This window comes from Adiantum capillus-veneris, chromosome 17 (assembly GCF_014529385.1).
Source record: "Adiantum capillus-veneris isolate H3 chromosome 17, ASM1452938v2, whole genome shotgun sequence".
Lineage (NCBI taxonomy): Eukaryota > Viridiplantae > Streptophyta > Polypodiopsida > Polypodiales > Pteridaceae > Adiantum > Adiantum capillus-veneris.
Genome location: NC_140947.1, coordinates 105985894 through 106057982, shown reverse-complemented (window position 1 = coordinate 106057982; position 72089 = coordinate 105985894). Strand labels below are relative to the sequence as shown.

General features: G+C 43.9%; 1 protein-coding gene across 1 annotated transcript; it reads right to left on the bottom strand.

Annotated features, from left to right (window-relative positions):
- Positions 1-18284: 18284 nt before the first annotated feature.
- Positions 18285-66383, bottom strand: LOC147437835 (alpha-soluble NSF attachment protein 2-like). Its single transcript, XM_086487278.1, has 8 exons — positions 66340-66383; positions 65481-65553; positions 65320-65399; positions 19389-19540; positions 19145-19304; positions 19017-19064; positions 18833-18913; positions 18285-18607 (listed from the first exon to the last, which is right to left on the bottom strand). Exons 3-8 carry the CDS (start codon positions 65383-65385, stop codon positions 18530-18532), a joined length of 585 nt encoding a protein of 194 aa, XP_086343404.1. The 5' UTR covers positions 65386-65399; positions 65481-65553; positions 66340-66383; the 3' UTR covers positions 18285-18529.
- Between the last annotated feature and the right edge of the window lie 5706 nt (positions 66384-72089).

Sequence of the window (72089 nt, the reverse complement as noted above, 5' to 3'; positions counted from 1 at the left end):
TGGGAGAGAGAGACGAGAGAGAGAGAGAGAGAGAGAGAGAGAGAGAGAGGGAGGGAGAGAGAGAGGGAGGGAGAGAGGGAGGGAGGGAGGGAGCAATAGGATTGTGCATTTTCTATCATTTAAATGGAAGGAGGAGACTACTAACCGGAAACTAACACTGACCATTCATTCTATATAAAACAATAAAGACTCATAACCCTAACACTATTTTGTTTGGAGTCCACCTCTTCTTGAAGATCACCATGCAAGAACGTCGTCTTGACTTCCATCTGGTCGAGTTCCATGTCTTTTGTAGCAACCAACGCAAGTACACACCGCAGAGTAGTCATCTTGACAACCGGAGAAAAGATCTCATCAAAGTCAATACCCTACTGCTACTTAAATCCTTTAGCAACAAGTCGTGCCTTTGTACTTGGGTTTATTATCATGAGGTGTAATTTTCTGCTTATACACCCATTTGCATGGTAATGCCTTTTTACCTTTAGGAAACCGAACCAACTTCCAAGTTTGATTATTATGCAACGAGTCCATTTTTTATTGCATAGCTTTCTCCCACTTTGCCTTGTCATCCATTGACATGGCTTCCTTATAGCAGGAAGGCTTGGTGTGTCAGTTAGAAAAGACTCTTTATGGTCTAAACAGTCATCAACGGTGTGGTATCGTAAAACATAGCGATATGGACCATTGCCTCTACACTAAGCGAGCTAAAGATGGTAATTTGCTGATTTTGGTCCTTTATGTGGATGATATGTTAACTGTCAGAAATTGCAGGGATGAGATTTCAGCCTTGAAGTCGGAGTTACATGCAAACTTTGAAATGAAAGACATGGGTGAAGCAAGCCATATCCTTGGCATACGCATTAGGCGAGATAGATGCAAGAATTTGGTCTCTTTGTCTCAATCTTAGTACATTGCTAAAGTGCTCAAGCGTTTCAATATGGATAGGGGGAAGGCATTGAGTACTCCATTGCCTCCATATGTAAAACTTTATAAAAAATGATTGCCCTAATTCTGAAGAGGAAAAGGCTGAAATGGCAGAAGTGCCTTATTCATCTGCAGTTGGGAGTTTGATGTATGCTATGATTGCTACACGTCCTAATATTGCTTTTGCAATGGAATTTGTTAGCAAATATATGCCAAATCCAGGCAAGAAACATTGGGAGGCAGTGAAAGGGGTTATGCGATATTTGAATGGTAAAAAAGACATGTGCATTTGCTTTGGAAGAAAGGAAGCATGTGTAATGGGTTACACAGATGCAAATTATGCAAGAGACTTGGACAAGACAAGGTCCACTTCAAGCTATGTTTTTGAATTCACTGGAGGTGCAGTTTCATGGCGATCTCATTTGCAAGATTTTCTTACCTTGTCTACTACAGAGGCTGACTATGTTGCAGCTTCAGAAGCTTGCAAGGAAGCTATATGGCTTGGTCGGCTGGTGGGAGACTTGGGAATCAATATTGAGATGCATGTGTTACATTGTGATAGCCAAACAGCTATACAGTTGGCAAAGAATCCAGTGTTTCATGCAAAGACAAAGCATGTGCATGTGAATTATCACTTCATTTGTGAGGTGATTGAGGACAAGCGATTGCAGCTTGCCAAGATTCACACCACTAAGAATCATGTTGATCTTCTAACAAAGGGCTTACCTTCAGAGCAGTTTGCACATTGTCGGGCACTCATGGGCATTGGGTAGATGATCCTGGTCATTGTCTACCTGTATTGTATGTATATATACATTGTTACCTTAGCTTAAAGGCACATTGTCCTTTAAGTGGGAGGTTGTTTGGGGTGGTAAAACACAATGTGATGCACCTAAGGGTTGGCCGGCCAGAGACTAATCGGGAGCTAACACTGACCATTCATTCTACATAAATCAATAAGGACTCATAACCCTAACACTATTGTGTTTGGAGTCCACCCAAACATGTGTCTCCTCTCTTCTTTTCTCTTCTCCATTGCTCCACACACACACACGCTCTCGCACGCGCATTTCATGATATAGTCATTTGCATTTCCATTTATTCAAGTTCATGACAATATGTATGTCTCTCTAGCACTCCCTCTGTCTCCACAATCCTCTCTGCTCTTGATGGATGTTGTTCATGGCCCAAGTGTTCATCACTAAGCCCTTTGTTGTACATGAGGAGGAACTAACATATGTGGCTTCAAATAGTGGCATCATATGCTAAGTGAAATGCATGAGTTAAAGTAGCAACCGTAAACACTTTTGGAGACGTGAGATTCTTTGATGTCCAGCACCCTCATACTCTTAGCCACATTTTATGTTTTCAATTGTAATGACTCTATAGCACTCTAAACTGCCAAAAAGGAAAGTCCAATTTTGAGTAATGAGAAGACTTTATATTAAGAGATAATCAATTTCAATAGGGTGAGCTTGATACCTCCCTTTAAAAGCTTTTGAGAATCTGACTTCAAGACTTTGCTCGTGAGATTCTCAAAAAGAGCTCGCCATGCAATGCTCGCCATAAAAACACACTCTACAAAACACAACCGTGCAACATCCAACACACGCAACAAACAGCGGGCAAAGAGAGAAACCACAAAGAGGACAATCAAACAAACATGCAGAAGCAAAAATAAATAGATGAAGCCCTATCTACGGTGCATAATCCTCCTCCTCTAGTCATGACAATGGTCTTCCATGCCTTTTCTCTTGTTGTTGCCTTCCCCTCATGGGTGCTCTCTCTCTCTCTCTCTCTCTCTCTCTCTCTCTCTCTCTCTCTCTCTCTCTCTCTCTCTCTCTCTCTCTCTCTCTCTCTCTCTCTCTCTCTCTCTCTCTCTCTCTCTCAATCAATCAATCAATAGAGCATAGCTGAAGCTACCAAGGTATCAAAAATCGAGAGCTTTGTTCGGGGTTCTCGGAACTGAACCTGCAAACACATCCTCTCCAATCCTCTCAAGGTCGCATACGCTCTGGTTAGTCTAGTCTCTACTGCTCCCTTCAAAGAAAACCTTGGTCGAGTGAAGACTACTCCAAGAAAAGTGTATGCATATGTGTACTCCACAGTCTTCTGACCATAAGTGAATGTAGATGTTGATCTTTTGATCCATGCGGTGTTGTGTTAAATACCATAACATTGGTTTTACCAAGGTTTACAAACAATCCACTATCCTCCACAAAGCTATGTAATGCATCCAAATGTGATTGCATACCCTTCAGTGAGTTACAGATCAACACAATACAACAATGGAATCCATGTCCCTACCAATTGGGCACCTCCGTCACCCTCTCTGTTAATGTAATTTAGAAACCTCATCTATATAGATACCAAATAGAGTAGGAGAAAATGGACAACCTTGCTTCACTCCAATAGTAGAGTGAACTAAATCAGATATCCCCTCTGGGATGTGTACATGTCCCACCACTGATCTGTATAGAGCCATGATCCCCCAAATCAACTCAATGGGCACTCTCGTCTCTTGTAGTCTACGCATCAATCTGGCTCTAGGAACCATGTAAAATGCTTTGTGGAGATCCACAAAGCTTCAATAAATACATCTCCCATGTGCCCTACCCTCCTCAATGATGGCTCTAAGTGTCAAAATATGGTCAAGAGTGGAGAAGCCTATCCTAAAACCGGCGTGTCCCACTGCACGTATGCCCTCACTCTCTGTCCATCTGCTCAACTGATAGTCAAGTAAAAATTCATACAATCGTGCCAATGTGTGTCCAATCATAATGAGTACGGTAGTTTCTAGGCTCCGTAGGATCACCTACCTTGAAGATAGGCACAATAGTAGACATTCTCCAAGTCTCAGAAGGTAGACCCTCACACATGACACGATTAAAAAGAACTGCAAGAACCTCTATAAGCATATATCTAGCATATATAAATTGATCTACTACTAGACCATCATGATCATATGCCCTTTTTTTCCTCATCTTGTCAATGGACATCCTTACCATCTCAGTGGTAAAGAAGGTACTCGTGGACATGGCTCAGGAGGATCCGGAAGGGGTGTCTGTTTAAGGAGCGTATATAAGGATGTTGCATACTTACCCCACACATCAGGAGAAGTAATCACTAGGGGAGAGGAGTGCTCATGAAAGAAACACCGTGCATTTCTTAAGTCTCTACTCAAGAACAGCCGGTATGAGTCTCGCTCCATCTGAGCTAGGAACGCTCATTTCTTCCATCACACCAGGCGTCAAAAGGCTATCCGAGATTGTTTGTGATTGATGACCCCTAAGAAAAGATCCCTCTGAATTTGTGCTCTTGTCTCTCTACACCCCTCGTCGTACCAACTATTCTAAGGCATGCTCCAAGAACCGTATCTTTGATAAAGCTGAGTGTGTAGGTATGCCTTTGCTACTGCATCATACGATGTCTTAGTTAGTGAAGGAGTACGAGCGGAAGTGCGACGCGAGAGAGAGTGCGAGAAGAAGAGCACGACGATATGGTGAAGTCGCTCTACTGTAATGTGTAGAGCATAGTGAGTTCTTATTAGGTTTTTACAAAAGAATATGTGTACATACCTGGCGGCCCGCCCACTTACCTGGGCGACCACATTGGGCTTTATACCCCAACAACCTCCCACTTAAAGTCCAATGTGGTACTTTAAGTGTGAGAGAAGCTACTATACAAGCTAATATACAAGAGATGTAGAGAAGTGATGTACTACCCTACACCTAACTGCTTGCGAAAATGCGCAAAGCTCTCTGAGGGAAGTCCTTTTGTAAGTAGATTAGCACGATTTTCTGTGGTGTGAACTTTGACAAGCTGAAGTTGCTTATCCTCGAGCATTTCCCTGATGAAATGATACTTCACATCCACATGCTTTGTCTTTGAGTGATAAACTGGACTGCGAGCCAATTGTATAGCACTTTGACTATCACAATATAACACAGGCATCTCTTCTTTGATTCCCAAATCTGTTACTAGTCGATTAAGCCAAATTGATTCTTTGCATGCCTCTGATGCTGCAACATATTCAGCCTCTGTAGTAGACTGAGTAACACAATCTTGTAATCTAGAACGCCATGATACTGCTCCACCAGCCAATGTAAAGACATACCCTGACGTAGACCTTCGGTTGTCTAAGTCACCTGCATAATCTGAGTCTGTAAAACCATTTACACTTAGCTCCTGACTCCCATAGCATATACGCATACTCTTTGTAGCTTTCAGGTATCTCAATATTCCTTTCACTGCCTCCCAATGTTTCTTGCCTGGGTTTGACATGTATCGACTTACTACTCCCACTGCAAATGCAATGTCTGGGCGAGTAGCAATCATTGCATACATCAAACTACCCACTGCAGACGCATATGGAATCTTATCCATTTCAGCCTGTTCTTCCTCAGACACAGGACAATCTTGTTTGCTAAGTTTCACATATGGTGGCAATGGAACACTCAGTACCTTTCCCTTCTCCATATTGAAACGTTGCAAAACCTTGTCAATATACTCTGTTTGAGATAACCAAATCAACTTCTTTGATCTGTCTCTCTCAATGCGCATACCAAGTATATGACTTGCCTCACCCATGTCTTTCATGTCAAACGATTTTGCCATCTTTGACTTCAAAGCTGAAATTTCTTCCAAGTGCTTGCCAGCAATCAACATGTCATCCACATACAAAATAAGGATCAGCCAACTACCATCCTTAGCCTTCTTGGTATATAGACAGTGATCGAACTCACTACGTTTGTAGCCTTGAGAAAGCATAAACTTGTGGAATTTATGGTACCATGCCCTCAGTGATTGTTTTAAGCCATAAAGACTCTTTAACAACTGGCATACCCAATCTTCCTTGCCTTTCTCAACAAACCCTTCTGGCTGCTGCATGTAAATTTCCACATCTAAATCACCATGCAAGAACGCTATCTTGACATCCATTTGGTGCAACACCAAATCTAATATGGCAACCAATGCAAGAAAGCATCTAAATGTAGTCATCTTGACCACCGGAGAGAAGACTTCATCAAAGTCAATGCCTTGTTCTTGCTTAAAGCCCTTGGCAACCAGCCTTGCTTTGTACTTTGGTTGACTATCATGAGCGGTGATCTTATACCTGTAAACCCATTTACAAGGTAGAGCCTTTTTGCCCTGTGGTAATTTAACTAGCTTCCATGTCTTGTTTTTATGCAGAGCTGTCATCTCTGACTGCATGGCCAATTGCCAATTCCCGGAGTCCTTCATTTGCACTGCTTCCTTGTAACATGAAGGCTCATTGCAATCAGTCAACATGACATAGTTCATAGATGGAACAAACCTATCAGGAGGTCGCGTGACACGTCCAGATCTACGCACAATAGGTGGCTCAGGCTCAGCCACAACCTGTGGTTCCACTCTATCCTGTCCTTGCTCCTCTTGAGCCCTGACATTTTGTCTTGCACGTGCAGGTCCATCTTCTTGGAAGACAACTCTTCTAATCTCCTCAACCCTCTCTGGTTTAGAATGATATTTGGATTCATTAAAGTGAACATCATTGCTGCGGACAACCTTTCTGGATTCGGGGTCCCAAAGTCTGTACCCCATCTCACCAGAATTACCATAGCCTAGAAAGATGCACTTTCTACTCTTTGGCTCAAGTTTGTTCCTAAATTCCTTTGGAACGTGAGTATATGCCTCACAGCCAAAGACTCTGAGATGCTTGTATGAGGGCATTTTGCCTGACCATACCATCTTTGGCACTGAATCCTTCTGCAAAACCTTGCTAGGAGATCTATTTACAAGATGAACAGCTGTTGATATAGCTTCATCCCAAAACCCATTTGGCAGCTGTGCATTAGACAACATTCTTCTGACCTTCTCTTGTATGGTCCTATTCATCCTCTCAGCAACACCATTTTGAGGAGGATTGTAAGGAGCAGTAAGTTCACGTTTTATACCTTTTGACTCACAAAAGTCCTGAAAGGCCTTTGAAACATACTCTCCACCATTGTCAATGCGTAAGCATTTAAGCTTCTTGCCACTCTGATTCTCCACAAGTGTCACAAACGTTTTAAAAACACTAAATGCTTCATCCTTGTGCTTGAGAAAGTAAACCCATACTTTCCTCAAGTAATCATCTATAAATGTCATAAAGTAAGAAGCTCCCCCTAGAGATAGGTTAGGCATAGGTCCACACAAATCACTATGAACAAGTGCCAACTGTGTATCTCTTCTACTGTTTCTATGCTTATGTGGCTGCTGTGTTTGCTTACCATACAGACAATGTTCACAGAATTCAAAATCATTAAATGAAAAGCCAGGCAAATAACCAGAACGAGACCAGATTTCCATTCCCTTCTTGGACATATGTCCTAACCGGCTATGCCACAAAGAAACGTTCGGCTGCTCGGTTACATTGATTACATTTTTAGAGACATTTGATACATAAATCATGTAAAGTCCTCCAGACTTTACTCCATGTGCTACTGTCATAGAACCCTTGGATATCTTCCACATGTTCTGTCCAAAAGTGGTGACGTAGCCAGCATCATCAAGTAAACCTGTGTTGATCAAGCTCTTTGTAATTGCGGGAACATGTCTCACATTCTTCAGCGAAAGAAGAGCCATTCTGAAACTTCAATTGAACATCTCCAACACCTAAGATCTCACATGTCTGCCCATTGCCTAGCCGAACATGATCTTTAGTGGTCACATAAGAGGTAAACCACTCCTTGTTTGGAGACACATGAAGTGATGTCCCTGAGTCTATAATCCAGTCACTCAGTGCATTTCCATCAGATGCTGTAAGAAGAGCTGAGTCCATTGTATTCTTCAAGAAGTAGATGTCTCCTGACACTAGACTGTCATCCTCTGCAACAGTGTTTGTCACATTTATTTCTTGAATCTTCACTAAGGACTTGTTCTTCTCACCACGGTCTTCAGCTTTCTCTTTGCCTTTTTCTGCTTTCCATTCTCTGCAGTCTCTTTTCATGTGACCCTTCTTGCCACAATGGTAGCATTCTATGTCACTCTTGCCTTTAGCACTGCGGGACTTGCTACGAGACTGATTCCTCTTTCCACCTTTGTACTTTTCTTTGGTCCTTCCCCTGACAACTAAGGTTGTTCCTTTGCCTTTGTCCATTGTCTTTCTATTGGTTTCTTCAGTAAGCAGACTTCCTTCTACACCTGCTATGTTCAAACCATCTGGAGGTGCAGAATTACTCAAAGCTGTGCGAAAAGTGTCCCAACTTTCCGGAAATGTGATGAACAGGAACATAGCTCTAACAGGTTCATCAAACTTGACACCTTGAGCTGACAACTGACTATAGATTGTGTTGAATTCATTCAGATGATTGGACATAGGTGTCCCTTCTTTCATCTTCAAGTCAACAAGCTTCTTAAGCCAGTATACCTGTGAAGCTGCACTCTGCTTCTCATAAAGATCACTCAGCTTTAACCATGCTTGATAAGCCGACATCTCGTCTGCTACATTGAAGTAAACGCTTTCTGCCAAAGTCAGCATAATGGTAGAAAGTGCCAATTCATCCATTTCACTCCATTCATCTTCGTCCATATCTTCTGGTTTTATCCCCTTGAGCTTTATAGGTTTTATCTGCTTCTTTTGTACCAACACGTGCCAAATCTGCTTCTTCCACAATGGGAAATTGGTTCCATCCAGCTTCTTGATATTGTAAAGAGCAGTGTCCGGTGATCCAGCCATAGCTACGCTTCACAATAGTTTACTTTCCTGGGAAAAATTCGGCAGAGTTTCCCCTGTAAACTGACCTCTGAACCAATATCAACCTGTCAAATGAACCAAGAAAGCTTCAGATTCTGCAAAAATTTTGGCAAAGTCTCCTTTGTAAAATGGCTCTGGTGTACTAAAAACAGACCAAAAAACAGCTCAAAAAACCACTGTCTCTCTAACACTGTAAGCTGTGGGTAAAACTGTCCTGCACCTGTACTGTCTCTGACTGTCGTGTCACTGTCCTGTAAGCATAGACTGCGACAATGCCTCAACGGCAGTAAAGCAAAGATGCAATCCCAACTGTCTAACTCACAGTCAATACATCCTAGCTGCCTATCTAAGGGTGCTCGAGGGATCGCTCCAAGACCTGTATCACCGAAAGGATCTCAACATTCGAGAATCCCCCAGCTCAATAAAACCTCACTCGACCCTCAACAAAGGCTGCAGTAAATCTGACAGTACATAGACTTCCCACAAAGTCATACATCCACAAATTTCCCACTGTATGTTGTAACCGCTGCGGTGGTTGTTTGCTGCGTGACTCACAGCCAGCAAACCCTCAACAGACATACATCATCTCTGACAATACATCCCATGTGGAAGTACCTGCAATGTCAAGATGAAATCTCGAATATCAAGCAGCAAACACAAGCTACCTGATGAACTAGTGGATGTCGCCTACAGTCTGTGTGTAGATGCGCCCGTGTCGTATGTGACACGCCTCCAAGAACTGTGAGCCGTCCTTCGATGTGTAGACAGCCACTAATCAACACTCTGGGAGTGTCGATATCCTCAGCACCTGCAGTCGTAGGCCGAAAAACCCAAATTTGCAGAGTCGGATCTGCACCCGCTGAGACCACGTAGTCGAAAATGGCCTGCGCAGAACTTTGTCAAAGCCGAACGGTGACCGAGATGACCTCAGAATGAAATTCTGAGCACACCAAGCTCTACGGGTAGTCCCACAAGATTTGGGGCCGTGTCTTTGCCTGGCGAATTTCACTCCAATCTGAGCTGGTGACTCTAGCCTCCTGCAATGCTGCCCCGAGCCTCGATCTAGGTAGAGATTGCGGGTTGCACTCAGCATTTGCGTGCGGTGTTCTCTGGAGGTGAGAGATTTGTGCGTGTGTATGCATCGATACCGCACAGTGTGGGCTTGGTGATTCGCTGACGGTTTGACAGGCGTACAGTTATCTTGGCACACTCACAGGAGTGAGTATTGTGATGTATGCTTGTGTGGCTACCAGCCAGGTAGCCGGATTCGAGCACTAATGGCTTGAGGTTTTTCAACAGGTTTTAGCTACAGGTTTACAAGTTTACAGGCAGGTTTGAGGGCTTACTTGGGCGCTAAATTTTCAGCCATTGTTTCCTCTTTGCAGGTGTCCATGTATGGCTCAGTTGTAGGCTGATTTGGGACACATTTGTGACTTGTTTATGCAGCTGTTTAAGAGCTGAATTTTGGCGTTGTTTTGGGACTGATTTGTAGCCATATTTGCAGACTTTTGTTGATGCGATTCGAGCCAGTTTAGGGCTGATTTGGTTGACATTTGCTACTCATTGTTGGTTGCTCTTTTGAGAGCATTATGACTGATTTTTCATTTGACTTCCCACGTTATGGTCTGACACAGTTTGATGGTGCAGATTTTGTTGCTTGGAAGGAGCATATGCTTGTTGCATTGGTGGATTTGGGGCAGGATAAACCCTTGCGTGGTTTATCGGCGAAGCCCAAGTCTATGCGTGATGATGATTGGCAGGATCTTGATGAGTTAGCAATGTCTACGATTCGTTTGCATCTGGTTGAGTCTGTTGACTGGCAGGTCTCGAGGGAGACTACAACTCATGCTTTATGGCAGAGTTTACATGCTATGTACGCGACATCTATGTCTACAGAGGAGTCTAGTCCCACTTCTATGTCCATGGGAGAGATTGATCTCACACGCAAGTCTCGACGGCATAGAGACTTGACATGTTGGCATTGTGGACATAGAGGGCACATTAGGCGTCGATGTTTCAGGCGTTTGAGACAATGGAGGTGCCAGACGCGTGATGTAGATTTGGGCATGACAGATGCTAGTAAGATCAGTACGGTGGTTACTGAGTATGCTTGTGACGGCGATGTCACATTTACATCTAGCTTGTCTTCAGACGATCTTTTGTCTACGGGTTGCATATCGGATTGCACATTGTCTTCACATTGGTTACTAGATTCAGATGCTACTTTCCATGTCACGTCGCATCGTGAGTGGTTTAGCACATTTTCTAGTGGGAGACTTGGTTGTGTGCACATGGCTGATGGTGTTGTGTATGACATTGAAGGTGCAGGAGACGTATGTTTGTCCTTGCCCAGTGGTATGAGATTTACCCTGCGTCATGTGCGTTATGTGCCAGATCTGAGACGGGATTTGATCTCAATCAGATAGTTACGGGATAGTGGATGTCAGATTTCGCTACGAGAGCGAGATTTTGTGATGCATTTGGGTTCGCTAGTGATTGCGAGAGGTGCCAAGAGTGGTACAGGTTACCCATTGCATGTGGATCACGCGAGAGACGGTGTTGTCTCTGTGATCACGCAGCCAGGTAGAGAGCGAGAGAGCAGGCGAGTCTCTTTTGCTTGTGGGTTGCAGGATGCTTTGCATGGAGTGCAGAGTAGTGAGCTCGTTGTGCGCACAGTTGGGGCACGGCTTGAGCAGTCACACAGAGAGGTGACAGAGTCATACATGCATGCTTTGCTAGTGACTGAGCAAAGCAGAGAGTCAGTTGTGCGAGATACTTCTATGCAGGATAGACAGGTAGAGTGGTCTTGCTCTAGTGAGTCATGACAGGAGGACGTTGTGCAAGAGTCTATGCATACGGAGTTAGAGCATGAGAGCTCTAGTGAGTCACAGCAGATTGAGTGGTCATGTTTGCAGTGGATGATTGCAGAGGAGACTGAGATGTCAGCGATTATGCAGTCATTCCTTTCTATGCTTGACAGTGAGCATGGGGATATAGTTGTGCAGGATATGTCTTCCAGCAGACACCTAGAGCAGCTGGTTTGCTCTGAGGTTGCACGATAGGTTGATGTGTCTTTTACGAACAGTCAGGAGATGCATGTGGCTGACACGCCTTGTCAGTCAGAGATGCCTATTTCCAGGGATATATATGTTGATGCATGCTCCGTAGAGCTAGCAGGGCCCGCTAGCATTGCATCGGCATTCGGTGGTCTCATGTATGAGATGTTGATCTTGAGACCGGATATCGCAGCTGTAGTGGGAGCATTTGCAGTTGGGGTTGTCAGTCGTTTGTTGACTGATGATGGCATAGTGCACGAGGGAGATATGCAGGTATTGCGTACATACTTGCAGTACGTGTGCGGTACGTCTGGTGGTGTATGGACTTACACGGGAGCAGGACAGCCGGATGCACACGATCACAGCCAACCTTGCAGGAGTGCATGAGCTCTTATAGACTATTTGCAGAGCTTGGAGCTAGCTCTGTGTGGCTTCCGCAGCGGGATGTTTGTCTATCAGTAGAGCAGGATGCACTAGCTCATCGAGAGTCAGTGGGCATAGGTTGAGAGAATATCTCACCTTCTATTACTTGTACACTAGTAGATCTTGCTTAAAGGCACATTGGCCTTTAAGTGGGAGGTTGTTGGGGTTAAGGCCTATGTGCCTTGACCGGTCGCCCAGGTCATGGGCGCCCGCCCACTGTTACCCTATACTTATAGTGAGTATACTGTATAGGGGGAGCTGCCACTTCACAGTCTCCCCACCCACATCGTGTGTGTCTCCTTCTCTCTCTCTCACTCTCCGTCTGTGGTGCTCCCCGATCCCCTTCATGCTCCACCCACATCGTGTGTCTTCTACTCTTCTCGTCCCTCGCACTCCACATGCACCACGCATCGCTTCCGCACCTAACGCTCCCACAAGTGGTATCAGAGCTTCAATTTCACATGAGTGCAATTTGACACTCGAGCTGACAGCTCTCCAATGACAAGATCATAGACAGAAGCAAATTCAAGAGAAGGGAGAACGAATCAACTTGGCAACGTGTGCGCATCACAAGTTTGCCAGCGGTTTTTCTCGTGTATACGAAAGCTTTTATGTCGGCATTGCGTGCATGCAGATTGTAGTGCAAGAGAAGCCCAGATATAAGCTTAGGCATGTGTATTCAGCTTGTATAGAGCTTGCAGCAAGCCATTGTTGCTTTTTGCAGAGAAAAACTAGGAACAAGAAGTGTTGCAGCTCGTTTTTGTTGTTTTTTGCTCTCGAAACATCATTTTTTGCATATCTCTGTCATACGGAGTCAGATAGATATGATCAAAGGAGTTTCGCTTAGGGCTTTGGCACATTCTAGATGCAATGGTGATGTTCATTTTTTGAAATTCTGATCAGAATTATAGCAGTTGCAATATCAACAATTTTGTGTTGCATTTTTGGGCCAAAAAATGGTATTTTTGGCATATCTCTCACGTGAGACTCGGATTTATGTAATCTAGTAGTCTATACTAGGGTTTTGACATGTTTTGGACACGTTGTTCATATCAAGATTTAAAATTCCAAGTGCTGCATCTCTGGCAGCAACCTGCAGCAATCTCGACATATCGAAGCTTGGCAATTCAGATTCCTACATTGCAGAGAGTGATGCGGTTTGCATCTCTAGATATGTATGTAACACTGTGGTGCTATTTGAGAGAGAATTTACCTTGTATTTGTGTGTGCAAGTCATTCTTTGGGAGTGACTTTTGGATTGTTACACATCTGGATGCGGTTTGTGCGCATTGTAAATGTGTGGATTTCTTTTCAGAGAGATTTATACACATGATTTTGTGCAGATTTTCTATGTATGCATATGTAGATATGGATTGAACTTATTACAGCTCATAAGTGATAGGTTCACAGGTATACACGTGTTTTGGACATGTGTCGTTGTCCATAGAGCCACTCATTCATGAGTGAGCTTCATTGGCATGGTTTTGACAGTTTCATGTATACCATTTGTGGATTTATTTACTGAGACACTCAGTGTCTGTTTTCATGCGGTTTTGGTGAGATTTTTTTAGTTTTTACTCATTTTTCAAGAGGAGACTACCGAATTTTTCCTAGATTATCGTCGTATTTTAGGTGTATCTGCATTTTAGCCTCTGATGGTTTAGTGGTTGAGTTTAACTCCCACTTTGACAGGTTTTGCCAGCTTGGACACAGTTTAGTGTTCTTGTACCCACTCATGTGGCTACAGATTGCAAGCAATTTTCTTGTGGATGTGTGTTGAGCTTGTTTACTCACTACTTGCATATATGGTTATGCACTTTACGCTCGATTGAGCAATTTATCCGAGATTGTGTGCCTGCAGATAGCACATTGTGGAGCTAATTTTAGCATCGGTTATGATGCAATTGATCATGATTTTCATGATTGTGTAGTAGTCAAGTCATCTCCCACTTTTGTTGCTAGTTTGATACGATTTGTGGTTGGGGAGACTCTACCAATTTTCTCCCAGGATTTCTCGCCATAGCTTCTTGGCATCCATATAGCCGACATGTGTGACAATTTAAAGTCTACAACCATGACCCGTGAGAGATGACGGTCTCGTAGTTTCCCTGTGACCACAATTCCGACAACACATATATTGGCACATTAGGCGCCGTTGTTTTAGACGTATGCGGCAACAATGGAGATCTATGCATGATGCACATGAGGTTTTGACACATGTTAGAGCGGTGGCTTCATATGACAGTGACGATGATGTCATGTTTGCCTTGTGTTATTGTCAGGAGAGCCCATAGTGGCTTGGTATATCCTATGCATGTATTTGAGGTACGAAACAGTATGGTCTCGATTTTGTTGCTAGCATGCATTGAGCGAGAGACGAGACATGTCTCCTTCATGGGTGAGTTCCAGTATGCTGAGAAGATAGAGCATTTAGTTGTGCAAGACATGCCAGTAGCCTCTGTAGAGATACAGGTAGAACAGTAGTGCTCTAGTAAGATACTCCAAGTATTGTCAGAGTGTGCAGGCAAAGGTAGAGTGGGTATGCTCCTTAGAGACACATGCAAAGATGACGAGCATAGAGTTCTTTGATATATTCATGCTAGAGACTGATGAGTTGATGCCAAGACACATAGTTCCACCTATGGATGAGAAACATGTAGACATCCTAGTGTTGGCATTGACACATCCATACGCGATGAGTAATCCTAATGATGCAGTGCATGGAGATAGCGCAGGGGAGGTTAGGATAGCCAGGTTTGCGTAGATTGTATCAGCATTCGGGTGTCTCATGTACGGCCTACTAGTGTCGAGGCCCGACCAAGCAACTGTGAGGTAGCCACAGTAGGAGCATTTGCAGTAAGGATATCAGTCATACAATGACTAACACTAGCATGAGTCATCGTGGAGATTTAAAGAACATACAAAGTTTTTTGCAAGATTTACATACAGGCTCTAGCACAAATACGCACATTCGCTTATCACTACATACGGCTTCATGTAGATCAACTTAGGGAGCCAGTAGGCATAGGTTGAGAGAGTATCTCACCTATTTTCTTGTCCATACTGGTAGTTTAGCTAGTAGCGCTAACTTATCGGTGCATTGCCTTTAAGTGGAGGTTTGTTGGGGGGTAAAGACGTTGCACCTTTGCCCGGGGCCGGACGTCCATTGTTCGGCCGTCCACTGTGTGTACATACACATTCCTTATTCTTCATATACACAAAAGAATAAGGAGCTCCTCAATATTCCTTAGAGACTTGTTCCACCCACATAGTGTGTCTTCTACTCTTCTTCTCCCTTGCACTCCGCATGCACCGCGCATCGCTTTCGCACCTAGCGCTCTCACAACCATGACATAATCCACTGTGTCAACCCCATGTCGGTGTGGAAACCATGTGAAACCGGAAGCTCTAGGGAAAACGTTGTAGGTCATTAAGTATGGCCAGAACATGTGTAGTCGCCATCTCCATGAGATGTCTAGCATATTCTGTCTACCGCTCTCTATCATGTGAATGTATGTCAAGCCCCAAATCTCCCACATCCAACTCTCTAAGCATCTCCTCTGAAGTGTCATAGAAGACTATCTGAGCATTGCCTATCCAGGCATTGAAGTCCCCTAGGAGAATGATGTCACCATCCTTGGAAAACTCCCATGTGTCATCGTCTAGGACAAAGAAAGGTGGGTGCCCTCTAGGCCCAGTACATGTCTATGTATAAAAATCGACCAGTGTCGGCTCCTCACCCACATGTATCTAGCATGATCATCTCTTAGTGGTTGTAGCTCCTCTCTCAATAACATTGCTACTCCCCCCCCCCCCGATACTCAACTCCTATGCTCAAATCTCGTGTCAGTTTGGCAAGTTGTCTCCCATCTATATCCCGTCACATGTGGCATCATTTGTCCAAGGGCTTAATAAGTCTCTAAGAAGAATATAATGTCCCTGTCCCAATACACGTCTTCTTGAGATTTGGCCTCTTCCTCAAGAACTCCTTCTCCTCCAAGAAGGGGAAACGTTGTATGAGTTATCTTTCCTTTGAGGACTCTCCTGGGCCTTCACTCCCCTTGCCCATACTCCATGCCTTTGTGTGTAAAGGTTTCTCCATCCCCATCATAGACATGAGGCTTGTAACCTCTTTTTTAACATTGTTGACATCCTTGAGGCCGGTGACCCTCACATGTAAGACACATACCCATCTTCTTTGCTCTTCTTTGAGGGTCATGTTAATGATGGTAAAAGCCCCTTTACCTTTCCCATCCTTGACGGCCTCGATCCACTTCTCAGCTGCCTCCACTTTCTTTTGTGCCTTGGTGATTACCTCAACCCAAGGTGACTTCTTTCTCTCCTCCTCCTTGATGACCCACACTTGTTCTTTGATTGTGTTCAGCTCCTCCATTACAGAAGGCTGAATTTCCCTTCTTCAAGTCACCAACTTTTGGCTTCAAGAAGCTCACCTTGTAGATTTCGGATGATGGAATTTTGGATGACCGCTTTCTCCTCAAGCAAACCGATGTTCATACGCATGCTATCTCTTTCTTCACTCCATCTTTGAAGAATAATGCTCCTCTCCTTCCTCCACTCTTTCACTTTATTCCATTCTCTCATTTCCTTCCCTATTGCCAACATCTTCTTGTCTATCCGCATGGAGGAGGCTTTGTGGGCATTGGTGAGGTATACATCTTCTTACACAGGGGGGAAGCCATTGGCACTTCTCCAATGCTTCCCATGAGACTTGAATGTATGAAGAAGCTCAATCCCTGGAGTATGAAGAAGGTCACCCCCTGCTTCCTCAATAAGCAACCCCCTTGAGAGTCCAGAGTTGCCCTCTGCTTGAATCAAGCAAGGCCCCTACTAAAAGAAAGCCCCTTGCTTATCATCAAATTGGCTGCTCAAGGCTTGCATGCACCTAGATCCACCGTCAATTGCACACAACCAACCGACCTTGCATGTAGCTTTCCTCACATAAACAATCGGCCGCTCGCCGAAGACTACAGCAGAGGATTCAAGCCATACTATCTCAACATCCAAAGTACAAATGACGATGGATTCATCACTAATTATATCACCCTCTTGTATTGGGTATCCACTGTATCAATGGTCACACATACCCCACACATTCCCAACTAGTACCACTTCTAGATTCATTTTTTTGTACCTAGACATGGTATCAGATTCACCAATTTGTAACGGATTGGTCTCATAGGTCATTTTGGCCTTTTGAAGACATTAATATCATTTCATTTCCTCTCTCTCTCTCTCTCTCTCTCTCTCTATATATATATATATATATATATATATATATATATATAATGAGCTGAAGACTTCCTCTACTTAACATGCAAGCATAACATGGATTAGGGGTTTGCAGGTTGCAAGGTGAGAGGTACAGACCTTGGTAACAAAGAGCAACTTGTTGCCTTGGTGGCAAAGAGCAAGTTGTTAAGACACATCTATGCAGCTTCGACGGAGTGCTTTTTCTCAGACAATCAGGAAACTTTTCAAATTTTTCCATATACAATTTAAGACATTACCCAGTATTAATTTGAGACATGGACCACCATGTTCCTAAGAAAGCACGTAATAAAGCACTAGGTGATATTCAAGACACACAATATAACACCGTTAATGCACACGAAAGCTCATGCTATATCCAAACAAGTATTGCCTACATCTGTTAGCTTACAAGTATTGCCTGGCATCTATAGAGGCATGCATGCAATCACAAAGCATCTTTAAGACAAAAGACCTGCGACACAACAATCATGAAATTTCCATGCCATGATACTATGAAAAAAGAAAGTGAAAATTCACAATGGCCTACTTCAGACAGTAAGGAAGTTTGTGTGACCCACAAAATGTTCTAGAAAATAGGAAAACTAATGCCGACTATCTCACATGGCCGGCATATTGCATAAGACGATGCTTAGTTAATGCCCCTCTTGCAAGAAAAAGGACGAAAACAGGTTTGCCATAATTAGGGCAAACTTTAAAATCGAGAATTGGGCCGCATTTAAACTTTTAAACTTTCCCATGAAGTTTCACAGACAATTTGCCAAACTATGTTGATCCTCATGAAGCCTGCATTCTAAGGCAAAGAAATCAAATCCTTGCAGCGGTGCAGGGACCGCAACTCCTAATGGCAACCAGAAGAGGGTAACAAGAAGAGATTCTACCAAGATCAACTTTCAGACAAAGTTGAGGAAAACAACTCTTCCTGCAGATATCAAGACAAAATAAAAGGGAGGCCACAAACTGATGAGAAGAAATAAAAAACAAGGTTGAATCAATTGAAGCATTAAAGGGCTGATTTGACTCGTCCAGACAAAGAGGCCAACTCAACACAAAGGGTTATCATTCTGTTAGAATCGATGATTGCCTGCATTCCCAAGACATAGTGTTTCATTCTCCTGAATCATGTAAAATCTTCTTGATGCGCAAAGTCTTTCAATGCATTCTTTGCTTTCAACAGAATAGTTGTTTTCCACTGATCCTGCATGCACATGCATCCACAAATAAGCCGGCTGGTGGTTAACTTCACAGTGAAACTCCTAATTGAGGAGTGGTGGTTTTGGGTGTTTGTGTGTGTGTGTGTTGGGATGTACGGGCGCATGATTAAGCAAATGATGCATGGTAAAGAAAGTCTGCCTCCCAAATCAATCTAAAGAGCTCTTTTACCAAAAGCACAGTTACATTCAAAGATCCCAAAAAAACCTACCAATCGGGTCATACTATCGAATTCCTTAACAGCGTTGGTAAACTTATCGACATCCTCCTCCTCAATAGATGCTGCCAAGTCCTGATTCATGAAACCAACAAGATGGATGAAATCATTAAAAACCAAAGGGTCCCTCATACAAGCATTGAGATGACCAAAAACAGATGAAGTCTGAGAAATTTACCGACAAAAGCTTACACTCCCGGCTATTTGAAAAGGACGGATCCATTTCCTGACCCCAAAACCATAGATATAAAAAATCATACATTGGATGGAACATGGTAAAGCAATATCACCATTTCAATTAATCACCTGATACTTTTTGAGAGCATTTGATATAGCAATAGGATCACATCCAACCAGGAGACACAGACCTGCATTCAGTAGATATCCCTTCACGCTGTACCTTGTTAGGTTGTTGTTCATAGAGTGACTAGCCACTGCCTCAAAAATCTCAATAGCTTTTTCATACCTACATGGGTAATTATCATCATTACTTTCCAAAATAGTAAAAACAAAATTCATTAGCGACCACAGTATGCCTATCGTCACCCACTGTTCTAGCACAGCTGCAAACTGAGCAACCATCAGCTTGCATTGATTTCCCTGGCTCGTAGACTCTTCTCCATCATAGAGCTCAGCTGCTTTCTCATAGAATTCCATTGCTTCTGCAAGGGCCTCTTCCTTTTCATATGTCTCAGCAATTTTCTTGTTAGACAAAAAAATAAGAAGAGAAATCAACAACACACTCTGAAAGGAATTATTTCTCATTCAAGTGAAAGGCAGCATTTAGGTTATCCCAAGTTTAGAAAACATGAAAGGCAGTACTCCTAATTCAAGCTGAAGACTGAAGACGCTAGAAATTTGAGCGAGACACATGCAACAGGCAACGGATTGATGATCACTTCTTGAAAAAAAAACAGCAGAAAATATATCCACATGCACGTGCACAGTACCAAAAAGAAGTATCACATGTTATTTACTTCAAAATAGATCAATTCTCGTATTTAAAGCTTCCCAATAGCCCCAAAATATGATGGAACCAAGAATACCTGAAAGAATCTAAGCAAACCCAAATCGTCTATAATAAAGAGGTTACTCACAATAGTCATTTGCAAGTGAATATTACCATCAACTCCATCATTGCATACTACGGATTAAATCTTAAAACATCCCTGCAAACCCAATACTAGGTGTGGAACTAAGTATCAAGAATATAATGTGAAAATCCACTGGACCCTTAAGCCTATTAAATTGTATGCAAAGAGAGCCAAACAAAAGGGTGGGATAGATGTACTTGCCATCAAGGTTGCATCCATTCGTGTACGGTAACCCTTGTTAGCTGTACCTTACGGAATCTATCAATCGGTTCGCTTCAAACTCTACATTTTTTTAAGTTAGAAAAGGTGTGGCAGCAGGGCCATACTTTACTCTTTCAAGTTCTTTCTGACAGTTTGATAGCATCATTGTAGCCTCACTTGAAATATCTGCTCTACGTATGTCGTTTATCAAAACTTTTATCTATGATCAACAATGTAGAAATAAAATAAATTTATGCGTTTGTTTCAATACATCGCATACCTTACATACCTTATTCGAGGGTGATGAACAATACACATGTCATATCCGTACATAACGTATGGTACCTCACGCACCTAAAAATGCCCAATTTCTCCACCAACTATCGATTCTACTAATAAAGTGAGCAGAATTTGGTAGCCTGTCAAGTATATCATCAACCTTGTGTACAGTGCAAGTGAAGCTTGCCTATCAAGGGTTTCACTGAAACCTCGCGCCAAGTGCCGCTAGAACTGCGTCCATCTATGGCCCATCTCCTCAAGTTTCATTCCTAGTCGTCAGTCAAGCATGTGAAAGTTATGCATCTCATTTTTTGTTTTGTTTTGTTTTAGGAGTCGGGTTGGGCACTCCTGGCTGTTCCCCTCATACACCAAAAAAGTGCACAAAAAGAACGACCAGGACTGTGCACCCAGGCTCCTAGGGTAGATGCTTTTGTCACTAGTTTCCTCTGGACTACGTGAGGCTTTGCTTCCCCAAGAGGCCAGAATTATCTACACTCTTAGGACAGTGCCCTTGAGAGACCCGTCTCGTTGACTAGTTATGGGCGTAACAGCAACCAAGTACCTTTGTTCAAAGGCCCAGGTACTACGTGCAGAGTAACAAGGAACAGGCGGAACACAGCCCAAACGTTCCGAAAGGGCGTTCCGGACGAGTCCTGTTCCCGAAACGGAGTTGGGACAGAACACCGTTCGGGAACGGGGTGTAACCGGAACGGTGTTCCAAAACGAGGCGAACGGGGCGAAACGGGTAGAAGTAGGCGTTTGGGGGCAAAAAAGTAGGCAGGGGGCAGACTTGGGGCTGTTTGGGAGACATATTTGGGGCAGTTTGAGGACAGGTTTGGGGACAGATTTGGAGGCAATTTTGGAGTTGATTTGGGACTAAACTGAATGGAGGTAATTCAAGCCTTGCTTTGGTCGACCGTTCCGGCCCCGTTCTCGTTCCAACCCCCCCTCCTCCTCCCCGTTCCCGTCCCGTTCCCGTTCCGGGTAACTATGACTGCGGGACTTGCTTCGGTCTTCCCTTCAGAGTTTCCTCCTCCAGGTAACTTATCGCTCACCACAAAACCAGCCATGCCAAAATGACCCTGTGGCACCCCAAACTGGCCCTGGTTGCAGTGAAAACCCTGTTGCATGTCGATACTACCATACATAGGGTTTGGCATGATGCCTTGCATACCCCCAAACATTGTTCCTGGCATGTACGGCTGACTTCCAGGCGCATAACCAGCCATACTTTGGAACACTGATCCACCCCCGAAATACCCAGGATGTACCGTGGGTGGTGGAAAAACTAGGTGCATAGCCTGGTATCCAGTTCCCTGTCAATTCAAGACAGCATGCGGGCTCTGAAAGGTGGCGGGCTGAACTGGCATAACATGTGGAACAGCCACCTGTTCAAGCACGGGAGGAACCTGTTTTGGAGCCCCTGACTCCGCAACATGCGAGTGTTCCCTATCCTGCCGAGTCGCATGAAGTACTAGGGCTTGAGCTTCAACAAGCGCTGTACGCGGTGTAGGTTGCCTATTTTGTTGTTGCACTAGTGGCGCTTGCAAGAACTCCATAAACCTTGGATTCTGCACCAGTTGCGAAAAGACATTCACCGCAGCAACTAACTGAGTCCTGAACGCATCATCCTCAAGTTGCCCAGTCATAAAGCCCTGTACTACTGGAGGGACATTCACGTTGACAGGAGGTACAGACTGACGTGGCCGTGAGCTCTTGCCAATCTCGAAAACCTTAGGGATTTCCTGTCTGTCCTTTGAAGAGGAACCCTCTTCCATAATGCCCTTCCCTTTGTCGGCCATAGTGTAATCCCGCGTTCTTGTACTCTGTCTTTACCCAAAACAACCGAGGCTCACTCTTTGAGGAAAAAGTGATTGGTGTCCCGGCAACGAAACCTTGAAACCGGCCCGTGGGGCGATAGGCTTTGGCTTTCACCCAAAATTCTTTACTTTAGACACACACAGAGAGAACATGCAAAGGAAACCTACGACGGAAATTAACACGTAAGTACACACACGGCTCAGAAGCTAGAATGCCCCGAGCAGACGCCGACAACCTATAGGCCCCAAAATTGGCGGCCCTTTCGGTATTTCTTTATTCTTTACGAGGGTAAATTACAAAGAAGAGTTCTGAGGAATCCTTCACCTGTATCCATCTAGATACCATCTGATTTGGCCAAATTTCGACAGCATAACAACCCCAAAACTTGCGCAAAACCAATTCCCCTGCTAGAACTCACTTGCACTCGCGTGTACCCTATGATTCCTGCCCAAAAACAGTAAATTCAGCACGCTGTATTTACTGGTTTTTGTCCTGTTTTCAGCCCCAAACAGTCCCCTAGCTGTCCTCTGCCAATGGGGCACGATTCCCAATGGTTCTGGCATCCGTATGGCTGAAAAACAGGCACCTATTCGGTGAGGTTATGACCCTCACCAGTGCCTGCTTTGGAATAGCAGTCAGCTACCCCTGTTCCAGCTCAAGGAGGCTCTTGCCTCAGCACAAAAGCATGAACCCACACAGCTAGCTGTACACCAGTCAAATGAGGAGCCCTCTTGTGGGACATCACATAACTGCACGTAGGGGAGAGAGAGCAGTGTGTAGCATACAGGGCATCACTCCTAGCACCACGCTGTACATGAGAGGGAAAGAAAGCACTCCATAGCTCTTAACCTGTGACCAAATGCAAATGAGGCCTCTTCCCATCTTACAATTCAGCGCCACTTCTTCTCCATAAGGCAAGTGCACAGAAATGTGCCACTTGGCACATTTAGAAGCTTTTGCCCGTTTCGGGGTTGCCGCCTAAAAATCTCCCGACTGGTCGCCCAGTTGACTTCGCGGCAGAGTTGTTAAATGTTCCCCTGGTCATACCAAAGGTAATGACGCAAAAACATTTCATGGCCCAAAATAAGAGTTCCCTAAATTTTAGGAAATGATTCCGTTGGGCTCCCAGTGGTCATCTGACCATCTATCCTCACTGGGACCGCATCCAAAAGTGCAATGTGGCCCAACTGTCGGATACTTTCTGTTGGTAGTCCCACCTTGACTTTATGCCTTTATTGAGTTCACTTCCTAGTATCCACCAACTTGCTAAGTGCGATGGGTGGACCTACATGATCTTGCTCTGAGCCTAGACATCCTCTTACTATACGAATTCCAATGCCGACCACTACCCATCTGCGGGTGAAACTACCGTTCACATTGGCCATACAATGTCCGACCGTTTGCTACTTCAAAAAGAGGGTCTCAAAAATAAAACAAAACCCATTGAAAAGAAACCAACAACTAAAGTTAGCAGTTGCCACGTCCTCATGACATAGTTAACAGCTGCCACGTCCTCGGGACACAAAGTCTTGCCGAGAGGCCTATTTTTAAAGAGAAGTTCCCGCCAACTTATGAGACCCTGTCCAATGGGGCCCAAGTGACCCAAAGATACTAAAGTAAAGCAAGCCCACACACACACACTCCATTGTGTGGCTGTGATGACGTGGCAGTAATACGGAGTCCCGGATTTTGTGCTGACAGAGCACGTTGAAATGCTCATGTGGCAGACCTGTACGGATTTCCGCATTTTACACTGACTGCTAACGTGGCAAAGCTGTATGGATCTCTCCTTTTGCGCTCGCAGCTTTTGGGCATTTGTTTTTGGACCAGCTGCTTTTGAAATTATAGCTTTTCATGTAAACTGCTTTTCATAGGCCAAGTGTCACAAAGTGATGACCTGGCTGCCAGAAACCCTAATTCTGCTGAAACCCTAACCCTAAAATTAAAAACCCTAATTGTGTTGAAACCCTAACCCTAAAATCAAAAACCCTAATTTTGATGAAACCCCTAAAATCACAAACCCTAATTCTGTTGAAACCCTAACCCTAAAATGTTGACTGGCGCCAGCAGCGTAAAACACGGAAAGGCTGCCACGTGGCAGGCTGTACGGACCTCCGTGATTTGCGGCAGCTTCTAGACTTGCTTTTTCTACGCAAGTTGGAAGAAAGAGAGAGAGAGAGAGAGAGAGAGAGAGAGAGAGAGAGAGAGAGCTTTTTCTGCTTTATTTTTAAAAGCTAAACATGGATAGCTTTTTGGCACTTGCTTTATTTTTATAAGCAAGAGAGAGAAAGAGCCTTTGCTTTATTGGAAAGATTTTGATTTTCAGCTTTTGGGGCTCTGCTTTTGGCATCCCTTGTTACTTTAAATATGTGAGCAAGCCTCTCACAACTCAGAGCATCTGGACGCAGAGTCTGAGTGTGAGCGCCTGCCCGCACTCTTGTACTTTGAAATCAGATTAATACAAAAAGAAATAACGAAAGGGGCGCCAGTCTTTGGGGCCAATATCTCTAGGCACGGAACTCCGTCGGGCCAGTGTTGAATCAATTGTGAATTGTGAACTATTTTGAAGTGGTTATTTGGTGCTGTCGCGGTAGATTCTTGACTTGAAGTGTCCAAGTCTGTTACAGTGGTGTCAGAGCACGGCCGATTTCTCTTCTACGAGAAATCCGATCCCAATTTTTTTTCGCAGCACCTATGGCTTCAGGCAAAGATCAGTCGACTCCCCCTGCATCCGGAGATGCTGGAAGGGATCACAACGAAGATTCCGGCAAGGAGTATGGCCCGCCTCGGCCTGCTCAGGCGGAGCATCGAGAGATGGAGCGTCAACGATTGATCGGCAACGCAACAAAGATGATGCTTAATTTTGCCAAGGACCCGTAAATGGCAAAATATATGAGCAAGACCTCTTTGGAGGAGGTGCACACGCAGTGGCAAAAAACCACAGAACCACCCCGAAAACCCGCTCCCAAGAAACCTCCTACTCCCAAGACATATACAAAGAAGGAATTAGAAGAGGTGGTTGATGCACAAATTGCTCAGCTTTTTGACGTACAGAACAAAGCTAAAATGCACTGCAAAAAGTAGAAGAAAGGCACTGACTTCCTGGGCTATTTGGGTCGTCAGTCGACATTTCAAAAGGCAAAGAAACAAAAGAAGCGTGTTCGATTTGAAGGAGTACCCAGTTCTTCTTCTTCTTCTTCTTCTTCTTCTTCTTACAGTTCTTCTAGCTCATCTGACTCGAGCCAAGAAGCAACGCTTCAGGAAGGGCAAGAAAAAGGCAAAGAAGTCAAAATCTCGCCCAGTGAGTGACAGTTCTACAGAGGGCTCCTCTACAGACAGTTCAGACTCTGATGAGAGCAACTTTTATGCAAAGAAGAAGAATTTTTATAAAGCCAACCAGTATGACTTTCTGGAAGACAAAACCAAGAAAGTCCGAGAGTTTAAGGAAGGTGGACAGTCGATTAAATTTGACACTTTTTCAAGATATAGAGATGCTTCGAAGGCTTTGTCTTTTGTACAGCAGTTTGACATTGCTTTCGCGGGAGGACGTTACTCAGAGCACTCTTAAGATTCGGAGAGCTGCCTCTTACTTTAAGAGGAGCGCTCGAACTTGCTGGTCCACACTTTTGTTAAGCAAGACTGCCAGTTAAATGGCTGAAATTCAAGAGGCTTTTTATTTCTTCTTGGCTGACTCGAGAGTATGAACGTGATATACGAACTGCTTGGAACCATCTTCGGATGACCAAGAAAGATACAGTGGACGCTTATTGCGAGAGATTCTGGAGCTCTTTTCTACCCGCCTCTTCATTTAAGAAGATCTCGTTCGAGGAATAGATTGAGCAGTTTACCTTGGGTCTACCTACAGAGATCCGAGATCACTACTTGGAACAGAAGTCGGCTTCCATTCAGGAGTTGATGAGTCATGCGAAACAGGGTTTTGCCATTCACGCTGGCAGTTTGACCTACCCCACCGATGAGATCATGACACAAAGAGCTGAATAGACTTCGACAAATGAAAGTAGAAAGAGAAAGAGCAACCAAGAAAAGAAGGATGCACGACCCAAGCTTACTCCTCAATAGAGGGCTCTCTACATAAAGGAGGGGAAGTGCTTTGAATGCGGGGAAACTGGGCATATCTCTGCGAAGTGCCCTAACAAGGTACCGAATGAACAAGATGAAGAAAGGCCAGAAAGTTCTAAAGCAGCTGACAAACGTGGCAGAAAAGGCAGATAAAAAGCAGAACTGGTACCACATTGCGTAGAGCCTGAACCGAATAAAATGAATGAAAGTACAAACTTTGCCGCTTTTAGGGCAAAGTGAAAGATCAAAAGAGCCAAGGCCAACTTCTTTTCACTTGGAATTGGCAGCTCGATTTGGAATTACGCCCGATAGGCTGAGGCCACAGGCGGAGGTAGTTCGAGTGGCACCCGGACGGGATGTTGCCATTACACCGAGCATTGACAAACTTAGTTTGCAATAACAGGGGTGTTTAGGGCACGAGGAGTTTTACGTATTGCCTTGGAAGGTTGTGACGTTCTACTCGAAATCCCTTGGTACCACCACAACAACGCCGTGGTTGATTACCGGGCCGAGAAAGCGACTTTGACAAATGAAGGGCTCAGAGATTGTACTTGATGAACTTCAGTTTCTTTACTCACTTTTTTTTGGGAGAGAACTGAACGATGAATGAAGGTTGACCTGAACATAAGAATGCCAAGATTTTCTCCACACTCATGCCAATTGCTTTTCAGAGGACCTGCCAAGCCAGTTACCACCCGCTTGTCCTGAAGATCATACCATTGATCTGATACCTGGAAGCACACCACCAAACCGGCCACCTTACCGTGTGAGCTGAGCCGAGAACGAGGAGATTATGAACCAAGTGAAAGACCTCTTGGAAAAGGGTCTTGTCCAGCCTAGTACTTCACAGTATTGCTCTCCAATGTTGTTGGTTTTGAAGAAAGACGGATCTTGGAGAATGTCCATCGATTATAGAGCTCTCAACAAAATCACCATCAAGAACAGATTTCCGATTCCTAGGATCGATGATATACTCGACAAATTACAGGGATCCTCGTGTCTTAGCACGATTGATTTGAAGAGTGGATATCATCATATCCGAATCGCGCCGAGAGACATCTACAAGACAGCCTTTCGGACGACTTTTGGGTTATTTTAGTTTTTGGTGATGCCTTTTGGCCTAACCAATGCTCCTGCGACATTTAACCGGATGATGGACACGATTTTTCGAGAGTACAGGCTATTTGTTGGTACTTTCTTTAACGATATCATTGTTTTCTCCAAGAATGAGGCAGAACATAGAGATCATCTGCTTCACGTCTTTCAAGCATTACGAGATCACAAGTTAGTGATTAATGCGACGAAAAGTGAATTTTTCCTACCAGAGATACACTTCTTGGGACAGCAACAGGAGTGCAAATGGATCCAGCCAAGATAGAGACTATCCGTGATTGGCCCGATTTGAAGAATGTCCATGAAGTTAGAAGCTTCTTGGGATTGTGTTTGTACTATAGGCGGTTCATTCGAAAGTTTGCAGAGGTCGCTTCCCCTATGCATATCTTGACACAGAAAGGAGTCCTTTTCTCGTGGGGACCCACAGAGGTGACTGCCTTTCGGACTTTGAAAGAGAAATTGACTACGGGACCAGTTTTGACTTTGCTGGACTTGCAGAAGTCGTTTGAAGTATATTGTGATACTTGTGGTCGTAGCCTGGATGCGGTCTTAATGCAAGAAGGCCAATGTCATTGCCTATGAGAGCCGATTGTTTTCAAGGCCGGAATTGACAATATAGATATGTGAGAAAGAGCTTTTGGCGGCTATCCATGCTCTTATTTAGTGGCGACATTACCCACTCGGAGCCGAATTTTATGGTTTTTCACAGATGATGGGAGTTTACGCTACTTCTTGTCACAAAAGCAGCTATGGGAAAAACAGCAGATGCGGTGGACAAACATCTTATCACAGTTTTTAGTTCCAAATTGTCCATGTACAGGGACAGAAGTAATTGGTGGCACATACTTTATCCCGAAAGCCGTTGCATCTGGCTATTTTCCGCGATACATCATAGGAACTTCGAGGATATGGTCGATCAGTACGCCACAGAACAGATTTTGCAGATGTATTCAGTTGAATACAGAAAGGGGAGATAGTAGCGGACTATTCCATTCGGAATGGCTACTTGATGACGAAAACCATGTTGTGCGTTACACAACCGTTGAGGGAAAAGGTTATGACCGAATGCCACTGTCCACCGTTTACGGGTCACCGCGGCATTGCTACCACCTTGAAAGGGGTAGAGGAATACTTCTTTTGACCAAGACTCAAGAAGGATGTGGACGAGATTGTGCGCAGTTGCTTGGTATGCCAAAAGGTCAAGTTTGACAGGCATAAAGCACAGGGATTGTTACAGCCTTTTTCCCATACCCACACGCCCCTGGGAAAGTATTGCAATGGATTTCATCTCCCGAGAACATAGCGTGGGCACGACTGTTATTGCCGAGGTCTTCAGATTACATGGCATACCTGAGACGATTGTCTTCGACAAGGACCCCAGGTTCATGAGTTTATTTCGGACGGCTATTTGGGAGAACATAGGCACGTGGTTGCAGTTCTCGTCATCGTTCCACCCGCAGACTGATGGGCAATCAGAGACTGCTAATTCAGTGGTACTGGCTTTGTTCAAGTCTTCTTGGATGGATCATAAGTCTACTTGGGAAAGGTTTTTACCTTTGGTGGAATATGCCTACAGAAACACGTTTGACTCTTTGATGGGGAAGATGTGCTACGAAGGTTCTACCCTTCCTTGGCATGTCACAAAGTGATGACATGGCTACCGACAACAGAAACCCTAATTTCTGCCAGAAACCCTAAAAATCCTGCAAACCCTAATTTCTGCCAAAAACCCTAATTTCTGAAAACCCTAACCCTAAACTGCTGGATGACACCGTAAGTGGCTGGAAAACCCTAATCAGGCGAGAAAATGCCACGTGGCAACAGGTACGGATTCTCGGAATTTGCGGAGGCTGAAAAAAAAAGCAACTAGCGACGCTAATTGGCAGCTTTTTGGCTACGCAAGGGAAATTGAGAAGAGAGAGAGTGAGAATTTGCTTTATTTTGCTCTCATTGAGAGAGAGAGAGAGAAACTGCTTTTGACTAAAAGCTTTTGGAGCCTCTGTTTTATTTTATGAGGGCTTTATTCTTCAAAAGCTTTTGGAATTTTAGGCTTTTGATTTTCAGCTTTTGGGCTCTGCTTTTAGCAACCCTTGTATCTTTAAATACGTGGGTAGGCCACTCACAACTCAGAGCATCAGGACGCAGAGTCTAAGTGTGAGCGCTTGCCCGCACTCTTGTACTTTGAACTCAGATTAATACAAAAAGAAATACCGAAAGGGGCGCCAGTCTTCGGGGCCAATATCTCTAGGCACGGAACTCCACCGGGCCAGTGCAAATCTATTGTGATCTGTGAATTTTTTGAAGTGGTTATTTGGTGCTGTCGTGATTGATTCTTGACTTGGATTGTCCAAGTCTGTTACAGTGGTATCAAAGCACGGCCGATTTCTCTTCTACGGGAAATCTGATCCCCGATTATTTTCCGCGGTACCTATGGCTTCACGCAAGGATCAGTCGACTCCCTCTGCATCTGGAGATGCGGGCTAGGATCACAACGAAGATTTAGGCAGAGTATGGCCCGCCACGGCCTACTCAGGCGGAGAGACGAGAGTGGAGCATCGTCAATTGATTGGCGATGCAACAAAGATGATGCTCAATTTTGCGAAGGACCCAAAATTTGCAAAATATATGAGCGAGACTTCTTTTCAGGAACTGCATGAGCAGTGGTAGAAAACCACTACACCACCCCCGAAACCCACTCTCAAGAAACCTTCTGATCACAAACAATATTCAGAGAAGGAACTTGAAGAGGTGGTTGATGCATGAATTGCTCAGCTTTTTGACGCGCAGAAGAAAGCCAAAAAGCACGGCAAAAAGCAGAAGAAAAGCACTGACTTCCCGGGTTATTTGGGTCGTCAGTCGACATTTGACAAAGCAAAGAAACAGAAGAAGCATGTTCGATTTGAAGGAGTACCCAGTTGTTCTTCTTCTTCTTCTGACAGTTCTTCTAGCTCTTCATATTCGAGCGAAGAAGACAGAAAAGGTAAAAAGCGAAGCAAGAAACAACGCTTCGGAAAGGGCAAGAAAAAGGCAAAGAAGTCTATATCTCGCCCAGAGACTGATAGTTCCACTGAGGACTCGTCTATAGACATCGTCTATAGACAACTCGGATTCCGATGACGGAAACTTTTATGCGAACAAGAAGAATTTTTATAAAGCCAACCAGTATAACTTTCTGGAAGATAAAAGCAAGAAAGTCCGAGAGTTTAAGGAAGGTGGACAGTCAATTAAATTTGACACTTTTTCAGGATACTCAGATGCTTCGAAGGCTTTGTCTTTTATACAGCAGTTTGACATCGCTTTCGCGGGAGGACGCTACTCAGAGCACTCCAAGATTCGGAGAGCTGCCTCTTGCTTTAAGGGGAATGCTCGCACTTGGTGGTCCACTCTCCTCTTAAACAAGACTGCGCCAGTTAAATGGCTGAAATTTAAGAAGCTATTTATTTCTTCTTGGTTGACGCAAGAGTATGAACGAGATATACGAGCTGCTTGGAACCATCTTCGGATGACCAAGAAAGATACAATCAATGCTTATTGTGAGAGATTCTGGAGCTCTTTTCTTCCCGCCTCTTCATTCAAGAAGATCTCGTTCAGAGAACAGATTGAGCGGTTTACCTTGGGTCTACCTACAGAGATCCGAGATCACTGCTTGGAACAGAAGTCAACTTCTATTCAGGAGTTGATGAGTCATGCGAAGCGGGGCTTTGCCATTCACTCTGGCAATCTAACCTACCCCACCGATGAGGTCATGACACAACGAGCCGAACAGACTTCTGGGAATGAAAGTAGAAAGAGAAAGAGCAACCCAGAGAAGAAGGATGCACGACCCAAGCTTACTCCTCAAGAGAGAGCTCGATTCATCAAGGAAGGGAAGTGCTTTGGATGCGGGGAACATGGACATATCTCCGCGAAGTGCCCTAAAATGGCACAGAAAGAACAAAATGATAAGGACGACGACAGGCTTGAGAGTTCGAGAGCAGCAGAGGAACGTGGACGAAAAGGCAAGATAAAAACACGACTGGTTCGAGATTGTGTGGGTACCGATCCCGACACCATGGACGAGAGTACAAAACTTTACCGAGCTTGGGGCAAAATGAAAGATCAAGAGGCCCTGATTTTCTTTGATGGAGGAGCCAAGGCCAACTTCATTTCACCTGAATTGGCGGCACGGCTCGAGATCACTCCCGATCGGATGGGACCACTTGCGGAGGCAATTCTAGCGGCACCCGACAGGGACGTAGCCATTACACCTGTCATTGGCAAACTTCGGTTGCATTGTCAGGGGTATTTTGGACATGAGGACTTTTACATAATGCCTTTGGAAGGTTGTGATGTTCTCTTAGGGATTCCCTGGTACCACAAGAACAACGCCGTGGTCAATTATCGGGCGAGAAAAGCGACTTTGACTACAGAGAAGGGCAGAACAATTATACTTGATATTAAACTGGAGGGCGAGTCTGTCCCTACTGTATCGGCTTCAGCCATTTCAAAATTAATGAAATCCAATCTGTTTGTTTACTCGATCTTTATGAAAGAATTGAGCGATAAGGATAGGAAAAATATGTCTGAACTTAATAAAGAACGCCAAGATTTTCTCGACTCTCACACCGATTGCTTCTTAGAGGGCCTACCAGGTGAGTTATCACCTGCTCGTCCTGAAGATCATACCATTGATTTGATACCTAGAAGCACACCACCAAACCGGCCACCTTACCGTGTGAGCTGAGCACAGAATAAAGAGATTATGAACCAAGTGAAAGACCTCTTGGAAAAGGGTCTTATCCAGCCTAGTACTTCACCGTTTTGCTCTCCAGTGTTGTTGGTTTTGAAGAAAGACAGATCTTGGAGAATGTGCATCGATTATAGAGCTCTCAACAAAATCACCATCAAGAACAGATTTCCGATTCCTAGGATCGATGACATACTCGACAGGTTAGAGGGATCCTCGTGCTTTAGCAGGATTGACCTGAAGAGTGGATATCATCAAATCCGAATCGCGCCGGAAGACGTCTACAAGACAGCTTTTCGGACGACTTTTAGGTTATTTGAGTTTTTGGTGATGCCTTTTGGTTTAACCAATGCTCCTGCGACATTTAACCGGATGATGGATAGGATTTTCCGAGAGTACAGGCTATTTGTTGGCACTTTCTTTGACGACATCGTTGTTTTCTCCAAGAATGAAGCAGAACACAGAGATCATTTGCTTCAGGTCTTTCAGGCATTACGAGATCACAAGTTAGTGACTAATGCAAAGAAAAGTGAATTCTTTCTACCAGAGATACACTTTTTGGGACACGTTGTCTCAGCAGTAGGAGTGCAAATGGACCCGGCCAAGATAGAGACTATCCGAGATTGGCCCGATTTGAAGAATGTCCATGAAGTTAGAAGCTTCTTGGGACTCTGTTCGTAGTATAGGCGGTTCATACAAAACTTTGCAGAGGTTGCTTCTCCTTTGCATATCTTGACACAGAAAGGAGTCCCTTTCTCGTGGGGACCCACAGAGGTGACTGCCTTTCAGACATTGAAAGAGAAATTGACTACAGGACCAGTTTTGACTTTGTCGGACTTACAGAGGTCATTTGAAGTATATTGTGATGCTTGTGGTCGTAGTCTGGGTGCGGTCTTGATGCAAGAAGGCCATGTCATTCCTTACGAGAGCCGATTGTTCTCTAGGCCGGAGATGACAACACAGATTTATGAGAAAGAGATTTTGGCACTGATCCATGCTCTTACTCAGTGGCGACATTACCTACTCGGAGCGGATTTTACTGTTTTTACAAACCATCAGAGTTTGCGCTACTTCTTGTCACAGAAGCAGTTTTCGGAAAAGCAGATGCGGTGGGCGAACATCTTGTCACAATTTCACTTCCAGATTGTCCATGTGCAGGGATAGAAGAACGTGGTGGCAGATGCTTTGTCTCGGAAGTCGTTGGTTCAGGCTATTTCCGCGATACACCATAGGAGCTTCGAGGATATGGTTGATCAGTATGCCACAGATACAGATTTTGCAAATATTTTCACACGAATACGGGATGGGGAGACAGTAGCAGGATACTCCATTTGAGAACGCTACTTGATGAGAAAAGCCATGTTGTGGGTTACACAACCCTTGAGGGAAAAGGTTATGACTGAATGCCACTGTCCACCTTTTACGGGTCACCGCGGCATGGCTACCACCATGAAAGAGGTAGAGAGATACTTCTTTTGGCCGAGACTCAAAAAAAATGTGGAAGATTTTGTGCGCAGTTGCTTAGTATGCCAGAAGGTCAAGTTTGACAAGCATAAGGCACAGGGATTGTTACAGCCTTTACACATACCCACCCACCCCTAGAAACGTATTGCAATGGATTTCATTTTTTGATCTCCCGAGAACAGAGAATGATCACGATGATTTTCCGATAACATGGCATGTCTGAGACGATTGTCTCTGACAGAGACCCCAGATTTATGAGTTTGTTTTGGAAGGCAATATGGGAGAACATTGGCACGCAGTTGCAGTTCTCGTCATCGTTCCACTTGCAAACTGACGGGCAATTTGAGATTGCCAATTCAGTGGTTTTAGATTTATTGACGTCTTGTATCTCGGATCAGAAGACTCAATCGGAAAAGTACTTACCTTTGGTGGAATTTGCCTACAATAACACGATACACTCTTCGACGGGGAAGGCGCCATTTGAGATTGTTGAAGGTGCTACAAAGGTTCCACCCTTCCTAAGCACGAAAGATAAGATTTTTTAAAGCAGATGAATATACGCGAGATTTGAATATGGCTTTTGCAAAGGTTCGCGAGACTTGACAGAAGTCTCAAGAACGACAAAAAAAGGCAGCGGATTGCCATCGTCACGATTTGAAAGTGAAGGAGGATGATTGGGTGCTCTTACGTTTTGAGAAGGCACGCCTACGAAAGAGAAACGGAAAGGAGAGGCTTTTTCCAAAGCTTAGTATGCGATACTACGGACCTTTCCAGATCACTGAAAAGATAAATGATGTCTTCTTTCGATTGAAACTGCCAGATACTTGGAAAATTCACAATGCATTTCATGTGAGTCTCTTGAAACCTTTTAAAGGTGATGTGCCTGATGATGGGGAGCCTGATGAGCAACCCGAAGTGGAAGAAAACGAGGAGATCCTTGTTCCTGAACAGATTTTGGCACATAAGGATACGAAGACTAAAGGTAAAGTCCGAAGGCGGTTCTTGGTTAAGTTCAAGAACTATCCTGCATTAGATGCGAAGTGGATGTAGGAGGAGGACCTGCCAGATACTCCTCAGATTGTGAAACTTCACCTCGATGCTTTTGGTTTAGCATAGTCTATTCCAAACAGAACCCAGTATTCAGCTTGGCCGGAGATCTAGTGCAGTGGGATGCACAAGAGGGGAGTCACTCCGCTCCTTTGTCAACAGATGCCTTGATTTAGATACTACAGTCACTGATGTCTCTTTGAGCTTCAGGGATACTGAAAGCTGACAGTATTCTGTTGTATGACTTTATGAAATGGAATTCCTGATTATGATACTGATTTGTTCTTCACTTCGTCTTAAGTTATTAACTGGTAGACGAAATGACTACAGCGTTTTGGTCTGATTGATCTCGAATAGACATGGTTGTAGTAGGGGTTAGTCAATCGGACATCCATGAGGTCCCGATTGGACCTAGATGGGATTGCTAGCTACATTGCCGATAAATCATGGTCTAAGATCTGAATAAATATTCAATGTCATGTGATGTCATGTGATGTCGTGTGATGTGACTGTCGATTTGGTACATGTGCTAGATGTGTGTTCCTAATACGTAGGTACTAACAGTCAGTGTCTGCTAAGACAGTTTATGGCTTCTGTCGGTTTTGTAGGCGTAATCGCGGTCGATTACAATGCTTTCAAGAAGGGGGTATGTCACAAAGTGATGACGTGGCTACCGACAGCAGAAACCCTAATTTCTGCCAGAAACCCTAAAATTCCTGAAACCCTAATTTCTGACAAAACCCTAATTTTGTAAAAACCCTAATTTCTGGAAACCCTAACCCTAAACTGCTGGCTGACACCCTAAGTGGCTGGAAAACCCTAATCAGGCGAGAAAATGCCACGTGGCAGCACGTATGGATTCTCGAAATTTGCGCAGGTTGAAAAAAAAGCAGCTAGCGACACTAATTGGCAGCTTTTTGGCTACGCAAGGGAAATTGAGAAGAGAGAGTGAGAATTTGCTTTATTTTGCTCTCATTGAGAGAGAGAGAGAGAGAGAGAGAGAGAGAAAAACTGCTTTGGACTAAAAGCTTTTGGAGCCTCTGTTTTATTTTATGAGGGCTTCATTCTTCAAAAGCTTTTGGAATTTTAGGCTTTTGATTTTCAGCTTTTGGGCTCTGCTTTTAGCAACCCTTGTATCTTTAAATACGTGGGTAGGCCACTCACAACTCAGAGCATCTAGACGCAGAGTCTGAGTGTGAGCGCCTGCCCGCACTCTTGTACTTTGAACTCAGATTAATACAATACAAAAAGAAATACCGAAAGGGGCGCCAATCTTTGGGGCCAATATCTCTAGGCACGGAACTCCGTTGGGCCAGTGCAAATCTATTGTGATCTGTGAATTGTTTGAAGTGGTTATTTGGTGCAGTCGTGATTGATTCTTGACTTGGATTGTCCAAGTCTGTTACATGGCACGAAAGATAAGATTTTTTTTTGAAGACAACCAATTCACGAGGGATTTGGTTCGGAAGGCTTTGTAGAAATTTCAGGAAAGACAGAAAAAGGCAGCAGATCGCCATTGTCGCCATTTGAAATTGAAGGAGAATGATTGGGTGCTCTTACATTATGGGAAGGTGTAACAAACTGCTGACGTGTCGAAACCCTAATTTTGCTGAAACCCTAACCCTAAAATCAGAAACCTAATTTTGCCCGAAACCCTAATTCTGTTGAAACCCTAATTTTGTTGAAACCCTAATCCTAAAATCAAAAACCAAAACCCTAACCCTAACCCTAGCCCTGATTTGCTGACGTGGCGGACTGACACGTGGCCTGTTGTACGGACACCAGGCGATTTACGAAAAGCTGGCAGCTTTTTGGCTTTGCTTTTGGACCAAAAGCTTTTGAGTTTTAAAGGCTTTTTTCTGTAACTGCTTTTCAAGCCAAGGGCCTTTAAATATGAGGTTAGGGCTCATTCTCTGGCATGCTTCCTGGAGAAGGTGCAGAGTCTGGAGTATCGGCTTGTACTTTGATGATGCAATATAAAGAAATACCAAAAGGGGCGCCAAGGTTTGGGGCCAATACTCTCTGGGGTGGAATTTCGCCACTCCGTGTCGCGTGTCGCGTGTCGCGTGTCGTCTCTCTCTTTCAGTTCAGTTGTTATTGAAGTGCTAAAAGTCTTATTTACCTAGATGAATCCAAGATAAGCCCAGATTCACCCTTGAAGGGAAGTGCAAGGTATAGACCCATGGTAGTCACCCAGTTCAGTCTGCTCTTTTCTATTGGCACGTGGTGCCTGTCTTGTGGCAGTGGTATCAGAGCATCAGGCGTGTGCTTTTCTGAAAGCATACCGGTCCTACAAAAGAGTAGACAGAGCTATTGGAATTTTATTTGAGGGATCTTGTTAGCCACTCCCACCCTTACTTCATCGCGCATCGGGCGCGCTCCAGTCTTCACCGCTCATGTCTTACAGGGCATAAGCCATTAAGATCACTTGCAAAAGAAGGATCCAAGATATGTTTCGAGTCACTGCTTTTCTCAGAGGCAGTGCCATAGAGATGTTGATAGCTACCAAGCAGCATACTCAAAGTACTTGGCAAGCTTTCAAGAAAAAAAAAATCCGAAGTTATATGGTTTCTGACATCTTCCTTCGGAGTGCAACTTCTGACAGAGTGGAGTATCCTGAAATGCTTGCCATGGAAACCCTAGCAGATTATAACTTGAAATTTCTAGACATCTCTCAGTAGATGTCTCTTCTCAAGTACCTTGGAGGTTCGGTGTGATTGCTATCTCTTGGGACTACCATCACCGCGAAAGAAACACTGTTTGTCCAAGAGCTGATGGACCATGCTATGCTCGGCTACGACCTTATGGAAAGAAACCTAACCCTAATTTTTGGTGCAGGTTTCAAGATGGAAAGTCAATCGACTTTTCGAGCTCGACTGATGTCGAGATTGCTTTTTAAGTTTGAGTTCTGTTTGATCTTGTTTGGTGATCCTGTTTGAAATCTGTTTGAAATGGATGGTATCTGTTTTGAACCTGTTTTGGTGCCGAGTGAAATGTTTTGACTATGGTTTTAATACTGGTTTCATTGATTGGTTATTTTACTCCCAGGTGGAGAAGTGAGAAATATTGTTTTGGTATTGTTTGAACCTCGGAACCACGCAGGCCGATGCGTGGGGAGCGTTTCGTTGTATGCTAGAAAACCTCTAAATGACGCAGGCCGATGCCTGGGGAGCGTTTGGTTGTATGCTTGAACCTCCAAGGGACGCAGACTACGATCACAGGAGCGTTTGGTTGTACAGTCCTCTGAGCTCATGGCCCGGACCTTTTTAGGTTATTTGCGAGGGGAGTGACAAGGTAGTCGTTGAGTAGCTTCATACCGCAGACCGTTTGTCTCGGGGGAGTGCTCAGCTGCGCTGTTTGTTGTGTCTTGTAACATGCATATGTAAGCATTTGTGTTGCATTGTGATGTGCCAATTACTGAATATTCCTAATTGGATGAGATTGCCTGGGTATGTAATTTTAGTGTATCAAGACACCCGTGGAAGATCAGTACGGTCTGGGTGTGATGGCTAATTTTACTACGTGGAATATCAAGAGTTCCGATCTGGACGAAAGGAGAAGCTAACTCCTTGATCAAAAGAGCAGAAAGGAGAAGCTAACTCCTTGATCAAAACAGCCGAAAGGAGAAGCTAACTCCATAATCAAGGTGGAATCCGTACATACGTATCTAACGATTCCGTACGGTACAGTACGTACCGTACGGTACAGTACGGCATGAAAAAAAAATTGAGGTGTTTTCTCCACAAAGCAAGTGCGCTAGGTTCCCCTATTGCTGCTGCTTTTTCAGCCTCTAGGTCAACTTTCTCATGGGATAACTGCAATATGGCAGTTACTACATTAGTATTGATGACCCAGCAGCACTCCCTCAGCAAGTTTTGGTATCTTCTATGATTTGTAAGGCATTTCGATGAAAGCGACTGAATAAGCCTTTACGCTTTCATCAGAAATACCTTACAAATCACAAAAGATACCAAAGCTTGGTCATTGAATACTCTTGTTACTGGAAAAATTTAACAACATCAGTGCATCATCCAAGCAATTGTCACAAAGTGATGACGTGGCTGACCGCTCTGCAAAAACCCTAAAATCAAAAACCCTAATCTTGCTTAAACCCTAACCCTAAAATCAAAAACCCTAACCCTAACCCTAAAATCAGAAAACCTAACCCTAACTGCAGTAACCCTGATTTTGCAAACGTGGCAATTGACACGTGGCAACTGTACGGATCTCCGTGATTTGCGGCGAGATTCACGGAAGCCACAGGCTGCGGCAGCAATGCTTTTTGTGGGCAGCTTTTTGGCTTGCTTTTTCCTACGCAATTGGGAGAGAGAGAGAGAGAGAGAGAGAGAGCCTCTTTGCTTTAATTTACTAAGCAAGAGCGAGAGAGAGAGAGAGAGAAGCCTCTTTGCTTTATTTTAGCAAGAGAGAGAGAGAGAAAGAGAAACTCCTTTATTTTTGCAAAGCTTTTGAGCTTTTGATTTTCAGCTTTTGGGGCTCTGCTTTTGGCATCCCTTGTACGTTTAAATTTGTGAGTCTTACAGGATGGCGAGCGAGTTTTTTCGAGCAATGAAAAAAATGAGTGAGTCCTTCAATAGAGTTTTTTATGAATTAGAGAGATTTTTAAAAGTGATATAGTACACAAGAGACATGGAAGTTGTGATAGGAAAAGGGAATTGTAGGCCAATGTGAGAATGGGCCTCGCGAAAAGCATACGTGTCCATGGGGTGTTGGTAGGACAACTATAGCCAAAGAGAATGATTACTTCTTTGCTATCCCAGGGACACATCCTAAGGCTACATTCAGGGGTGTTTCCTTTATGTCTGTTGCTTTGATTGGCACAGCAAGTTTATATTGGCTGTCAAGCCTACTAGTTGTTGGGTTCCCTTAGAAACCATGCTCTTCCATCTTGCATTTGTGCGGGAAGTGCACATGCAGAGCTTCAAGAAATTAGAAAGTGAAGATTTAGCAGAAAAAACAACTAATAGGAAATTTTGGGTTAGACCTTTCTATGCACTTGCGTCCATCCTTTGTGAACCTAATTTCTTCACCTATTGTTCAAGATTATAGCCTACTTTTCAATATTTTTCTCATATATAGCAAGCCACAAAGTTGTTGATCTCTTGCATAATGTTTGCAAACATTTGAAGTTTAGTGTACTTTGAATTGATGCAAATGATGCGTGCTATTTTAGAGGGTTGCAAAGGCTATCGCTCCATTTTGGCTATTGCTATTGATGACAACCCCAAGTGGTATTATAGTTGCTTTGATTTAACGTGGATGATGAGTGTTAATTTATAATCGCATTATCGTTATCTACAATTTATCTTGCTATTTTGTGCCTTTCAACTAATTGTGCTTTTATTTAAGTTTACCTAGAGCCATGTATAGCCTGGGCATAATCTAGTTGAAATCACCCCAACAACCAACAGAGCAAGCATGAAAGCAGACCCTTTCATGCCCCCCTTAAACAACACAATCTTTCTACTCCCCCCCACTAGTTATGCGTTGTAAGTGAACGAAAAGGATGGTTCTCACTTCCTCTTTGCACGTGTAAAGGCTAAATAGCTCGTCTATTGTGAGCAAACCAGCCAACATATGTACTTCTCTCCATCAATTAGCTACTCCTATCAAAATCAATTGCTACATGTGTTGAAAATCTACCACTACATGATTGGCCTCTTTCACTAACTCTTATCACCATTGCCAGTCGCATCTCTCCTTGTATGCACATTATAGCCGATAAAATAGTCGTGCTCTCTACAAGTGAGGCAGCTTGCATCTTGGCCAAGCTTTGTAAAAGCAAACACACCCACTCCATCTGAGGTGGCCGTCTGAGGTGCCATATTCAGAAGCTATCATCAATAGCAGTAGCCCAAAATAGAGTCAGGGCCTTTGCAGTCCTCTAAAATAGCACTTATCATTGCTAGCTAGAGCTCGTCTGCTCCGACAAAGACTACTTTGGAGTATGTGATACAGTTTTTGAGGAGAACTAACAAATCTCCTGATGCAATCTGCATAAAAAGGTCAAACTTCAGTTGGATGGTCACGGTGAGCGCTAGATGGTGACGCATGCGCATGCGCATGCGACAAGTGTGTAGTGAACGGTAGGGCTCTCTCTCTCTCTCTCTCTCTCTCTCTCTCTCTCTCTCTCTCTCTCTCTCTCTCTCTCTCTCTCTCTCTTTTTTTGGAAAAAGTCAGGGCTGTATATTACTGAGTACAAAATAATCTCAGCGGATGCCAAAATAGCCTATCACGTGGGATGTACAAGCTAAATGTAAGGAGGAGAGCCACTATAGTGACTACTCGACTAGAACAATCTCATGGTGGTCGGTGTGAGGAGTGGAGGAGAAACCACTGAGGAGGGGCATAATGCCAAGTAATCTGACCACTTGTCAGTGTGAAGAAGAGTGGGGATCTTGCCCAACGCTGAAGGAAGGCAAATCGACGAGCCTCGGCTGCTCGAGATGTACCTGAGGAAGAATCCCACTGCCAAATCAGGGTGTGAATGATGTCCAGCCAAATGGCAGTGAGGATATCCTGAAGGAGCTGTGGAGCCGCACTGAGAATGTGAAGACAACGAGCTCTCCAAACATTCCATAGTGTAATACTAGTGATGACTGAAAAAACTTTGTCACGTGTCTCAGTATCCCCCTGCCAAGCAATCTGTGGTATCATAGCCAAAGTCCCTCGCCGATAACCAGTCGAGGTAAGCATGAAGGCTGGATCTGTGGCTGAGCCCTCGTAGAAAAGATGCAAGCCCGGCATCGGCATCAACCATGAGACAGATCCCCAAGTGAGAAATCCATGTTGAACACCTGTTCTGCTGAGTAGAAAGCAAACTGCAAGCCACACTACATGGGAAGCTGAGCATGACCAAAGACAGTGGGCAGGTGACTCAAGTTGTCGCAAAGGACAACGAGTACATAAGGGATCTCTCTCTCTCTCTCTCTCTCTCTCTCTCTCTCTCTCTCTCTCTCTCTCTCTCTCTCTCTCTCTCTCTCTCTCTCTCTCTCTCTCTCTCTCTCTCTCTCTCATATGAAGGCCGCATGGAAGGCTTTGTCTCTGTGATGTGACGCGCAGTATTGCAGTGCTCTTTTTCTGTCTACAGGTTATAATTGAAGAAGCCCATTACGGTCTACAACCTTGGCCTCTTGAATAAAAAATCTTGAGTTCAACTCTCGTCGGACAGATCTTTGAGGTCTCTTGGGATGGTTTCCTACAACGTTAAAATCTTCTTCTTCTTCTTCTTCTTCTTCTTCTCTCTCTCTCTCTCTCTCTCTCTCTCTCTCTCTCTCTCTCTCTCTCTCTCTCTCTCTCTCTCTCTCTCTCTCTCTCTCTCTCTCTCTCTCTCTCTCACACACACACACACACAGCTGTCACAAAGTGATGACGTGGCGGACAACAGAAACCCTAATTTCTTCCAAAAACCCTAAAATTCCTGCAAACCCTAATTTTTGCCAAAAACCCTAATTTCCGGAAATCGCAGAGGCTGAAATTTAAAAAGAAAAAAATTTGGAAAATGATGAGCAACGTAGATTTCGCTTTTTCTCTACTTAAATGAGAAAGAGAGAGAGAATGCTTTTGCTTTCATGTTTTGACTCTCTATGAGAGAGAGAGAGCAATTGCTTTTGATTTGAAGCTTTTGGGGCTCTGCTTTTGGGCATCCCTTGTAACCTTTAAATTAGTGGTGAGGGCCTCACTTCTCAGAGCATCTGGACGCAGAGTCTGAGAGTGAAACCCTAACCACTCTCTTGTACTTTGATGATTGATTAATATAAAAAAGAAATACCGAAAGGGGCGCCAGTCTTTGGGGCCAATATCTCTAAGCACGGAACTCCGCCGGGCCAGTGCAAATCTATTGTGATCTGTGAATTGCTTTGAAGTGGTTATTTGGTGCTGTCGCGGTTGATTCTTGACTTGGAGTGTCCAAGTCTGTTACAGTGGTATCAGAGCACGGCCGATTTCTCTTCTACGGGAAATCCGATCCCCGAAATTTTTTTCCGCGGCACCTATGGCTTCAGGCAATGATCAGTAGACTCCCTCTGCATCTGGAGATGCGGGCTGGGATCACAACGAAGATTCAGGCAGAGAGTATGGCCCGCCTTGGCCTACTTAGGCGGAGCGGCGAGAGATAGAGCGTCGCCAGTTGATCGGCGATGCAACAAAGATGATGCTCAATTTTGCCAAGGACCCGAAGATGGCAAAATATATGAACCAGACCTCTTTGGAAGAGGTACAAACGGAGTGGCAGAGAACCACAACACCACTCCCGAAACCCGCTCTCAAGAAACCTTCTGCCTCCAAGAAATATACGGAGAAGGAACTGGAGAACGTGGTTGATGCACGGATTGCTCAGCTTTTTGACACGCAAAAGAAAGCCAAAAAAGCACGGCAAAAAGCAGAAGAAAGGCACTGACTTCCCCGCATATTTGGGTCGTCGGTCGACATTTGACAAGGCAAAGAAATTGAAGAAGCGCGTCAAGTTTGAAGACCTACCCAGTTCTTCTTCTTCTTCTTCTGACAGTTCTTCTAGCTCCTCGGATTCGGGCGAAGAAGACAAAAAAGGTAAAAAGCGAAGCAAGAAGCAACGCTTTGGAAAGGGCAAGAGAAAGGCAAAGAAGGCTAAATCTCGCCCAGAGACTGACAGTTCTACTAAGGACTCGTCTACAGACAGCTCAAATTCCGATGACGGAAAGTTTTATGCAAACAAGAAGAATTTTTACAAAGCCAACCAGTATGACTTTCTCGAAGATAAAAGCAAGAAAGTCCGAGAGTTTAAGGAAGGTGGCCACTCGATCAAGTTTGATACTTTTCAGGATACTCAGATGCTTCGAAGGCTTTGTCTTTTATACAGCAGTTTGACATCGCTTTCGCGGGAGGACGCTATTCAGAGCACTCCAAGATTCGGAGAGCTGCCTCTTACTTTAAGGGGAATGCTCGTACTTGGTGGTCCACGCTTCTATTAAGCAAGACTGTGCCAGTTACATGGCTGAAATTCAAGAGGCTTTTTATTTCTTCTTGGTTGACTCAAGAGTTTGAGCGAGATATACGAGCTGCTTGGAACCATCTCTGGATGACCAAGAGCGATACAGTGAATTCTTATTGTGAAAGATTTTGGAGCTTTTTTCTACCCGCCTCTTCATTCAAGAAGATCTCGTTCAGAGAACAGATTGAGCGGTTTACCTTGGGTCTACCTACAGAGATCCGAAATCACTGCTTGGAATAGAAGTCAGCTTCTGTTCAGGAGTTGATGAGTCATGCGAAGCGGGGCTTTGCCATTCACTCTGGCAGTCTGACCTACCCCACAGATGAGGCCATGACACAACGAGCCGAACAGACTTCTGGGAATGAAAGTAGAATGAAAAAGAGCAACCCAGAGAAAAAAAAGGATGCACGACCGAAGCTTACTCCTGAGGAGAGAGCTCGCTTCATCAGAGAGGGGAAGAGCTTTGGATGCGGGGAACATGGACATATTTCAGCAAAGTGCCCTGATAAGGCAAAGAAAGAACAGAATGATAAAGACGACGACAGGCCTAAGAGTTTGAGAGCAGCTAAGGAATGTGGCAGAAAAGGCAGATAGAAAATCAAAACTGGTACCACATGGCGTGGGACCTGCACCGAATCTAATGAATGAAAGTACAAACTTTGCCGCTTTCGGGGCAAAGTGCAGGATCAAGAAGCTCTTTTGAAGGAGCCAAGGCCAACTTCTTTTCACTTGGAATTGGCGGCTCGATTTGGAACTACGCTCGACAGACTGACGCCACAGGCGGAGGTAGTTCGACTGGCACCCGGATGGGATGTTGCCATTACACCGAGCATTGGCAAACTTCGTTTGCAATGATAGGGGTGTTCAGGGCACGCGAGTGACGTTCTACTCGGGATCCCTTGGTACCACAAGAACTACGCCGTGGTTGACTACCGGGCCGAGAAAGCGACTTTGATAAATGAAGGGCTTAGAGATTGTACTTGATGAACTTCAGTTTTCTTACTCATTCTTTTGGGAGAATTGAACGATGGATAAAGGTTGAATATGTTTTCTCCACGCTCATGCCGATTGCTTTTGAGAGGGCCTGAAGATCATACCATTGATCTGATATCTGGAAGCACGCCACCGAATCGGCCACCTTATCGTGTGAGCCGAGTACAGAATGAAAAGATTATGAACCCAGTGAAAGACCTCTTGGAAAAGGGTCTTGTCCAGCCTAGTACTTCACCGTATTGCTCTCCAGTGTTGTTGGTTTTTGAAGAAAGACGGATCTTGGAGAATGTGCATCGATTATAGCACTCTCAACGAAATCACCATCAAGAACAGATTTCTGATTCCTAGGATCGATGATATACTCGACAATTTACAGGGATCCTCGTGCTTCAGCAGGATTGACTTGAAGAGTGGGTATCATCAGATCAGGATAGCGCCAGGAGATGTCTACAAGACTGCTTTTCGGACGACTTTTGGGTTATTTGAGTTTTTGGTGATGCCTTTTGGCTTAACCAATGCTCCTGCGACATTTAACCGGATGATGGATAGGATTTTTCGAGAGTACAGGCTATTTGTTGGCACTTTCTTTGACGACATCATTGTTTTCTCCTAGAATGAGGCAGAACACAGAGATCATCTGCTTCAAGTCTTTCAGGCATTGCGAGATCACACATTAGTGATTAATGCTAAGAAAAGTGAATTTTTCCTACCAGAGATACATTTTTTGGGACACATTGTGTCAACAGCAGGAGTGCAAATGAACCCGGCCAAGATAGAGACTATCCGTGATTGGCCCGATTTGAGGAATGTCCATGAAGTTAGAAGCTTCTTGGGACTGTGTTCGTACTACAGGCGGTTCATACGAAAGTTTGCAGAGGTTGCTTCCCCTTTGCATATCTTGACACAGAAAGGAGTCCCTTTCTCGTGGGGACCCACAGAGGTGACTGCCTTTCGGACATTGAAAGAGAAATTGACTACGGGACCTATTTTGACTTTGTCGGACTTGCAGAAGTCATTTGAAGTATATTGTGATGCTTGTGGTCGTAGTCTGGGTGCGGTCTTGATGCAAGAAGGCCATGTCATAGCTTACGAGAGCCGTTTGCTCTCTAGGCCGGAGATGACATCACGGATCTATGAGAAAGAGCTTTTGGCGGTTATCCACGCTCTTACTCAGTGGCGGCATTACCTACTCGGAGCGGATTTTTACTGTCTTTACAGACCATCAGAGTTTGCGTTACTTCTTGTCACAGAAGCAACTTTCGGAAAAGCAGATGCGGTGGGTGAACATCTTGTCACAGTTCCACTTCCAGATTGTCCATGTGCAGGGACAGAAGAATGTGGTGGCAGATGCTTTGTCTCGGAAACCGTTGGTTCTGGCTATTTCCGCGATACATCATAGGAGCTTCGAGGATATGGTCGATCAGTGTGCCACAGATACAGATTTTGCAGATATTTTCACACGGATACGGGATGGGGAGACAGTACCTGGATACTCCCTTCGGGAAGGCTACTTGATGAAAAAGACTATGTTGTGCGTTACACAGCCGTTGAGGGAAAAGGTTATGACTGATTGCCACTGTCCACCTTTTACGGGTCACCGCGGCATTGCTACCACCATGAAAGGGGTAGAGAGAGATTTCTTTTGGCGGAGACTGAAGAAGGATGTGGAAGAGTTTGTGCGCAGTTGCTTGGTATGCCAGAAGGTCAAGTTTGACAGGCATAAGGCACAGGGATTGTTACAGCCTTTACCCATACCCACCCGCCCCTGGGAAAATATTGAAATGGATTTCATTTTTTTTTATCTCCCGAGAATACAGAATGATCACGATGATTTTCCGATTACATGGCACGTCTAAGACGATTCTCTCCGACAGAGACCCCAGATTTATGAGTTGCTTTTGGAAGGCAATTTGGGAGAACATTGGCACGCAGTTGCAGTTCTCGTCATCGTTCCACTTGCAGACTGACGGGCAATTTGAGATTGCCAATTCAGTGATTTTAGATTTATTGAAGTCTTGTATCTCGGATCAGAAGACTCAATGGGAAAAGAACCTATCTTTGGTGGAATTTTCCTACAATAACACGATACACTCTTTGACGGGGAAGACGCCATGTGAGATTGTTGAAAGTGCTGCGAAGGTTCCATCCTTCTTGAGCACGAAAGATTAGATATTGGAAGCGGATGAATATTCGCGAGATTTGGATACGGCTTTTGCCAAGGTTCGCGAGACTTTGCAGAAGTCTCAAGAACGACAGAAAAAGGCAACGGACCGCCATCGTCGCGACTGGAAACTGAAGGAGGCTGATTGGGTGCCTCTTACTTTTGAGAAGGCACGCCTAAGAAAGGAAAAAGGAAAGGAGAGGCTTTTTCCAAAGCTTAGTATGTGATACTACGGACCTTTCCAGATTACAGAAAAGATGAATGATATCTCCTTCCGATTGAAACTGCCAGATACTTGGAGGATTCACAATGCATTGCATGTGAGTCTCTTGAAACCTGTTAAGGGTGATGTGCCTGATGATGGGGAGCCTGATGAGCAACCCAAAGTGGAAGAAAACGAGATCCTTATTCTTGAACAGATTTTGGCACATAATGATACGAAGAAAGGTAAAGTCCGAAGGCGGTTCTTGGTTTAGTTCAAGAACTTTCCTGCATTTGATGCGAAGTGGATGGAGGAGGAGGACCTAGCAGATACTCCTCGGATTGTGAAACTTTACCTCGATGTTTTGGTTTAGCATAGTCTACTCCAAACGGAACCCAGAATTCAGCTTGGTCGGAGATCTGGTGCAGTGGGATGCACAAGAGGGGAGTCACTCCACTCCTTTGTCAACAGATGCCTCGATTTTGATACTAAAGTCACTGATGTCTCTTTGAGCTTCAGGGATACTGAGAGCTGACAGTATTCTGCTGGATGACTTTATGAAATGGAATTCCTGATTATGACACTGATTTGTTCTTGACTTCTTGTGAGTGCAGGAACTGATAGCCGAAATGACTGCAGCATTTTGGTCTGATTGATCTCGAATAGACATGGTTGCAATAGGGGTTAGTCAATCGGACATCGTTGAGGTCCCGATTGGACCTAGATGTGATTGCTAGCTACATTGCCGATAAATCATGGTCTAAGATCCGAATGAATGTTGAATGTCATGTGATGTCCTGTGATGTCTGGTGATGTCGTGTGATGTGACTGTCGATTTTGTACATGTGCTAGATGTGTGTTCCTAGTACGTAGGTACTAACAGTCAGTATCTGCTAAGACGGTTTATGGCTTTTGTCGGTTTTGCAGGCGTAATCGCGGTCGATTACAATGCTTTCAAGAGGGGGGTATGTCACAAAGTGATGACGTGGCGGACAGCAAAAACCCTAATTTCTGCCAGAAACCCTAAAATTCCTGCAAACCCTAATTTCCGGAAATCGCGGAGGTTGAAATTTTTTTTAAAAAATATTTTATTTTTTTATTTTTTTTGGAAAATGATGAGCGACGCAAATTTCGCTTTTTCTCTACTTAAATGAGAAAGAGAGAGAATGCTTTTGCTTTCATGTTTTGACTCTCTATGAGAGAGAGAGAGAGAGCAATTGCTTTTGATTTGAAGCTTTTGGGGCTCTGCTTTTGGGCATCCCTTGTAACCTTTAAATTAGTGGTGAGGGCCTCACTTCTCAGAGCATCTAGACGAAGAGTCTGAGAGTGAAACTCTAACCGCTCTCTTGTACTTTGATGATTGATTAATATAAAAAAGAAATACTGAAAGGGGCGCCAATCTTTGGGGCCAATATCTCTAGGCACGGAACTCCGCCGGGCCAGTGCAAATCTATTGTGATCTGTGAATTGTTTTGAAGTGGTTATTTGGTGCTGTCGCGATTGATTCTTACAACAGCTCTAACAAAAACCACGTGGACATTGTGTGCCCTAGAAGATATTAGGTATGTTCAAATGCAATGAGTCGATTTAACAAAAAAAACCAAAAACCTCATCTGCGAACACTACTCGAACCATTCCGCGCCGGCGCAAAATGGTTTCGACAGCTTGCAAAAGGTTTAGGCAGAGGCAGCATGTGGCGGTAGGCTAAGGCTGGGTTCAGATGAGAGTGGCAACAGCACGCACGGTTTTGATTGCCTTTGCCCTCCCAGGCTCCCAGTTCACAAGGAGCCGCTGCAGCAATATTACTAGGAAACAAAACCTTTGTATATTACTAGGAAACAAAACCTTCGTAGAATGTTACAACCAATGGAAGCTCCCTAGCAGCACGAGTGATTGGTTGCAAACAAAGAGACCGTGCTCAACTCACACAGTCCGCATTTTGTGCTGAGAAGCGGGCGGTAGTATGCAGCTTCTTTGTATTGAGATTTTTTTAATCCAATGCTGTGGGCCACCTGCACTATGCCCTTCTCCTCCATGTTCCACTGCCTCATCTGAACTTTCCTTACACTTGTCGGAACCAATCCGCGCCGGCGCGGACTGGTTGCGACAGCTTACACAAGGCAAAGAAACTTACCTTTCTTTTCACTCTTTATCTTTCTTTCTTTTCTGTGTGTTGCGCGTGCTTTGCCCAGCTTGCTTCTCTCTCTCTCTCTCTCTCTCTCTCTCTCTCTCTCTCTCTCTCTCTCTCTCTCTCTCTCTCTCTCTCTCTCTCTCTCTCTCTCTCTCTCATCTGAACCCACAAACCCCCCCTCCCCCCCCCCCCAAACTCCCTTTCTCCTTAGTGCCTTAGTGTTTTAGTGTTAGTTCTTTGTAACTTGGTAACTTTGTAACCTGGTAATTTCCGTACTCAGACATGGTATCAGATTCACCAATTGTAACTTTTTGGTCTCATAGGTCATTTTGGCCTTTTGAAGACGTTAATATAACATTTCATTTCTCTCTCTCTCTCTCTCTCTCTCTCTCTCTCTCTCTCTCTCTCTCTCTCTCTCTCTCTCTCTCTCTCTGTGCATCACCCACAATCGCATTCTCTCACATTCCCACTCTGTTACATGACGCATAATCAAACACACACACACACACAAGTACTGAGCATTGACACATTGCACTTCGCCAACATTCTTTTTCTACGTTCAAATGATGAGATGCTCTGATTACAAACACGATGATGATCCCTCATCTAATCATGCTCATTCGTTACAATGCTAGTTGCATGGGCAACCGTGATATTGTGCAATCAACCAAAACAGGATGAACTCGGGCAGCTTGCTGTGTCTCAACTAATATCTGGATGATTAATAATTGACATCAGGTATGATGAGATGCCAATTGTGGTGTAGCTACTATGCAATTGTGATTGATATGGTTTTAGTAGATGCAGTCACAACACCAGCTTCATCTGCAAGGTGGTTAATCCTCTTTTGATCATGCGAAAGTATAGATGAAACATAGAAATTTGACAATTGTGGTTATATCTCTGTGCCAATTCAATTGATCCCATATGGTAAGGCTCATATCACCGTGATTTAGGCCATTGCCTGTAAATGTACTATCATGATCGAAACAAACTCAGCAGAACGTCGTGTGCTTGGGGCTGGATTGACAGTGGAGTGCATGCATGCTTGTTCTAGTTTTTATCAGTTTTGACCTTCGACGTTATTTGGATTGATTCTCCCAAAGCTTCCTAGTGTCAAAACTAAATCAGGCAATGACCCTCTGTGCTCATGTAACTGGGATGCCAAGTCCGCATTGATGTAGATGAGTCAAAATTAGTTTATTCTTTGCAAGTGATCCGTTTAGCTTCTCAGCTCTAACTTTTGATGTGTAGGCGGTTAATGGTACATTGTATGAGGCTGAGCACAGATCCACATTCTACATCCCATATTGGAAGCTACCCTTTGCGAACTTGGTAGTCCCTCGCCAACGGAAGTTTCAAGAGAGAGGACTTGAAGGTGATTAATGATTGTCTTGATGGATTGATCAAGGGGGCACGAGAGACTCGCCAGGTCTGTTCTTCTCCCATGGTTGCATCCATTTGCGTGCCTAATGCCTAACCTCTCTTTTCCATACCATACGTTTTATATGTATTCCACCCATCTGTCATTTTATAGAAAACATTGTTTATAGACACTATTAATCTATAAGAAAGAGCGTGAAAGTATGAAGTATGGCTATGGTGAAGGTTGTGCGGCTATGGTGAAGGTATCCGGGAGATGCCAAGAGAGGGATCATCCCATGAAGGTGATGCTCTAACAGAGGAAGCCACCCGCCCTATCAACGGGACACTCTACATGAAAGACATATCCTATCCGTCATGAAAAGTTCTATGTGACAACATAGCATACGTGGCCAACTCCTAGGGTGAGAATCTCTACCTTGCACATCTTGCCCAATGAAAATAATATAGGAGAGCATGTTTATGCTCTTGATCATGAGGTTTCTCAAATTTCCAAGGTTATTTTGTCTACTTCTCATAGACTTACTCGAAGTTTGTTAATTCTTACCTTTTTTGGTGTTTTTGATGCATCCACAATCAACCGCCTTATATGTACTTCTTTGACTTGGGATTTTATTAGGGTGGCTACTTTCTAAAAAAATTAGATGTATGACCCATTTGTGTTGAGAAGCTGGTCAAATTTAAAATGACATGAGTATTTGCTTCAATATACCTTGCACTCATATCAACTTATCAAGGGTGTTGCTCATATTTGCTCAGAAATTGGTTCTGCTCGGTTTTCTTTGCTCGTTGATTGGAAACCCCCAAATTTGTGAGCAGGCCTCTCACAACTCAGAGCATCTGGACACAGAGTCTAAGTGTGAGCGCCTGCCCGCACTCTTGTACTTTGAACTCAAATTTACACAAAAAGAAATACCGAAAGGGGCGCCAGTCTTTGGGGCCAATATCTCTAGGCACGGAACTCCGTCGGGCCAATGTTGAATCAATTGTAAACTGTGAACTGTTTTGAAGTGTTGAATCAATTGTAAATTGTGAACTGTTTTGAAGTGGTTATTTGGTGCTGTCGCGGTAGATTCTTGACTTGGAGTGTCCATGTCCGTTACAGTGGTATCAGAGCACGGCCGATTTCTCTTCTACGAGAAATCCAATCCCAAATTTTTTTCCCGCAACACCTATGGCTTCAGGCAACGATCAGTCGACTCCCTCTACATCCGGAGATGCGGGAAGGGATCACAACAAAGATTCCGGCAAGGAGTATGGCCCGCCTCGGCCTACTCAGGCGGAGCGTCGAGAGATGGAGCGTCGTCAATTGATCGGCGATGCAACAAAGATGATGCTCAATTTTGCGAAGGACCCAAAATTTGCAAAATATATGAGCGAGACTTCTTTTCAGGAAGTGCACGAGCAATGGCAGAAAACCACAACACCACCCCCGAAACCCGCTCTCAAGAAACCTTCTGCTCACAAGAAATATACAAAGAAGGAATTAGAAGAGCTGGTTGATGCACGAATTGCTCAGCTTTTTGACGCGCAAAACAAAGCTAAAAAGCACGGCAAAAAGAAAAAGACTTCCCGGCCTATTTGGGTTGTCAGTCGACATTTGAAAAGGCAAAGAAACAAAAGAAGCGTGTTCGATTTGAAGGAGTACCCAGTTCTTCTTCTTCTTCTTCTTCTTCTGACAGTTCTTCTAGCTCATCTAACTCGAGCGAAGAAGACCGAAAAGGTAAAAAGCGAAGCAAGAAGCAATGCTTCGAGAAGGGCAAGAAAAAGACAAAGAGGTCTAAATCTCGCCCACTGAGTGACAGTTCTACACAAGACTCGTCTACAAACAGTTCAGACTCTGACAACAGCAACTTTTATGCAAAGAAGAAGAATTTTTACAAAGCCAACCAATATGACTTTCTGGAAGACAAAAGCAAGAAAGTCCGAGAGTTTAAGGAAGGTGGACAATCAATTAAATTTGACACGTTTTCGGGATATAGAGATGCTTAGAAGGCTTTGCCTTTTGTACAACAGTTTGACATCGCTTTTGTGGGAGGACGTTACTCAGAGCACTCTAAGATTCGGAAAGCTGCCTCTTACTTTAAGGGGAATGCTCGAACTTGGTGGTCCACGCTTCTTTTAAACAAGACTGTGCCAATTAAATGGCTGAAATTTAAGAAGCTTTTCATTTCTTCTTGGCTGACTCGAGAGTATGAACGCGATATACGAGCTGCTTGGAACCATCTTCGGATGACCAAGAAAGATACAGTGACGCTTGTTGCAAGAGATTCTAGAGCTCTTTTCTACCCGCCTCTTCATTCAAGAAGATCTCGTTCAGAGAACAGATTGAGCGGTTTACGTTGGGTCTACCTACAAAGATCCGAGATCACTGCTTAGAGAAGAAGTCAGCTTCTATTCAAGCGTTGATGAGTCATGCGAAACGGGGTTTTGCCATTCACTCTGGCAGTTTGATGTCACAGAGTGATGACGTGGCTACCGACAGCAGAAACCCTAATTTCTGCCAGAAACCCTAAAATTCCTGCAAACCCTAATTTCTGACAAAAACCCTAATTTACAGAAACCCTAATTTCTGGAGACCCTAACTGTTGGCTGAAACCCTAAAGTGGCTGGAAACCCTAAAAGCAGGCGCAAAATGCCACGTGGCAGCAGTGTACGGATTTCCGCGATTTGCGGCGCGATTCACGACGAGATTTGCGTTGGGAAAAGCAGCTTTTTGGCTATGCAAATTGGAGTTGTGAGAGAGAGAATGGATATGCTTTATGTTTACTCACTTGTGTGTGTGAGAGAGAGAGAGAGAGAGAAGATTTTTGCTTTTGATTTTGAAGCTTTTGGGGCTCTGCTTTTGGGCATCCCTTGTAATCTTTAAATAGCTGGTTTAGGGCTCACTCTGCATCTGGACGCAGAGTCTGAGAGTGAAACCCTAACCGCTCTTTGTACTTTGACATTCATTAATATAAAAAGAAATACGGAAAGGGGCGCCAGTCTTCGGGGCCAATATCTCTAGGCACGGAACTCCGCCGGGCCAGTGCAAATCTATTGTGATCTGTGAATTGTTTGAAGTGGTTATTTGGTGCTGTCGTGATTGATCCTTGACTTGGAGTGTCCAAGTTTGTTACAGTGGTATCAGAGCACGGCCGATTTCTCTTCTACGGGAAATCCGATCCCCAAATTTTATTTTTTTCCGCGGCACCTATGGCTTCACGCAAGGATCAGTAGACTCCCTCTGCATCTGGAGATGCGGGCTCAGATCACAACGAAGATTCCGGCAAAGAGTATGGCCCGCCTCGGCCTACTCAGGCGAAGAGACGAGACATGGAGCGTCGTCAATTGATTGGCGATGCAACAAAGATGATGCTCAATTTTGCGAAGGACCCAAAATTTGCAAAATATATGAACGAGACTTCTTTTCAGGAAGTGCATGAGCAGTGGCAGAAAACCACTACACCACCCCCGAAACCCGCTCTCAAGAAACCTTCTACTCACAAGAAATATTCAGAGAAGGAATTAGAAGAGGTGGTTGATGCACGGATTGCTCAGCTTTTTGACGCGCAAAGGAAAGCCAAAAAGCACGGCAAAAAGCAGAAGAAAAGCACTGACTTGCCGGGTTATTTGGGTCGTCAGTCCACATTTGACAAAGCAAAGAAACAGAAGAAGCGTGTTCACTTTCAAGGAGTGCTCAGGTCTTCTTCTTCTTCTTCTTCTTCTGACAGTTCTTCTAGCTCTTCAGATTCGAGCGAGGAAGACAAAAAAGGCAAAAAGCGAAGCAAGAAACAACGCTTCGGAAAGGGCAAGAAAAAGGCAAAGAAGCCTAAATCTCGCCCAGAGACTGATAGTTCTACTCAGGACACATCTACAGACAGCTCAGATTCCGTTGACGGCTCAGATTCCATTGACGGAAACTTTTATGCAAACAAGAAGAATTTTTATAAAGCCAACAAGTATGACTTTTTGGAAGATAAAAGCAAGAAAGTCCGAGAGTTTAAGGAAGGTGGACACTCGATCAGATTTGATACTTTTTCAAGATACTCAGATGCTTCGAAGGCTGTCTTTTATACAGCAGTTTGACACTGCTTTCGCGGGAGGACGCTACCCAGAGCACTCCAAGATTCAGAGAGCTACCTCTTACTTTAAGGGGAATGCTCGCACCTGGTGGTCCACGCTTCTTTTAAACAAGACTGCGCCAGTTAAATGGCTGAAATTTAACAATCTTTTTATTTCTTCTTGGTTGACGCAAGAGTATGAACGAGATATACGAGCTGCTTGGAACCATCTTCGGATGACCAAGAAAGATACAATAAATGCTTACTGTGAGAGATTATGGAGCTCTTTTCTACCCGCCTCTTCATTCAAGAAGATCTCGTTCAAAGAACAGATTGAGCGGTTTACCTTGGGTCTACCTACAGAGAACCAAGATCACTGCTTGGAACAAAAGTAAGCTTCTATTCAGGAGTTGATGAGTCATGCGAAGCGGGGATTTGCCATTCACTCTGGCAGTCTGACCTACCCCACAGATGAGGCCATGACACAACGAGCCAAAAAGACTTCTGGCAATGAAAGTAGAAAGAAAAAGAGCAACCTAGAGAAGAAGGATGCACGACCCAAGCTTACTCCTCGGGAGAAAGCTCGCTTCATCAGGGAGGGGAAGTGCTTTGGATGCGGGGAGCATGGACATATCTCCGCGAAGTGCCCTAAAAAGGCACACAAAGAACAAAATGATAAGGACGACGATAGGCCTAAGAGTTCAAGAGCAGCTGAGGAACGTGGCAGAAAAGGCAGATAGAAAACCAGAACTGGTACTACATGGCGTGGGACCTGAACCAAATTAAATGAATGAAAGTACAAACTTTACCGCTTTTGGGGCAAAGTGAAGGATCAAGAAGCTCTTTTGAAGGAGCCAAGGCCAACTTCTTTTCACTTGGAATTGGCGGCTCGATTTGGAATTACGCACGACAGATTGACGCCACAGGCGGAGGTAGTTCGACTGGCACCCGGACGGGATGTTGCCATTACACCGAGCATTGGCAAACTTTGTTTGCAATGACAGGGGTGTTCAGGGCACGCGAGTGACGTTCTACTCGGAGTCCCTTGGTACCACAAGAACTACGCCATGGTTGACTACCGGGCCGAGAAAGCGACTTTGACAAATGAAGGGCTCAGAGATTGTACTTGATGAATTTCAATTTCTTTACTCATTCTTTTGGGAGAGAACTGAACGATGGATAAAGGTTGAATATGTTTTGACCTGAACAAAAGAACGCCAAGATTTTTCTCCACACTCATGCCGATTGCTTTTTAGAGGGTCTGAAGATCAGACCATTGATCTGATACCTGGAAGCACGCCACCGAACCGGCCACCTTACCGTGTGAGCCGAGTACAAAATGAAAAGATTAGGAAGCCAGTGAAAGACCTCTTGGAAAAAGGGCCTTGTCCAACATAGTACTTCGCCGTATTACTCTCCACTGTTGTTGGATTTGAAGAAAGACGGATCTTGGTGATGGTTGTGGTCGTACTCTGGGTGCGGTCTTGATGCAAGAAGGCCATGTCATTGCTTACGAGAGCCGATTGTTCTCTAGGCCGGAGATGACAGCACAAATTTATGAGAGAGAGCTTTTGGCGATTATCCATGCTCTTACTCAGTGGCGGCATTACCTACTCGGAGCAGATTTTACTGTCTTTACAGACTATCAGAGTTTGCGCTACTTCTTGTCACAGCAGCAGATTTCGGAAAAGATGCGGTGGACAAACATCTTGTCACACTTTCACTTCCAGATTGTCCATGTGTAGGGACAGAACGATGTGGTGGCAGATGCTTTGTCTCAGAAGCCGTTGGTTCTGGCTATTTCCGCGATACATCATAGGAGCTTTGAGGATATGGTCGATCAGTATGCCACAGATACAGATTATGCAGATAGTTTCACGTGGAGACAATAGCATGATACTCCATTCGGGAAGGCTACTTGATGACAAAAACCATGTTGTGTGTTACACAGCCGTTGAGGGAAAAGGTTATCTGAATGCCATTGTCCCACCTTTTACGGATCACCGCGGCATTGCTACCACCATGAAGGGGGTAGAGAGATACTTCTTTTGGCCGAGACTCAAAAAGGATGTGGAAGAGTTTGTGTGCAGTTGCTTAGTATGCCAGAAGGTCAAGTTTAACAGGCATAAGGCACAGGGATTGTTACAGCCTTTACCCATACCCACCCACCCCTGGGAAAGTATTGCAATGGATTTCATTTTTTGATCTCCCGAGAACAGAGAATGATCACGATGATTTTCCGATAACATGGCATGTCTCAAACGATCGTCTCCGACAAAGACCCCAGATTTATGAGTTTGTTTTGGAAGGCAATTTGGGAGAACATTGGCACGCAGTTGCAGTTCTCGTCATCGTTCCACTTGCAGACTGACGGGCAATTTGAGATTGCCAATTCAGTGGTTTTAGATTTATTGACGTCTTGTATCTCGGATCAGAAGACTCAATGAGAAAAGTACTTACCTTTGTGGAATTTGCCTACGATAACACGATACTCTTCAACGGGGAAGACGCCATTTGAGATTGTTGAAAGTGCTACGAAGGTTCCACCCTTCCTGAGCACGAAAGACAAGATTTTTGAAGAGGATGAATATACGCAAGACTTGGATACGGCTTTTGCCAAGGTTTGCGAGACTTTGTAGAAGTCTCAAGAACGACAGAAAAAGGCAGCGGATCGTCATCGTCACGACTTGAAATTGAAGGAGGATGATTGGGTGCTCTTACGTCTTGAGAAGGCACGCCTGAGAAACAAAAAGGGAAAGGAGAGGCTTTTTCCAAAGCTTAATATGCGATACTACGGACCTTTCCAGATCACCGAAAAGATAAATGATGTCTCCTTCCGATTGAAACTGCCTGATACTTGGAGGATTCACGATGCATTTCATGTGAGTCTCTTGAAACCTTTTAAAGGTGATGTGCCTGATGATGGGGAGCCTGATGAGCAACCCGAAGTGGAAGAAAACGAGGAGATCCTTGTTCCTGAACAGATTTTGGCACATAAGGATACGAAGAAAGGTAAAGTCCGAAAGCAGTTCTTGGTTAACTTCAAGAACTATCCTGCATTTGATGCGAAGTGGATGGAGGAGGAGGACCTAGCAGATACTCCTCAGATTGTGAAACTTTACCTCGATGCTTTTGGTTTAGCATAGTCTACTCCAAATGGAACCCAGAATTCAACTTGGCCGGAGATTTGGTACAGTGGGATGCACAAGAGGGGAGTCACTCCGCTCCTTTGTCAACAGATGCCTCGATTTTGCTACTAAAGTCATTGATGTCTCTTTGAGCTTCAAGGATACTGAGAGCTGACAGTATTCTGTTGCGTGACTTTATGAAATGGAATTCCTGATTATGATACTAATTTGTTCTTGACTTCTTTTGAGTGCAGGAACTGATAGACCAAATGACTGCAACATTTTGGTCTGATTGATCTCGAAAAGACATGGTTGCAATAGGGGTTAGTCAATCGGACATCGATGAGGTCCCAATTGGACCTAGATGCGATTGCTAGTTACATTGCCGATAAATCATGGTCTAAGATCCGAATGAATGTCGAATGTCATGTGATGTCCTGTGATGTATAGTGATGTCTTGTGATGTCATGTGATGTGACTGTCGATTTTGGTACATGTGCTAGATGTGTGTTCCTAGAACGTAGGTACTAACAGTCAGTGTCTGCTAAGACGGTTTATGGCTTTTGTTGGTTTTGCAGGCGTAATCGCGGTCGATTACAATGCTTTCAAGAGGGGGGTATGTCACAAAGTGATGACGTGGCTACCGACAACAAAAACCCTAATTTCTGCCATAAACCCTAGAATTCCTGCAAACCCTAATTTCTGCCAAAAACCCTAATTTCTGAAAACCCTAACTGCTGGCTTAAACCCTAAAGTGGCTGGAAACCCTAAAAGCAGGCGGAAAATGCCACGTGGCTGCAGTGTACGGATTTCTAGGATTTGCAGCACGATTCACGACGGGATTTGCGCTGGGAAAAGCAGCTGTTTGGCTACGCAAATTGGAGTTGTGAGAGAGAGAATGGATATGCTTTATTTTTACTCACTTGTGTGTGTGTGTGTGTGTGTGTGTGTGTGTGTGTGTGAGAGAGAGAGAGAGAGAGAGAGAGAGAGAGAGAGAGAGAAGATTTTTGCTTTTGATTTTAAAGCTTTTGGGGCTGTGCTTTTGGGCATCCCTTGTAATCTTTAAATAGTTGGTTTAGGGCTCACTCTGCAGAGCATCTGGACACAGAGTCTGAGAGTGAAACCCTAACCGCTCTTTGTACTTTGACATTGATTAATATAAAAAGAAATACCGAAAGGGGCGCCAGTCTTTGGGGCCAATATCTCTAGGCACGGAACTCCGCCGGGCCAATGCAAATCTATTGTGATCTGTGAATTGTTTGAAGTGGTTATTTGGTGCTGTCGTGATTCTTGACTTGGAGTGTCCAAGTCTGTTACATTTGACCTGCCCCACCGTGAGATCATGACAACGTGAGGAACAGCAACCCAGAAAAGAAGGATGCACAACCCAAGCTTACTCCTCAGGAGAGAGCTCGCTTCATCAGGGAGGGGAAGTGCTTTGGATGCGGGGAACCTGGACATACCTCCGCGAAGTGCCCTAAAAAGGCACAGAAAGAACCGAATAACAAGGACGACGAAAGGCCTGAGAGTTTGAGAGCAGCTGAGGAACGTGGAAGAAAAGGCAAGATGAAATCGGAACTGGTTCCAGATTGTGTGGGTACCGATCCCAACACGATGGACGAGAGTACAGAACTTTGCCGAGCTTAGGGCAAAGTGAAAGACCAAGAAGCCTTAATCTTCTTTAATGGAGGAGCCAAGGCGAACTTAATTTCACCGGAATTGGCGGCGCGGCTCGAGATCACTCCTGATCGGATGGGACCACTTGCGGAGGCAGTTCTAGCGGCACCCGACAGGGACGTAACCATTACACCTGTCATTGGCAAACTTCGGTTGCATTGTCAGGGGTATTTGGGGCATGAGGACTTTTACATAATGCCTTTGGAAGGTTGTGATGTTCTCTTGGGAATTCCCTGGTACCACAACAATAACGCCGTGGTCGACTATCGAGCGAGGAAAGCGATATTGACTACAGAGAAGGGCAGAACCATTGTACTCGATATAAAACTGAAGGGCGAGTCTCCCCCTATTGTATCCGCTTCGGCCATTTCAAAATTAATGAAATCCAGTATGTTTGTTTACTCGATCTTTATAAAAGAGTTGAGTGATGAGGATAGGACAAATATGTCTGAACTTGATAAAGAATGCCAAGATTTTCTCCACTCTCATGCCGATTGCTTCTCAGAGGGCCTACCAGGCAAGTTACCACCTGCTTGTCATGAAGATCATACCATTAATCTGATTCCTGGAAGCACACCACCGAACCGGCCACCTTACCGTGTGAGCCGAGCACAGAATGAAGAGATTATGAACCAAGGGAGACCTCTTGGAAAAGGGTCTTGTCCAACCTAGTACTTCACCGCATTTCTCTCTAGTGTTGTTAGTTTTGAAGAAAGACGGATCTTGGAGAATGTGCATCGATTATAGAGCTCTCAACAAAATCACTATCAAGAACAGATTTCCGATTCCTTGGATCGATGATATACTCGACAAATTACAAGGATCCTCATGCTTTAGCAGGATTGATATGAAGAGTGGATATCATCACATCCGAATTGACTCAGGAGACGTCTACAAGACAGTCTTTCGGACTACTTTTGGGTTATTTGAGTTTTTGGTGATGGACACGATTTTTCGAGAGTACAGACTATTTGTTGGCACTTTCTTTGATGATATCATTGTTTTCTCCAAGAATGAGGCAGAACATAGAGATCATCTGCTTCAGGTCTTTCAGGCATTACGTGTCAAGTGACACATCCCAACCCTATGTGTCCATGGACAAGCTACACCACAGCAGGGGGTTCAGTTAGTTCAGTCAAGTCTAGATTAGCAGAGATCTGGCACTATTGTGAGTCTATTCGTAGACCGTGCATGCCCAGTCACTTAGCATAGATGCATATCCTCCAGTTGCACATAGCATGATCATCGGAATTCCCATCAGAATCCATTAGCATCATTTAGGGGAATTTTCCAGTGCATTTAGCCTATTTTCCTATTTATTGGCATTTTCACTTAATATTTTTAAGTGACTTTCCAACAAAAGTAGGTAGGGCAATTTTGCCAAGTTAATATATAAGCAAACCCAAGTTAGCACTTTCTGGCAGAAGAGGCAACAGGAGCTTCCCGCTCAACAGGCAACTTCTCAACAGAACCCCCCCCATCAACACGTAGCCTCGCCACTGTTCTTCCTCATACACAGGACAATCTTGTTTGCTAAGTTTCACATATGGTGGCAATGGAACACTCAATGCCTTTCCCTTCTCCATATTGAAACGTTGCAAAACCTTGTCAATATACTCTGTTTGAGACAACCAAATCAACTTCTTTGATCTGTCTCTTTCAATGCGCATATACCTCCCATCCCCTTGGCGTTTTTCATAGAGCATCCCTCGCCTTGAAGTCCTCCCCCTTCTGGCGATAGTCCCACCTGCAGATCAGCCCCAAAGGCATAGCGTTTTTGGACTCAGGCAATTCAGCCCCATCATCAGCATTGCAGCGTTTTACTAACGCTAGGACTCCTCATCAGACCAGCGTTTTTGAGTGCTGCATTACCAGCGTTTTCAGCATCAAATAGGCCTGATCCTTCAGCGTTTTTGTCAAGCAACACTAACGCTAGGATGCCTGCAGCCTCAGCATTTTTACAGCAGAGATTCAGCCTTGAAGAAAACGCAGGTTTTCAGCCATGACACAGTGGCAGGCTCCCCCCAAGTTCGTTGCAGATGTTCCCCCATTTTCAGCCATAAAAACGCAGCCAAAACAGTCATTTTCATCCACCGAAACAGTCCCGAAATTCAGCAATTAGAAGATCTCAGATTTTAGCCATCAAGTCGCCGTCGTCATCACCGTTGTCGTCATCGGCATAGTCCCATTGCATCAATCCATTGCATTAGCATTGTACACCTTTGTGCAATCAAAGATTAGACCACTCTCACCGACGAGAGTGGGGCCTTCGGAGGAGGGTTTTACAACCTCTCGGGTGTCGTATCTCTTCTCTCTCCTTCTCTCAATTTCATTCACTTGCACGCACAATATCCACTCACTTTGTTCGTGATCATAGCACTCTCCATAAGACGGAAAGCTCTCTCTTTCCCTAAGAACTAAAAAGGAACCTTGAGCAATAAAGATCACTAATCTTGAGAAAATACAACATTCATTCCGCTGCACCTAACATTACGGGATCACAAGTAGGTGATTAAAAAGTGAATTTTTCCTACCCGAGATACACTTTTTGGGACACATTGTCTCGGCAACAGGAGTGCAGATGGATCTGGCCAAGATATAGACTATCCGTGATTGGCCCGATTTGAAGAATGTCCATGAAGTTAGAAGCTTCTTGGGACTGTGTTCGTACTACAGGCGGTTCATTCGAAAGTTTGCAGAGGTTGCTTCCCCTTTGCATATCTTGACACAGAAAGGAGTACCTTTCTCGTGGGGACCCACAGAGAAAGAGAAATTGACTACGGGACCAGTTTTGACTTTGCCGAACTTGCAGAAGTCGTTTGAAGTATATTGTGATACTTGTGGTCGTAGTCTGGATGCGGTCTTAATGCAAGAAGGCCAATGTCATTGCCTATGAGAGCCGATTGTTCTCAAGGCCGGAATTGACAATACAAATATGTGAGAAAGAGCTTTTGGCAGCTATCCATGCTCTTATTCAGTGGCGACATTACCTACTCGGAGCCGTTTTTTTTTTCGGTTTTTCACAGATGATGGGAGTTTACGCTACTTCTTGTTACAGAGACAGCTATCGGAAAAAGCAGATACGGTGGGCAAACATCTTGTCACGGTTTACTTCCAGATTGTCATTGTGCAGGGACAGAAGAAATTGGTGGCAAATAATTTGTCCCGAAAGCTATTGATTCTGGCTATTTTCCGCGATACATCATAGGAACTTCGAGGATATGGTCGGTCTGTACGCGACAGAACATATTTTGCAGATGTATTCAGTTGAATACAAAAAGGGACGATAGTAGCGGACTATTCCATTCAAGATGGCTACTTGATCAAGGAAATCATGTTGTACGTTACACACCCGTTGAGGAAAAAGGTTATAACCGAATGCCATTGTCCGCCTTACACGGGTCACCACGGCATTGCTATCACCTTGAAAGGGGTAGAGAGATACTTCTTTTGGCCGAGACCCAAGAACGATGTGGACGAGTTTGTGCGCAGTTGCTTGGTATGCCAGAAGGTCAAGTTTAACAAGCTTAAAGCAAAGGGATTGTTATAGCCTTTACCCATACCCACCCGCCCCTGAAAAAGTATTGCAATGGATTTCATCTCTTGAGAACACAGCGTGGACACGATTCTTTATTGCCCAGGTCTTCAGATTACATGGCATGCCTGAGACGATTGTCTCCGACAGAGACCCCAAGTTCACGAGTTTGTTTCGGATGGCTATTTGGGAGAACATAGGCACGTGGTTGAAGTTCTCGTCATCGTTCCACCCGCAGACTAACGGGCAATCAAAGATTGCTAATTTAGTGATATTGGATTTGTTGAAGTCTTCTTTGTTGGATCAGAAGACTGCTTGGGAAAGGTTTTTACCTTTGGTGAAATATGCCTACAGAAACACGTTTGACTCTTTGATGGGGAAGATGCCATTTGAGATTTTTGAATTTGCTACAAAGGTTCTACCCTTCCTTAGCGCGAAAGATAAGATTTTTCTTAGAAGCTGACCAGTACACGAGGGACTTGGTCCGGAAAGCTTTGCAGAAATTTCAGGAAAGACAGAAAAAGGAAGCAAATCGCCATCGTCGCGATTTGAAATTGAAGTAAAATGATTGGGTGCGGGGTGCTCTTACGTTTTGAGAAGGCACGCCTGAGAAAGAAAAAGGGAAAGGAGAGGCTTCTTTGAAAGCTTAGCATGAGATAGTGTGGACCTTTCCAGATTTTCTGAAAATATAAACGATATCTCCTTTGGACTGAAGCTGCCAGAATACTTGGAGGATTCACAATGTTTTTCATGTGAGTCTCTTGAAGCCTTTTGAAGGCGATGTGCCTGATGATGAACAACCCAAAATGGACGAAAACGAGCAGATACTTGTTCCAGAACAGACATTGGCACAGAAACAAAGTAGAAGGTAAAGCGAACTGATGGTTCTTGGTTAAATTCAAGACCTACTTCACATTGGATGCGAAGCGAACTGAGGAGGAAGGCCTAGCAAATATTCCTCGAAATGTGAATCTTTACCTTGAAGCTTTTGGTTTAGCATAGTCTATTCCAAATGGAACCCAGAATTCAGCTTGGCCGGAGATCTGGTGCTGTGGGTTTGCACAAGAGGGGAGTTACTCCGCTCCTTTGTCAACAAATGCCTTGATTTTAGAATACTAGAGTCATTGATGTCTCTTTGAGCTTCAGGGATACTGAGAGCTGACAGTATTCTGCTGTATGACTTTATGAAATGGAATTCCTGAATATGAAACTGATTTGTTCTTGACTTGTTTTAAGTGCAGGAACTGATAGACGAAATGACTGCAACATTTTGGTCTAATTGATCTCGAATAGACATGGTTGCAATAGGGTTAGTCAATCGGACAGCTATAAGGTCCCGATTGGATCTAGATGCGATTGCTAGCTACATTGCCGATAAATCATGCTCTATGATCCGAATGAATGTTGAATGTCCTGTGATGTCGTGTGATGTCGTGTCGATTGGTACATGTGCTAGATGTGTGTTCCTAGTGCTTAGGTACTAACAGTCAGTGTCTGCTAAGACAGTTTATGGCCTCTGTCTGTTTTGCAGGCGTAATCGAGGGCAATTACAATGCTTTCAAGGAGGGGGTATGTCACAAAGTGATGACGTGGCTGCCTGCTCTGCATAAACCCTAAAATCAAAAACCCTAATCTTGCTTAAACCCTAACCCTAACTACAGTAATCCTGATTTTGCAGACGTGGCAATTGACACGTGGCAGCTGTACGGATCTCCGTGATTTGCAACGGGATTCACGGAAGCCACAGGTTGCGACAGCAATGCTTTTTGTGGGCAGCTTTTTGGCTTGCTTTTTCCTACGCAATTGGGAGAGAGAGAGAGAGAGAGAGAGAGAGAGAGAGAGAAGCCTCTTTGCTTTATTTTAGCAAGAGAGAGAGAGAAAGAGAAACTGCTTTATTTTTGCAAAGCTTTTGAGCTTTTGATTTTCAGCTTTTTGGGCTCTGCTTTTGGCATCCCTTGTACCTTTAAATTTATGAGCAGGCCTCTCACAACTCAGAGCATCTGGACGCAGATCTGAGTGTGAGCGTCTGCCCGCACTCTTGTACTTTGAACTCAAATTAATACAAAAAGAAATACCGAAAGGGGCGCCAATCTTTGAAGCCAATATCTCTAGGCACGGAACTCCGCCGGGCCAGTGTTGAATCAATTGTGAACTATGAACTGTTTTGAAGTGGTTATTTGGTGTTGTCGCGGTAGATTCTTGACTTGGAGTGTCCAAGTCCGTTACAACAATTGTGCACCTACTCTGTCGGCAAAATCTCACCACCTGTGCTACAGATATCATCAACATAGTAAAGAACAACAGCTACAAAACACAACAAAAAGCTATGTGATCTTGCTCCTGCATAGGGAGAGAAAAAGAATGACAAGTTTGATGCCTGGTGGATTCACTGCAAGTTGTTGAAACAAATCTCAAACCTTAAAATATTTTGCTGCCATTGATAGCCTTCCAATTTCCATATAAATCTGAACTGCCAGATTCATGTATTTTATTGCCTCTGCAGGAGTAAAGCCATGAAGAGCATTATAAATGCCAGAAAGCCTTTAAGGGTATCAGAGATGCTGGAGTATAGTCTTACCTTTAGAGTCAAACTTCTTGTAGCAAACAGAAGCTTCAACAAATGCCGAAGCAGCTTCATGCTTGCTCTGAAGCTGCAGTTAGATGCGAAAACTAAGATTTCAAATTCCAAATAATTCAAAGAGAACTGTACAAGCTGCCTTTAAGTGCATGTGAATATCATTGTTCTCATTTGTCCGATTTCCAAGTAAAACTGTACAATGGATATCAGTCAAGTTGAAAAACAAACGATGGGACGGATTTCAATCCTGCACCTTATTTCCACTAATGTCCAGACTGATAGACATGCACCATGCAAAATCCACACTCGACCATTTAAGCCCTCGATAAGCCAGGAGATGCCTAGATTCAAATCATAAGGGAAGTGCAAGTTCAAAAACTCATAGAAGTCATCCACCGGACTATATTGACTCCATAATGCATTGCTTTCCACTACTGTCCAGAAAGATAGACATGCAACATGCAAAATCCCACTTGACCAATTTAAGCCCTCGATAAGCCAGGAGAAGCCTAGATTCAAAACATGAGAGAAGTGCAAGTTCAAAAACTCATAGTGGTAATCATAACGACTCCATAATGCATTGCACTGCAGATTTTTTTAGTGTTCCAACTTGTGTTAGTGGTGCCCAATATTGGGTGTGGAGCTTTTCCCTGATTTGAGTGACCCAAAGAAAAAACACTCTCTAATCCCTTCCACTTACTGCACCCCCTGGACAACAAAGTAAAAGTGCTGTCCCAAAGCAAATAAAGAAGGAAGCAGTTACCTTCAGCACAAATGCAGCTTCTAAAAATCTAAAGCAAAAATTACAAGGAGAAAATCTCAAGCTTGGAACAGAATTTTCAAGTTGTGTGCTTCTAACCTTTATGTGGCAATTTGCAAGTTGGATGTAGACATTTGCTGCTTTATCCCCTGAAATATACACAGTCAGATCATTTATATCAAGAGGAAATCACAGCAACAAATATGACATCACATGTATGAGCAACGATTTCTTGCATGTGCACATTTGGATGACACAAGAAACACTACATCTCACGTTGCTTGGAAATTTTAAGGAGAAGATAAATCGCTAGTTCGCATCTATGTCTTTCATTTCGAGGTTGTGTAGGCATGACAATGTAATGAAAAAATAGGCATTGATGAAGGAGATACTTACAGGTTTTAGCGAGTTTGTAGGCGGTTCCGGCTTTCCTAAAAAGCTCGGCAGCATCGCCGTACTTGGTGCCGAAGATCGCATATCCTCTGAGCTTTTTCTCTGCTTTCTTCTGGTATTCATTCTTCTTGTATTCGTTCCAGTCGATTTCGTCCCACTACACATTTTGGAAATTGTTTTAATAGCAGGTATTTAATACTCTGTGCTTGCGCCTGCAGCTTGCCCTCGCTTTTTCTTCGCTGTCCTTCACCCTTCTCTTTTCTATCTTCGTTTAAGAGGAGAGCATCTCACAGAGACACAGAGATGCTCATCCAATTTCTTTTTTGAAAAACGTAGGCACATACCCACATACTACTACTACTACTAGTGGAGATACCTTGTCGAAAAGACGAGGATGCGCGCGCGGGCGACGTGGCAGCCAGACAGGGGATCGAGGACGACTGCGAGGGCTGGGTTGCACTACGGCTGTTTGGCGCGATAAATAGCTGCAATCAAAACCCAGTTCCAAACATACAAACTTGAATTTGCCAGGAAGAATTTTTAGAAAATTAGGCTTTTTTTGGGTTTTTACATTATTTTCCTCTATTTTAGGGTGGAATTTCTCCTTTTCCCCTTGCTCTCAACCGGCATTTTCAAAATTGAAAACGGCACAATATTAAAGTTGAGAGACAAATTTTTCCCAAACACTGAATCAACCGCAAAAACTCTTGGGACAGGAAGTGTTTTTTGTATAATAAATGCTTCGGATAAGAGACAACGAAAGCAAGCACAGTATTTGGGTTCGATTCTTATTGTTCGATGGTGTTGGGAGAAGAAGAAGAAGAAGAGTATTTTATCCCAAGAGACCAACTAAGATTCCAGCTAATAAAATTGAATATGAGCCATTATGTGCGGACACACTCATCCCAACCAATCTGCTTCAAAGTGCACCCCGCCAAGCTTGGGCCTATGGCGCCAAGCTTTCCTTCTTATTTTTAAGCATCGAGTTGCTCACACCTTCTTGTGCCGCAAGCTGAGGGTGATCAGTAGAAGACATTTGATGGTGATTGTAGGTATGATTGATGAACACCAATTTTGTGGTGTAGCAAGAATTATCTTCTAGTTAACTAGCTAGTGCGCTATAAAAACTTGTTGCAGGCTACCCATCTCTCCTTGCTAGTTATGTCTTCTACTATAGTCTGAGAAGTTTGTCAAGATTTGACTATGAGAAGGGAGCAGGTACTCAGTACTTGCTGCTGAAGTTTTTGTTCTTCTCCATCAAATTCTCTAGTTTTCTTTCAAAATCAATTGCTCAACCACACTTCTCTATGTGTGCTCATAGGAAGCTAACCGAATTTACGTTTCAGTGCTATTAACTTTGAAATCCCCTCCATAGCTAATCAGCAGCAAAACCCTGCAAGTTTCTTGGGAGAGCAACTGCGGCAAACCGTCTCAAATATCTGTGGGTAAGTATAAACACAAAACCTCTATATTTATGCGTTGAGTACATTGGTCTTAATCTCAACAAGCTAACACTTTTTATCATTATTTTGCACAGATCACAGCCGTTGGATTGTTGTCTTTTCTTTCAATTATGCCTTTTCGACTGTGAAGAGAGCAAAGAAACCACAAGAAAGTTCCACCGCTACTACTGAACCAAATGATGCAAAGGATGGCAAGGATGCAAAGTCAAAGTGGCATGATTATTGGGTTGAGCATTTGATTCATGTCAGAGCATCAAAAAATTGAAGGAGTCTAGGGAGCAAATTGTTGGAATTAGGGTTGCAGGAAAACACACACAACTTGGAGAAGATGAAGGAAGCTCAAGTCACACAACAAATTTGCAATAGAAAGATAAGTTAGCCCTAGAGTGATGGGCGTATATACAATGCACAGGGGGAAAAACCTCCTAGTGAGGGAAAAAATGCCCCGGCAGTCCCAAGTGTGTTCACACACATCACTACCACATGTATATGGTAACAAATCTCCCTCGGAGTGATGCGGTGAATGAGAGCTGGCACATAGAGTATAGGGAAGTGCCATCCTTTGAGGACATGATCGGTCCACAAAGGGGAGTAAGCCCAAAGCTTTGTGAAAAGCTTCGAACTTCTCACAAGACAATGCCTTTGTGAAAAGATCTGCAAGGTTTTCCTGTGTTGGCACATAAGCCAAGTTGATCTCTCCCGCTGAGAGCCTCTCCCTGACATAGTGGTAATGCACCTCAATGTGCTTTGTGCGAACATGAAAAATTGTTTTTCTCGCAATTGCCAACTCTAATTGCCAGTGTAGATAGTGTTGGCATTGTCCTGTCAAACACCCAAATCAGCCATAAGGCATCAGAGCCATACACACTCAACCGTGATTGTGAAGATTGCCCTGTACTCAGCCTCACAACTAGAAGTGGCCACAGTAGGTTGCTTCTTGCTTAACCATGAGATACATGAACTGCTGAGCATGAAACAAAAACCACTTGTGGACACTCGCGTGTCAAAACAACCAGCCCAATTTGAGTCCAAAAAAGCATGTAAGTCTGGCAGCAATGATCCCCCCTTGGAATAAAACAAGCCAAGATGTAAAGTGTCACTCAAGTAGAAAAAAGTCCTCTTCACAACCTGCCGATGCTTAGAACTTGGGCTATGCATAAATCTGTTGACCTGTAAGACTGCAAACTGATATCCGATCTCGTGTTGCATACATAATTAAGGCATCCAACAACAGTTTGGTAAAGAGTGACATCTCAGGATCACCAGCATCATGAAGACTCAATTTCAAACATGTTTCCATGGAAGTGGCAATAGGTTTGCAATCCTCAAGTCCAAACTTACATAGCAATGTCTCTATGTAACTTGTCTGACACATGGCAATACCACCATCACACTGCTTGAACTATATACCCAAGTAATGATGCAATAGCCCCAAATCTTTCATCTTGAAAGTAGCATTCAAGTCAGCCTTAATTCAATAATATGTCTCTCATTTGGTCCAGTGATCAACAAATCATCCACATAGAGAACGACAATGAGAAGTACATCACCCTCACGCTTTACATACAACGTGTTGTTACAAAAACCTCGTTTGACCAAATGAGTGTCAGCCTTCTCATACCAAGCATGAGGAGATTGCTTCAATCCATACAAATCTTTCTTACATTTGCACACTTTATCCTCTTGTCCTTTCTTGACAAAACCGCGAGGCTGCGTTACATAAACTTCCTCAAATATGTCACCATTCAAGAAAGCAGTAACAATGTATGACTGATGTACATCCCAACCAAAATGAGATGAAAATGCACATAGAAAACGCACAATAGTCATACAACAAGTGGTAGCAAAAAACTCTTCATAATCTATGCCTTTTTGGTGTGCATAACCCTTTGCAACAAAGCGAGCCTTATAGCGATCAATCTCACCATACGGCTCGCGTTTCAACTTGTAAACCCACTTCGTACCAATGGCCTTTTTGCCAGGAGGCAAATCACATAAAGTCCATGTGTCATTTTTTATAAGTGCATCGTATCCGGATTGCATGGCAGTCATCCAATTTTTTGAATTTTGTGCTTCATCAAAAGATAGAGGTTCCTCAACATCACATAAGCTAGACATAGCCAAAGCATAACATTCTAATTGATAAGATGCATGGTGAGAACCTGATCGAGTATGACTAGACAAAGGTGCATCCAATTTACTATCACGCAAAGTATGCACCAGCCATTTAGGCATACCTCTAGCCTGCTCGTTCTCAGCCCTTTCCTCATCAAGTACATCATGTACATCTGCATTAGTAATAGGCTGATCTGTAACATTTTCAAGAACCCTCATTGGTTGTACATTTGGCTCATTGGAATTTACATTCGAACTTCTACCACTGAAAAGAGGCTACAAAGTGTCATAAATGTCCTGTGAGCTTACATTATTGTCTCTAGTACATGACACCAATGGCTGAACATAATCTTCCACAAACACATCTTGTGAGCCAAAGATACACTTTGTTTGTGGATGATACGACCAGTAACCTTTGCTTTCAACACTATAACCAACAAAAATACATTTGACAACCTTATCATCCAATTTTTTGCATTGCGTTTGTGGCACCAAAGCATATGCCAAACAACCAAAAACACGCATGTGTTCAATAGAAGGATTTCTATCATGCCATGCTTCATATAGAGTCACAGACTGCAAAGCTTTTGTAGGACACCAGTTAAGTACATAAGTGGCACACATTATAGCCTCAAGCCAAAATGAATGCGGCAAATCCTTACTTTTGACCATACATCGTGCCATTTTTGTAAGTGACCTGTTTTTCCCCTCAGTAACACCATTGTGCTGAGGCATATAAGGCACTGTACATTGGTGTTTTATCCCACGACTAGCCAAAAATGCATTAAATTCATGAGACATATACTCCCCCCCTCACCATAGTACATTTCAAGACATTTTCAACCATAACCAGAAATTGTTTGAAGCACATAAATACTTCAGACTTCACTTTAAGCGGATATACCAATGCATGCCTGGAGTAATCATCAATGAAAGTCATGAAGTAAAGGTAATTGTCCAAGGAAGGAGTTTGCATGGGCCCACAAACATCACTATGTACAAGCTGCAACCTGCATGTGGCCCTAACTGAGCCATCCTTTGGAAACTTCAAACGTTGCATCTTACCCAAAATACAACCTTCACAAACATGTTTGACAAGTGCTTCAAGAGGTGGCAAAGAAGCAACCATACCAGATTTCTGCAAACGAAGCAAACTGGCAAAATTCAGATGTCCAAAATGTGCATGCCAAAGTTTTGCATCTGAAATAGCCTTAAAATCCACAACTGCATTTGCAAAATTCTACCCACACTTGTCATACAAAGTGAGCTTATACAGCCCACGGCATAAAATTCCATATGCAACAATTTCATCAGCTAAATTGATCATGTATTGTACATCTGTCATCCATAAATTTGATTACAAGTCCAAGTCTAGCAAGTGTAGACATAGACAAAGGATTCTTCTTGATCCCAGGTACATAAAGTGCATCAAAAAGTGTGAAAGAAGTATCATTTGCAGTAGTAAGCACAATCTTTTCAACTCCATGAATCGGATAAGAGGCATTGTTGGCACAAGTGGCTGAATTCCCATGAGGGGTAGACTCAAGAGAGATGAACAAATCACGATGTGAGGTAATGTGCTTTGTAGAACCACTGTCAAAATACCACATGTGTGAATGTGCAGCAACTGACATGCATGCATCATGGACAACAGGATCATAAGTATGCACTAAAAGCCCATTCTGCATCAACATCAACATCACAGTCTCCTTTCACAGAAGACTCAACAATAGTTGCATTTGTAGTGGAATCAGCATTAGTAGTGGAACCAACCTCTTTCTTCTTAGCCTCTTTGGCCTTCAACTTAGTACACTGCTTGATCAAATGATCATTGGCTTTACAATAATGGCAACGCATCTTTTTTTTGCCCTTTTGACC

Excerpts from the sequence above, each read along its gene's own strand:
- LOC147437835 (XM_086487278.1), bottom strand. The coding sequence starts at position 65,385 with ATGAATCTGGCAGTTCAGATTTATATGGAAATTGGAAGGCTATCAATG. Across the intron at positions 19,305-19,388 it reads TTTGCAGCTGTGCTAGAACA|GTATGAAAAAGCTATTGAGA; the intron begins GTGGGTGACGAT and ends TTACCCATGTAG. Across the intron at positions 19,065-19,144 it reads ATGCTCTCAAAAAGTATCAG|GAAATGGATCCGTCCTTTTC; the intron begins GTGATTAATTGA and ends TTTTGGGGTCAG.